The sequence below is a fragment of the Leucopleurus acutus genome, assembly GCF_964270905.1.
Source record: "Leucopleurus acutus genome assembly, chromosome: 1".
Lineage (NCBI taxonomy): Eukaryota > Metazoa > Chordata > Mammalia > Artiodactyla > Delphinidae > Leucopleurus > Leucopleurus acutus.
The window spans coordinates 87,728,024-87,799,717 of NC_139142.1; the positions used below are offsets into that span (position 1 = coordinate 87,728,024).

At 45.1% G+C, this 71,694-nt stretch overlaps 1 protein-coding gene across 2 annotated transcripts; it reads left to right on the forward strand.

The window, feature by feature from the left end:
* The first annotated feature begins 13,041 nt into the window (after positions 1-13,041).
* SQOR (sulfide quinone oxidoreductase) lies at positions 13,042-59,071 on the forward strand. 2 transcript variants are annotated; one of them, XM_082840855.1, is made up of 10 exons: positions 13,042-13,148; positions 33,701-33,941; positions 36,718-36,888; positions 43,727-43,780; positions 46,941-47,135; positions 48,969-49,178; positions 54,207-54,390; positions 56,465-56,532; positions 56,823-57,001; positions 58,240-59,071. In XM_082840855.1, exons 2-10 carry the CDS (start codon positions 33,708-33,710, stop codon positions 58,295-58,297), a joined length of 1,353 nt encoding a protein of 450 aa, XP_082696981.1. In that variant the 5' UTR covers positions 13,042-13,148; positions 33,701-33,707; the 3' UTR covers positions 58,298-59,071. The 2 variants fall into 2 exon arrangements, with proteins under 2 accessions (XP_082696981.1, XP_082696982.1); XM_082840856.1 differs by lacking the exon at positions 13,042-13,148 and adding an exon at positions 26,304-26,610.
* Positions 59,072-71,694: the final 12,623 nt, after the last annotated feature.

Genomic DNA, 71,694 nt, shown 5'->3' on the forward strand with positions numbered 1-71,694 from the left:
GAGCCCTAGCTCTGTTGAGCATCTGTTATATGCCAGGTGCTTTATACACGACGTCTCATAACAACAACTTTAGCAGTTACCACCCTAACACCATATCCTTATCAGCATTTTATAGATGAGGACACTTTACAGATGAGGACAGCTGAGACACATTGAGTCTGATAACTGCCCAGATCACACAGCTGCAAGTGGTGGAGCTGAATTTGATTCTGGGAGAAACCCAAAACTACCACGTTGCTGGGGAGTTTTCTTGGGCTAGAGACCCTAGGACCAGAGATAGAAATAGGCTTGGGAGTTTTACTTTAAATCTTTCTCTACAGCTATACCAGTGATAGGGAATTATGTGGACAAACCATCTGCTAATTTGTTTAATCCAGTCTGATAATATTGGAAGAAGTGGAGGAAGCATGGGTTTCCCTGTTAGGAGAGAGCCTGGTAGGAAGAATGCACAGAACTCTTCTTTGATTTTCCTGCAAGGCTGTTTTAATTTTAGACTGACTCTGAAGCTCCACATTTCTGCAATAGAAACAAGCAACGGTGAGACTGCACCTGGGTGAGATGCGGCTCAGGAGCCTTCCCTTGAGATGCTGCTACTGCTGGAGTAGACGGAAGAAGGGCAGAGCTGCTGGGAGAAGTGAGTGACTCCAGAAGGGCCAGGACATTCCCATTACAGCTGTTTTGAGACATTCACCACCACCACCGCCTCAAGAAAGCATGGATGTTGCCTTGCTCGGCCTGCATTTCTGGGTCTTCATTTCTGCCCACTCGGCTCCATCTCTTTTTGCACTTTTATGGCTTTGGGGGAAGAACACAGGACGAGAAGCCAGATTTCCTCACTGGAGGCCCCTGAGCAGTTCAGTTTCCCTCAGGGGTAAACATGCAGACAGGAGGTGATCCCTAAGACTTCCGGCATTAACATTATGAGACACCTTGTATCCCATGGCTCTCAAGGAATGTTGGCTTATGGGCTGTTGCTTCACCAGTCCATCTGCTTGGTGCAGTGGCAGCATCCAGGCAAAAGCACTCATCTCAGATGAGATTTTTGTAGCCTTTCACTACCTCACAGCCTGGGCCTCAGAAGAATCCTAAGGTCCATGAATTTACCCTTGCACAGTGAGGGAGGTGGGAAGAGATCGCTTCTGAATGAGGGCAGATGTACCTTTCCTGTCTGGATTGAAAGAATAATGGCGAGGAGAGAGGAGGAGAGGCACACATGAGACCCCTTGCCTCTCTGCAGTCCATCCCGGAGCCTCTTATTCTCCTGATTCACCCTCCTTTCCTAAGAGAGGTGTCGTTCTGAGCAGCAGCTTGTGCCCCCTTAGAAGTGAGACCTGTTATTAAGGATGCAGACTGGCATGTAAATCAGGCTTTGACACACCCACCCTAATCTTCATTCTGTGCTCCTGCTGTCACCGTGAGACTATGTCTCACACACCTCTAACTAGTGGACCATAGCTGACCAAGGGCTCTGGCCACAGTGCTCTGAGGCCCCCCCTGCATTTGTACTGAGGCACGCTTTCTCCAGGCTGCCTCCAGCCAATGGTCCGCTCCCTGGGAGACATGGGACTTCTGTGATGTCAGCTTTGGCTCAGGGACTCCTCATTGGCTTTGATGAAATTCTGCTTAGCAGTTTAGGATGCTTCTCTCCTTCACTCCAGCAGACAGTCCAGGAAGGAATAAAGAGGCTGAGGAAAGTGGACATGCTGGAAGGGCTCTATTATGTAAGCCAAAAGACCCACCAGAGGATGCATCCCTTGAGAGGACACACCAGTCACCAAGCTATCAAAGTGTACTGATGAGAGGGGCACCAACATCACTAAGAAGTTCTGGAGGCTGGGGATGATGGAAGGACAGACGGTTACAAACTGAGCTTGTTAGCATCTACGGGGTTCATAGAGGCCAAGAGGTGGCACTTAGCTGCCAGAAGCCAGGAGGCCATAATTACCTCCCTCACCAAAAGGCAAGGCTGGAGGGCAATCAGTGGGCTTTGCCAGCAGGGGGTTGTGGAGATGGCTAATGGGACACTGTGTCGATTTTGCACCTAGGGGCAAAATAGGCAGACAGTTGACAAGATGCTTAGCATCTGTAACGGGGTCAGCAAACTTTTTAGGTAAAGGGCCAGAGAGTAAATATTTTAGGCTTTGAAGGTCACATGGTCTGTGTCACAGCTGTTCCACTCAGCTGTTATAGCACAAAAGCAGCCATAAATAATATGTAAACAAATGTATGTAGCTGTCTTTCAATAAAACTTTGTTTACAAGAACAGGTGGTTGTCTCGATTTGGCCCGTGGGGCCATGTTTGCTGATCTTTCATCTATTTAAAAAAAAAACCCCAAAACACGGGAGTTCCCTGGTGTTCTACCGATTAGGAATTGGTGCTTTCACTGCTGTGACCTAGGTTCAATCCCTGGTTGGGGAACTGAGATTCCACAAGCTGTGTGGTGTGCCCCCCAAAAACAAAAACAAAAACAAAAAAACACAACAAAATTGGAGCAAGAGGATGAGAGCAGTCACTTTAAGAAAAAGTCATGATCTCTTGCTCAGTTCTCAGACTTGTCAGTTTTCAGATCTGGAACCCATTGACTGAAGAAGTGGCTGGAGGACGGACCCTGCAACACTGTGGCAAGTATATACTGTGGCGATTCCTCCAGTCTTTCCTCAAAAGAATCTACCTATGGCCATTTACTTGGGTGACTATATATTAGGACTATTGGACAAAGGTTCTGAGCTGACACTGATACCTAGAGACCCAAAGGAGCATCCTGGCTCTCCTGTTGGATTGGGGGCCTATGAGGACCAGGTGAAAAGTGAGGTCCTAGGTAAAGTCCAGCTTACAGTGGGCCCACTGGATCCACAGATCCATGTAGTGGTCACACTGTATCTTTTCCCACCACTGACCCCGCCAACACCGTGGGGGTCAGCTGGCAGGGCTACCTGCACTGCGCTTGGACCTGTTGCAACACCCTTACCTGCTCCGGCTCCACTCAACACTGTGTCGCTCAGTATGTGGGCCAGAGAAATATCCCTGGGGAACACAAAGAGGTCTGTAAGACAGTGTGCTTCCTTCTTTGTGACATGGTTGTAAGATGCAGCAATTTGTCTTCTGCTTTAGAAAGGGCTATCCCAGAATACCCTTGACCAGTAGACTTCTGAAAACGTCATTGAAATGGTCTGTTTCTGACTCTCCATAGGGTTTATTTCCCATCCTCTGAAGCACAAGCATCTTACTGACTGTAGCATTCTAGCCTCTTCTTGCTTGTCCTGTCCAATCAGGGAAGTCATCAGTGTAATGGATCAGTGTGATGTTTTCTCGGATATTTAAGAGGTCCAGAGTTCTCAGACTATAATATGATAGGAGGTGGGAGAGTTAACATAACCCCGAGGCAAACTGTAAATGAATATTGTCTGTTTTTGCTGCCTACAGAGCCTCAACCGGCATTTCTGTCTGGAGGCTTAAGGAATGTCTGATCCACAGGTATGGAATCTCATAGAGCAGAGCATCCAACCAGGGGATACACTTTCAAATGGAGGGGGTGTGGGAGAGGGTTGTGACCAGGGGTCCTCTGGTTGTGTTGTGTACTGCTCCACTCAGAGGTAACTGGCCCAATGGATTGGGAGGGCCTTCTCTACTCACAACTGAAGCGCCAGCTCTGAGAAAGCACTCTGAAAGGATGGAGTGCCGTCATTCAGAACAAGGTGTCTTTATTAAATCGGAGACCTCTATAGGGTGCTGTGTCCTCAGTAGGAAGGTTATAAGGGTCTGGAAACCAAGCGGTGGGAGCAGGGATGGCCTTGTTTACTGTCATTCCTAATGACCCGCTGCGGGATTTTGTGCTTCCTTTCCCTGCAACTCTGGGCTCTGCATGGTTGGAGTTTCTGGCCCCCAAAGAGAACACACTATTGACAGGGGCACAATAAAGGTCCCATTGAACTATATGGTAAAGCTGCTGCTATGGGGTAAAAAGTTCAAAGGGTACTTTGAACTTTTTGTGTCCAGGGACCAGCAGGCAAGAGAGGAGTTGCCGTGGTAGCAGGGGTAACTGACCCTGGTCATCGGGAGGAGGAAGGCTGCGTTTACACAAGGGGAGCAAGGAGGAATATGTGTGAGACTCAGGTGCTTCAGGTGGGCATCTGCTGGACTCCTTCGCTCCGTGATAACTGTGAATAGACACATGCAGCAACCCAGCCTGAGGAGGGTTTGATTAGCAAGTGTTCAGACCCCTCAGGAATAAAGGTTTGGGTCACACCACCAGGTAAGCCACCAGGACCTGCCTACGTGAGAGCTGAGGGTAAAGGGGATGTAGAATGGATAGGGGAGGGGGGAAAGGGGAGACGGTGAGTAAAAATGTGGCCTTGGGATCAACTCTAGTGATCTCAGGGGACAGTAACTTACCCAGTTTCTCCCTCTTCTGAGTTGCCCTTCAGGAGGGAAGGCCCACAGGCCCATGAGGAGCTGCTCCCTGCACCTGCGTGGAGAAGTAGATCTATAGGACACAAGGAGTGACTGCGGGGACAGGAGACATGGTTCCCAGCCCCTCCAGGGAAATGCTTGCTGCCCAGAACCTCAGCTGCGCAACTGCAGAGCCTCCCAGTGCTCCCTTATAGGTGGACTTTTCCTGTGTTGTTCAAACGTGCATAGAAAAGAGATAGATGAACTAGTAGAAGATTTGCTACCTGCTCCAGGGGTCAGGAAAGCCTTAGGTCCTCATACTCTCCACAACTCCTGAGTTTTTCATTGACTACTATTCTCCCGGTGCTTATCAAATGCGAGTCACAAGTTTACTGGGCCTTTAACAGCCCTTTGGGGCAGCCTGTTTTAGCTTCTTTTGACACTCCTACCTGGGAACCATTCCATGGAACCCAACACACTTTTATTGGGAAAAAGACATTGCTAAGTCCTGGAGACAAGAAGATGCAGAAGACACCGTTCCTTCCCTCAGTGGCTTTATGTTTTTCACGGAGAGACGCAGTTTGTCACATTATGCATTACTTTATTAAAAGGGGTAATAAGTAACCATGACACGAAGTACCAAAGGAACAGAAACTGGTAATGATGGGACTCACTGCTGGCACGAAGGCAGGTTTGGGAAGAAGCATCTTGAAGGAACCGATGCTGACAGGGAGCCAGCCCTCAGCTACAATGGAGCCCTTCCTACACGCCAGCTCTTGATCTTGAGGCAAAAGGAACACCCACAAGCATTTATTTGCCCTGGAGGATACATTGAGACCTCCCCCACTTTTTGCTTCATCTCTTGGGAATATCAGTTCCACTCTTAGGTTCAATTTTATGTCTAAGGGGCACTTTGCAGTGCAGTATATCTGTACTGTAAATAGTTAGCTTTTGTACATTTCCGATTACTCCCATCTTTGAGAAATGAGGTCTAATATTCTTATATTAGACTCAATACTATACTGTTTCACTTGCCTTAGGGCAGACCTGTAGAACTTACTTTTCAGTACCTTGTATAATGCCTGCCTGAACACTGGATAACAATAATTCCTATAATACTATAGTTACTTTAGTAACTACAATTTACTGAATACTTTTTCTATGCCAGGTATGGTACCAATCACTTTATATATATTAACTCATTTAATTTTCATAAGGATGCTGTGAGGTAGGTACTCATAAAAATACCCATTTTACCGATACAGTTAACCGAGGCACGTCAGTTCATTCTTTCTGAGAGTGGTGGTGTATGAACACAAAGGTAACCTTTGGTCTTCATAGTCCCACATACTCTGAGGTATTTGTGGCCCAAAAGTCATAGTGTTTTTTCTTCCAGCATATCCTTGATGTAGGAGGACATATTTATTCCTATCATGTAGATGAGGAAATTTAGGCAAAAGGAATTTCCCAAAACTGAGTTTATGAAGCTAAGTTTCTGAGAAAGACTTGATTCCACTCTTATGTCCTCAGAGACCCCTTTGGATGGAGAGTCTGAGTCTGCCTGAGCCACACCGTCATTCTCCAGCACTCTAATGTACTTTTTTTTTTCCTTAAATTTTTGACTGCATCGGGTCTTAGTTGCGGCACGCAGGCTCTTCCTTTAGGCGCACGGGCTTCTCTCTAGTTGTGGTGCGTGGGCTCCAGAGCGTGTGGGCTCCGTAGTTGTGGCACACGGGCTCTCTAGTTGTGGCTCGAGTGCTCAGTAGTTGCGGCGCACGGGCTTAGTTCCCCTGCAGCATGTGTGATCTTAGTTCCCTGACCAGGGATCGAACCTGCATCCCCTGCATTGGAAGGCAGATTCTTAACCACTGGACCACCAGGGAAGTCCCTCTACTGCACGTGTATTTAGCAGAAGTCTTCGTTGTTCTAGGCCTGAGGGTTTTCACTATCATACCACCTTGCGTATATAAGTAGAAAACAATATATAATAAGATCTAATATGTACGGAGCCTATAGTTGCCATCTTCCTTTTTTCTTTTTTTCTCTTGGCCGCCTAGTATTCAGTCCCTTTCCCAATTTGGGGGAAATACTCATCGTAAGAATCCTGATGGAAGTCAGAGGGGCCATGTACACTCTCTCCTTCCTCTGACAGCTGTGGCGCTGGCCTTTGACATCAGTTTGGTCAGTGGACACTTCCATGAGGACTTGAATTCTCATTCCCTTTATATTTGTGTCACTTACTCTGGAGTCATTTGCCAAGGCAGGGGGAGTATTCTGAGGGCTGCCAGGCTGTTCCTGCTGAAAGATGGTGTTGCGTTTTCTGCTTTTTGATTTTGTAGAGCTGCTGATTCCTGTGCACTTTTCCTGCCATCATTGCTTTGTCATTTTGAGGGTAGTGTGAACCCCTGAAAGCCTTTTCTGTATAAGTTATCCAGAGCTGCTTGCCTTCAACCAAGAGTGCTGATTGAGTTAGAGCTCTTTGTAGTTTGTGAAGCACCTCCATATGCATTAGTGCTTCTGGTCTGAAAAACAGCTTCATCTTCTATGTAACAGATGAGAAAACTCCAGCCACCCTGTAGCCTGATAGCAATTCTAGTTTTTATTTGACATGCAGAATGACTGTGATGAAAACAGTACATTCAGGAGGTGCTGGGGCTGCCTTTAAAACACACCTGGCATAACACACACAATCATTATGCTCTGTCTGCCCACCCCCTTCCGCTTCTGAGAGTGCCTGGTGGTCGGGCAGGATGAACACTGTGTGCTGGCGGGTCCCTGCACTAGGACCTTACCCTAGCTCACACACATCTCGCTGCAGCTCCTCAGAAGCTTGTCAGCTGCGCTGCTCTCTCAGCTAGGGAGGGTTTGCTGGGGCCAGGGGCTGAGGCTGCTTCTCTAGCTACTCAGGGAGGGGAGAATTTGCTACGGGGAAGGGACGAGGGTGGGACGTGCTGATCCGGCTAAAGCAGGGGGTACTATTTAAAGCTGCATGCCTGCAGGAACAGCCTCTTCACAATGCTTCCTCCTGCGCCTTCCTTTTCCTGTTCTCCAGAGAGCACTTTCCTCTGTTCCGTTCCCCGTGCCCACCCATTCCTGTTGCCAGCCCTTCCTGCTCACTAGCCTGCGTGTCTTCCCAGAGCCCTGCCAGTTTACTACTCTGTCTCCTGGATCTTCTTGAATTGGGGTCTGTTCCCATTCGTGCCCGCCCCGCCTATCACTTCCTCTTCCCGCTCTTTAACAGTGCGTCTCTTAGTTTCCCTTCTCCCCAGGTGCACTTGCGCTACTTGGCAGGCCCCACATGGGTAGGAACCGAGTCTGAGTTTTTCAACAGTGTATGGCCAGGCAGTGGGCACAGGGCTTGCTTGATGCATAGCAGGCAGGGACCCAGGGATCATGCATCATATGGAAGAACAACTGTATGAGTAAGCGAGCAAATGAGTGAACTCTCAGCTCCCCCTCTTCCTGGCTGTCTCATGTGACAGTCCCAGCTCTTCTTCAAAGGCTTAAGAGAGGGCTTAGGTGAGATAGTAGGATGAATACAGGTAGAAGCCCCCAGCATGTGGGATCTGCTCAGGACACCTTTCTTAACTCTGAATCTGATTTCACACCACCAACCTCAAACCACCCAGCAAGCAGCACATCTCTTGTGATTCCTTCCTGCCTGCCCACTTCCCATCTACACCAGGGCTGCTGCTGCTGCTTTTTTTGTTGTTGTTGTTAAAACCAGGACTGCTGATGCTTTTTCTTTTTTTTAATTTTTATTTTTATATTGGAGTACAGTTGATTTACAATGTTGTGTTAGTTTCAGGTGTACAGCTAAGTGATTCAGTCTTACATATACATATATCCATTTTTTTCTCAGATTCCCTTCCCCTATAGCTCATTACAGAATATTGAGTAGAGTTCCCTGTGCTATACAATAGGTCCTTGTTGACTATGTATCTTATATATAGTAGTGTATATACCAAGCCCAAACTCCTAATTTATCCCTCCCCACCACGTTTCCCCTTTGGTGACCATAAGTTTGTTTTCAAAGTCTGTGAGTCTGTTTCTGTTTTATAAATAAGTTCATCTGTATAATTTTTTTTAGATTCTACATATAAGTGATATCATATGATATTTGTCTTTCTCTGACTTACTTCACTTAGTATAATAATCTCTAGGTCCATCCACGTTGCTGCAAAGAACATAAGCCATTCTTTCTTATGGCTGAGTAATATTCCATTGTATGTATGTACCACATCTTCTTTATCCATTCCTCTGTCAGTGGACATTTAGGTTACTTCCATGACCTGGCTATTGTAAATAGTGCTGCATTGAACATTGGGGTGCACGTATCTTTTTGAATTAGGATTTTCTCTGGATATATGTCCACGAATGGGATTGCTGGATCATTTGGTAGTTGTTCTGTTTTTAGTTTTTTAAGGAACCTCCATACTCTTATGCATAGTGGTTGTACCAATTTACATTCCCACCAACAGTGTAGGAGGGCTCTGTTTTCTCCACACCCTCTCCAGCATTTATTGTTTGTAGACTTTTTTGATGATGGCCATTCTGACCAGTGTGAGGTGATACCTCATTGTAGTGTTGATTTGCATTTCTCTAATAATTAGTGATGTTGAACATCTTTTCATGTGCTTTTTGGCCATCTGTATGTCTTCTTTGGAGAAATATCTATTTAGCTCTTCTGCCCATTTTTTTTATTGGGTTGTTTGTTTCTTTGATATCGAGCTCCATGAGCTGTTTGTATATTTTGGAGATTAATCCCTTGGTCACTTCGTTTGCAAATATTTTCTCCCCTTTTGTGGGTTGTAGTTTTGTTTTGTTTATGGTTTCCTTTGCTGTGCAAAAGCTTTTAAGTTTAATTAGGTCCAACTTGTTTGGTTTTTTTCATTAGTCTAGGAGGTGGATCCAAAAAGATCTTGCTGCGATTTATGTCAGAGAGTGTTCTGCCTATGTTTTCCTCTAAGAGTTTTATAGTGTCTGGCCTTACATTTAGGTCTTTAATACATTTTCTTTTTGTGTATGGTGTTAGAAAATGTTCTAATTTCATTCAGGTGGTGGAACTGGGAGGTGAGGTGGGGCATTTTGGAAATACACAGGGGCATTTTTATTTGTCAAGGTGATTAGGACACGATCTGTTGGCACTTAGAGGGTGGGAGCCGGGAATACCAACATCCTGTACTCTGTGGATAGTGCCATACACAATTAATTGTCCTGAGTCCTGCATGATTTCTGGTGCCCCCTCTTGCCCCAACATTTAAGTATAAGAAAAAAAATGAAAGAAAAACAGGTGGGTTGATTGGAACACAGAGAAGAGGCAGAACCAAGGGAACAGTGGAGGTGGTGCCTGTAATCCCGGCCCTCCCCACCATGGCAGCTGAGCCTGCAGCCCCAGAGAACCCAGGAGTAGCAGGGGAGGCAGTACACATGACTCTGGCTTCCTGGCCACAGCAGTGCCTGCAGCCACAAGTAGCTGGGCAGCAGTGGCAGTGGTACCTAGGATACCGGCACACCAGCTGCTGAGGTGCCTGTGACTCTAGCCCCGTGGTCTACCACCTGCAGTGGTGGACCCTGCAAACCTGACAACACTGGACACGCCAGAGGCATCTGCATGACCCCAGCCGGCCTCCACCCTCCCTCCCAGTGGTAATGGAGGCTGTGACTCAGGGGATCTTGGACGCAACAGAAGAGCCCACCATCCTGGTGCACAAAACAGCCACATCAGCAACACTGACCCCAGAGGAACAGAAATGATAAGGAGGGCAAGGGGCCACCCCTGTGACAGAGGTGGTAGAGGGTGGGAAGTACTGATTCTCAAACATAATTTATCAGAGGCAGCACAGGGAAGAGAAACTCAAAACTTGTGCTATAGTGCCACATACTGGAAAAACAAAAGAAAAGCCTCTAATTTCTAAGCTGTTGAATTGTGAGAATCACGCAGAAAGTTGTTGGATGCTTCAAATGCACCGGCAGAGGAACAATTCATCAAACACCATGAAGAACCACAGTAACGCCATACCACAAAAAGAAAATGACAATTCTCCAGGAACCCAACTTAAAGTCATAGAATATTGTGATCTCACTGGTAAGAGAATTCAAAATAGCTCTCATGAAGAAACTCAATGAGCTATAAGAAAACTCAGAAAGGCAGTTCAGTGAGCTCAGGAATAAAATTAGTGAACAGAAGGAATACTTTATCAAAGATGTTGAAACTCTAAAAAAGAGCCAAACAAATTCTGGAGCTGAATAAGTCAATAAATGAGATGAAGAATGCATTAGAAAGCATTGAAAATAGAGCAGACCATATGGAAGAGAGAATTAATGAGCTTGAAGATAGAAATCTAGAAATGATACAACTAGAAGAGGAAAGAGAAATGAGATATTAAAAAAGTGAGGAAATTCTGTGAGAGTTATCTCTTTTAGGAAGGGTGACATTAGGGTAATGGGTATCCCAGAAGGAAGAAAGTGAGAAGGGAGCAGAGAATTTATTTAAATAATATCTGAGAAATTCCCAAACCTGGGGAAGGAACTGGTTGTAGAAGTCCATGAAGCTAAGAGAACATCTAATTACCTAAATGAAAAAAGACCTTCTTCAAGACACATTATATTAAGATTGTAAGAAGTCAATGACAAAAAAACGACTTTTAAAGGCAACTGGGGAAAAAAGGATGGTAACCCACAAAGGAACCCCCATTAGGCTTTCAGCAGATTTCTTAGCATAAACCCTACAGGCCAGGAGGAAGTGGAATGACATTCTTAAAATATTGAGAGATAAAAGCTGTTGCCCAAGAATACTCTATCCAGCAAAATTATAGTTCATATACAAAGAAGAAATAAACACTTTCCCAGACAAACAAAGTTGAGAGAGTTCATCATCACTAGACCTTCCTTATAAGAAGTGCTGAAAGGAGCTCTACCAGAAACAAAAAGGCAAAAGTACATAAAACTTTGAGCAAGGTGATAAATAGAACCAGAAAATTGCAACTCTCAATCAGAATAGGTTTTAAACACTTTATTATAGCATAAAGGTTAAAGGGGGGAGCAGAAAAAAGTAACTATAACTACTTCAACTTTGTAACAAGCTCACAACATAAAGAGATAATTTGAGACAACAAAAACCAAAAGGGGGAAAAGGAAGAAACCCATATAGGTAAATGAAGATACGATGCTATCAGCAGAAAAAGGATTATTTTACCTATGAGACATTGTATACAAATCTCATGGTAACCACAAAACAAAAATCTAGAGCAGAGACACGAAACATAAAAAAAGAGGAAACTGAGAAAAACATCATAGAAAACCCCCAAACTAGAATAGCAGACAGAAACACAAGGAAAAAGAAACAATGGAGATATAGAGCAACCAGAAAACAAAAGGTAAATGGCAGTACTAAGTCCTCGTCTATTAATAATCACCCTAAATGTAAATGGATTGAATTCACAAATCAAAAGACACAGAGTGCCTGGATGGATTAAAAAACAAGACCCAACTATATGCTGCCTCTAGGAGACAAACCTCAGCTCCAGGGACACGCATAAGCTGAAAATGAAGGGATGGTAGATGATACTCCAAGCAAATGGCAGACAAAAGTGGATGTAGCCATACTCATATCAGACAAAATAGACTTCAAGCCAAAAAGATAACAAGTGACAAATATAGACAGTACATAGGGACTTCCCTGACAGTCCAGCAGTTAAGACTCCGTGCGCCCAACGCAGGGGGACAACTTTATTAGGTTGCTTTTCCGAGCTCTTACCTCTGTGATTACCTCAATTTTAAGTTTGCTAGGGTTCCTCTTTAAAAAGAAAAAAAAGTTGACTGAAACAAAAAATTCAAAAAGAATTATTCAAAATTCACAGAACGAAATAAATGTAAAAGAAACGTAATTATACTTTCAAGGGACTTTAAAGTTTGTAACACATCTGAAGTTATAGAAGCTTAAAATTGCAGTAAGACTTCTGGACACCCTATATATGTTATAAAAAGGTGCTCTAGATCTGATGTGGTCGAGGACCACTCACCTACACCTCGCACCTACTTAGAGCAGCCAACTGAAAACGTCCAGTCATCAAAGTAGGACGCAACGTGGTGTGGAGACCAGTGTCTGAAAGCCAGCTAACCCTGACCTCCACCCTGAGGGAAGAGCGCTGCTCCGGCGCTTACCAAGGCAAGTTTTGGGGCTTCTCTGAGCCTTGGTTACCTTATCTGTGAAATGAACCCGGGAACAGTTGTCTCTCTGGACAGTCTTGGGAACCAGATGAGAAGCCCAGCAGGGCTCACTGGACGACCCAAAGCAAACCGCCAGGGCCTCTATCCACAGCCCCGCCTTCACCTTTGTTCCTCCCAGTTACGCAACGGTGTAGGCACCCGGGAATGGGGGGAGCGACAGGTGGCCTCCGTGCCCTCCTATGTCGCGCCAAGGGCACCCGGCCGCGCTCCAGGGTGCGCTGCGGGTAGGGGCGTCTGCCCTGCCGGCAGCGCCCCGGGCCCTCTGGACTCGCGTCCCTGGCTGTACCCTGTGAGCGCTTGAAGCCCGGGTGCAGCTTGCACTTGGCCTTGGCTCCCCGGCCCGTGGCGCCGGGCGGGGCAGCGGCGGGACCTTTCCGGAACTTTCCTGGGGTGGGGGTGGGCTCGCTCTCCCCGCCTCCAGCTTCCGCCCAGGGCCGGGCGGGCCCCAGCAGAGGCGAGAGCCCTCGCAGGGAGCGGCTGCTTTTGCTGCACCAACGCTGTGGCCGGAGGCTCTGCGCACCCCTGGGTAAGAGGCATCCTGCGGCCTATATCGGGCACTTGGCCAGGAGAGGGGGACCGGGCGGGGACAGAGATCACCCATAAGGCCGACTGTTAACCCAACTCTGTCCCAGCAGCTGGGACTGCGCGGCCCCTGTGTGTCGGGTTACATCCCTCTTCACACTTTTCTTCCCCACCCCCGGCATCTACAGCTAGTGCTGCCCTTACTGGAACCCGGGTCTTGGGACTCCTTCCGGCAGTGTCGGGCCTCGGGGTCGCGGAGAAGCTGACCTGCGAGGGGCGGTTAAAAACCGGAAGTATCCGTCGTCTTGTGTATGGGAATTTCTTGGTATCTTAGTGTGTGGGAATTTCTGGCACCTTCCGCTTGTTGACACTCAGCATGGTTCCCAGGGCGCGAGGGGTGCTCAGCCCCCAGGGGTAGGAAGTGACGTCTGCTTGCCCACAGTGGGGCACATTTATCCACACAGCTCGAGGCACGGAGGGGCGCTCAAGGAGTCAGCTTCAGCTGCGGCTGGAACCAGCAGAGGAGAGCATTTAGGGCACGTGCTGAGCAGGAACTGGTGGAAAGAGTAGAAAGGGTCCTCTCGTGGAATTGGGGTCCTTTCCTTTCCTCTTCGCTTCTCTCTTTTAGTTATAAAAGAATCCCAACCTAGCTTCTTACTCAAAGACACAGTGAGCAGAGCCTCTGGATTTGCCTGGGCTGCCCATTGCTGTAATGTAAGGGTTCTGACCCATTTTTCTGCCAATTGCCACTTTGGCATTTCTGGGAAGACTAAGGACCACTTTTTGGTGCAGTACTTTTGAAGGTGTAACATAAAAGGCATAGAATTATAAAGGAAACCTATTTCAAAACACTTGTCAACATATTAAAAGAATTTATGCAGTAGTGTATGTGCCTTTAGAAAAACGAATGCATTAAGTAACATGATCTAGCAGTGGATCTAATAGCTATCATAATTTTGAAATAGTAATGAACACAAATAATATTTCAGGATTTGGGCAATGCTTGTAATGTAAGAAAATATCTGTGATTTCTATTGGTGACACAGTAATAGGTACTACTGGTACTGCTGGGGTTTCTTGCATAAACATATGAAGAAAGTGCTAAAGTTCAGTTAGAGATTAGTGAAAATAAAGATAGAAATTTTTATCTTCCACCCAAGTTCAGGAAGTCAGGTCACATGGCTTCTGGTCTTGACACTTCCACTGACTAGCAGCACGAGCTTGTCTTTTGGACTTCTTTTCACCTTGGCTTCTTCATTGTACAGTGGAGATAATCGTACCTTCCCAAGTATTTAAGGTATCCAGTATTGCACCTGGCACAGAGGGGTGAGATAGGTACCATTTATTAAAACTTGTCTCCCTCACTAGACCCCAAGCTTGTGGCAATCACCATTATGTCCCCAATCCTGGTACATGGAATGTAGTCAATAAATATTGTTTGAATGAGTAAGTGCATTGGAGAGGGTTGCTTGTAACTACATCTAAAAAACCCAGAATTTATCCAGGGGACAGCTGGTGGTTTGCGAAATGACTCTGCTTAAAATTCGAGCTGCTTTTTCCTACTGGCTGAACAATGTAGAAACACATCTGGAGCTGGAGGGTTTGAAATGTCAATCAGGGCCTATGGGTCTGTGCGTGTGGGTCTGTGTGGCTGGTGTTTTGCCAGAGAAAATGAAATTGAGTGTTGATAGGAAACTAGAACTCCTTTGCAGAACAGTTTCTCCTCCATCTTGCCTGTGTCTAGGCCTGTTAATCTGATGTGATGTAACGCAGGAAATTGTCTTATAGGGAATGGAGACAGACCCATGATGAGGCATTTCTGGACACAGATGCACATTTCTCTTTTCTCTTTTCACGTTTCCCTGCTCCGTCACCCATTACATAACTCCTCTATGACCCTTGAAGATCTGGTAAAAAGGAGCAGAAGGTGAAAGTTGCTACAAGCTGCCTAGACTAGACCTAAAGCCAACTAGTTGCTTCTTAATTCCCAGCCTTAAAAGTCTATGTAATCCAATAAATGTGGATGGTAATAGGAAGAAGAAAAGTAGATCCAGCCAGTGAAGCCTGTGGTTTACGTTGTAAAATTGCTAAGTTGGGGCAGAGAGATGGGGAGAGAACTTTGTAAAGAACAGTAAATTTAGAGCACGCTGGGTCTGTCTACGCCTGTAACTTTGAAGAGGGCAAATGCTGGTGTTATGAACTGAATTGTGTCCCCTCAAAAATTCATATGTTGAAGCCCTAATCCTCGTACCTTAGGATCTTACTATTTGGAGAGAGGGCCTTTAAAAAGGTAATTAACGTCAAATGAGATCATAAGCGTGGGGCCCTAATCCATTACGACTAGTGTCCTTATAAGAAGAGGAAAAGACACCAGGGGTGTGCAGAGACAAGACCATTTGAGGGCATAAGAAGGTCCAAGCCTAGGAGAGAGGCCTCATGAGAAACCAGACATGCTGACACCTTGGTTTTGGACTTCTAGCCTCTAGAACTGTGAGAAATCAATTTCTGTTGTTTGAGCCACCCAGTCTGTGGTATTTTGTTATGGCAGCCTGAGCAGAATAGTATACAGGCTGAGGAATTTTACATTGAATGTGAGCTCTTTATTCTCTTTCTTCCTTTGTTGCACTGACCTTCAAGGCCATGTGTTCCAAATGATGTTGCTAAAAGATGGAGGAGGAAGGCTCAACCCAGATACGTTTTCTTGTGTCAAGCCGCTGATGTTTCTGGTTCAGTTTTTGCTGTAGGATAGCCTGATGTTAATCAGGCAGACTAATTCAACCTGGACCTTGCCCTTTGAAAACAAAAGCTAAGCATCTGACCTTTTGGTTCTGCAGGTCCATGGGATGAGCCCTCCTTGAGGCAGTGGGTGCCACATGTCTGGTTGCATGAGTGGGGTTGACTCCCAGGGTAACTGAGAATCTCAAGGTGAAAAGAGTTGGTTAATATATCAAAATATTATACTGCTGCAATTACATAGGGCCCCAAGAGGCCTTGCTCTTGAACCTCCAGCCTCTAGAACTGTGAGAAAATAAATTTCTGTTGTTTAGCTGTGGGTTCTCTCTCTCTCTCTCTCTTTTTTAATGGCAGCTCTAACAAGTTAATGTAACGTGGCACTCTATTCTAAGTCGTGATCCCAGCAGGTCCATCACTTTCTTTTAGGACCCCTCTCCTTTACCTACCCAAGAATATCTTATGCTCTCTTTCTACAGACACTCTGTATTGTCCCTTGGATCCTGTCTGAGGTCATTAAGGCCTTCTTCACCTTCATGGTCCTGACTGTTAGGAAAAACAGTCTTAAGCAAATGACCAGCCTAGCTGCTGAGCCATGTACAGAGCAGATGCTTTTATAAATGCATGGTGGGTGATGGGATGATGGTGTTGGTGATCATCCTTAAGTACCATGGGGTAATTCCTTTCCAGTCACAATGAATTTACAAATTTGACCCTAGCCCAGCCCTCAAGGAGCTTTCATTCTGTGTAGCTGGGAACCAGCAGCTCTAGCCCAATCTACAGTAATGGAGAGGGAATAGCTGTGTCTTTATCCTGGGACCAATCCCTGACTTCTGGAAGGGGGAGGCCTCAATCTTGGGGCCTATGGTGATTTCAATCTATGATACTTTCTTTTTCCCTTGGCAGTTTGCTGTAAGGCAGCCCATGGTGTCTTCATAGGAAAATGGTGTGTTTTAACAATCACCTTGTTTATAGTATAGATTGTGAGAACATCCCAAGGAGGTGCTGCGTTTAGTAAATGTGGTTTTGTGTTTCTGTGAGCACGTGCGTGGTGCTTTAAGTGGGTGACAGGCCATCCTATTTTCTGGCCAACTGGGTTTGCACGATGATCGTGAGCCTTTCAAGGTCTAGGTAATCAAATCCAAGCTTGTTTTGAGTCATAGAGTAGGAGGGACCTTTAAAGTCAGCTGGACACATCCACTTATTTTACGCTCGTGGAAGAGGACTCAAAGTGGTTGCGACTTGCCCGTGGCTCCACAATGTCTGTTTCCTCACTTATAAACAGGGATAATAATACCAACCTCTCGGGTTGTTGTGAGAAATTATGTGACGTTCACAGTGTAATGCCTGTCACATAGAAAACCTTCAGTAATTTTTTCTGATGTTTTTGTTGTGTCTGGGATAGTGCACAGCAACTGCCCAGTGAATCATGGTCAGCAATGGTGCTGGTGTCAGACTCGGGGGAAGAGAAAGGGAGATACGGTTTCCATTCTGATTATGTTCAAGGCTTGGTTACAAACCATTGTCATTCTTTGCTGCAGTAGTTTAGAGCTCCAGTCAATTTATGGAGTTAGTAGGACAAGTATTCACCTTTGAGTATCTGCTTGTGAACCTCTGTTTCCCTTTTCCCCTCGTTTAGAGGATCACAGAGTTTAAAAAAGGAAGGGACCTTTGAAACTACCCAGTCCAATCCTTTATTCCACTGATGAAGAAAACATGATCCAGAATAGTTAAGGACAGGCCCTACCTGGCACTACCTGGAATGTGGACTTGGGTCTCCTAACTCCTGACATGTCCTCAGACAAGGCTTTTGCAGGAATGGGAAACTGTGTCATTTATTTAGACATAGGAGAGACGCTAGCTTAGGGAACCTGGCACACCTGTTACTGTGTCTACCCCCTCATTCTATCCTAACCATTAAAGTATTGAACTTGGCATCTCTTCAGTCACGTTCAAACAACACATGTGTAACGTGTAATTAAAGAGTCTCTTCTCATTGTGTTAAGACCTCACACGCTGGATTCCATGGAACAATATGCCTGACAAATTGGCCAGTCCCTGTTTATAATGAAACTCCACTCCTCAGAGGCTTCTTGTATGTGAAACTCTGAGTGGGCATTCCAGCACTCCAGAGGCTGATGAGTAATTTTATTGTGATCGTTGAATGGGTTCAGGAGATCAAGGCAAAGGTGGATCCCTGCTGTGTGACTGGAAGCAAATTAATTCCACATTAGGCCTCCCTCTCCGCTGTGTCTTGTTGTACAGTCTCAGGATAGACACACACAGGCATATGCAAACATTGAAACCTTCAGTATACTTGACTAGAGGCCAACTGTGAATGGTGGGGTTGAAGGGGAGCTAAATTGTGATGATTTATACACTAGAACATGAGTGGTCAAGCTCCCACTGGCTAAAACAAGCAGAGAAACAAGGCACTTCCCCCCATATAATTCAGACAAAACCTTTAACTTTTAGTTGAAATAATCCAATTGACAGTCTTATTGTTTCTTTTTCTGGAGCTGTAATGTGAGAGAATTCTCTTTCTGTAAATAGGATTTTTATTTTCTGCTTAGCAAATGTATGGTTTGGTGAAGTTGTCAGTCCCCCCCTATTGCAAAGCTCTCTGATTGTAAAATGAACATAGGCTAGGGAAACTTGTAGGAAATTTCTCAGTAGCAAAGGGAGCCACTGTTTCATTGCCATGTCCTCATTAGTAACTCTTTTTTTTTTTTTTTTTTTTTTTTTGCTGTACGTGGGCCTCTCACTGTTGTGGCCTCTCCCGTTGCGCAGCACAGGCTCCGGACGCGCAGGCTCAGCGGCCATGGCTCACAGGCCCAGCTGCTCCGCGGCATGTGGGATCTTCCCGGACAGGGGCACGAACCCGTGTCCCCTGCATTGGCAGGCGGACTCTCAACCACTGCGCCAACAGGGAAGCCCCCTCATTAGTAACTCTTAATCAGTAATTCTTTAAAGAAAATTCCTACAGTTTCCCCCTAAAGAGTTAGGTAACTAAAAAACCCAATGTGACTCTAAACCCTGAGTCATCAGAGAGCTGTCCGGGATTGTTTCTGTTGCCTGGATGATTTTCTCTTGGTCCACTACTAGAGCACTACCTTCACAGCTTCATGTTTAAACAAATATTTGGCATTGTAACAGCTCTAGAGGTAGAGTTCCAACATGGCCCTGCAGGCCTAAATGAAGATTGCCCCATTTTCTTTATTTGTTAACAAAATAGTAATCCAGTTCCTGAATTCAAGGGGAGGTGAGCTGAGAGGAAGGGCGCCACCTGCCTAACCCCTTCTCGGGCTCAGCTCCTTCGGCTCCTTCGTTCTCAGGGCCCTCAAGGGGCGTGGTTTCCTTCTCTCTCACCCTGCTTTGGATCTTCACTGCACTCTGAGTAGTCCAGTACTGTTACTTACACTGTCTCTCCAGTATAGCCACCTGAACAAGGTCCCGGTTCACATCCTTCCTTCTTTATCCCCTATGGCTAATTTGTCACAAAAATTCCTTCAACATCTGTTTTGCATTCACACCTTCATCTCTGTTCTCCTGTCTATTCGAAGCCCTTGCTGGTGCCTGAATTTCTGAATCAGCCATTTAATGGACCTTCATATTCCTGGTCTTCCCTGGGACAATAGACTCTTCTTATTCATCCCAGGTTCCGCAGTGCTTAGCACAGTACCTGGGACATAGTAAACACTCAAAAATGCTGAACTCAACTGAATTGCTCTAAGTCATCCTTTCGACTTCTCCCCAGGGGGTCTTTTTCAGTTTCCTTAAGAACTTCCAAGGGCTCTCACTGCCTTTAGCAGGGACCACAGCTCGTGTGCAGCGAGGGCTGAGCAGTAACAAAGGAGTATCGTAGGCCACGTGGGGCTGGGTGAGAGCTGGAACCTCGTGCAGGGTCTAGATGGGCAGTGATGGCTCAGCTCCAGCCGAGAGTTGACATGTGAGAATGTGGGTTCAGTGTTGTCAGAGAGGCCAATAATCTGGAATCTCAAGGGTAAGATATCCAAAAATTTTAATGTTGGCACTAATTCAAAATTTAAGCATAATTTGTGAGTCAAACAGAACACAGCTCTGGTCTGCATTGGTCCTGCAGGTTGCTACTTTGTGACCCCTAGATGAGATTATGAATTGTCTAGGATTAAGCTTCCAACCCCAAATTTTACTTAATATGCCTATACAGTCTTATTTCTCTGTCTTCCCAGTTGGCACCAGCTTAGGCTCCCTTCTCCTTGTCCACAGTTATGCCATGCTCCTTCTAGCATTTGGGATTCTATCTCCCAAATCCCTAACTTGTCCCAAACTAGCCCAGATCGGCCCTTGCCTAGACTTCCCTGTTTCTGCCCACACAATGCCTCTCTCTTCAGCTGCCATGATTCAACTTTGGCTTCGTCCCCACAGGGGCCCTTCTTACCTCTCATCCAGTCATTCTCTTTCCCTTACCTCTGTCTTATCTGAATCTTTCTTTCTTTCTTTTTTTTTTTCTGCAGTACACGGGCCTCTCACTGTCGTGGCCTCTCCCGTTGCGGAGCCCAGGCTCCGGACGCGCAGGCCCAGCGGCCATGGCTCACGGGCGCAGCCGCTCCGCGGCATGTGGGATCCTCCCGGCCCGGGGCACAAACCCACGTCCCCTGCATCGGCAGGCGGACCCCCAACCACTGCGCCACCAGGGAAGCCCTTTATTTGTATTTCTAATGCTAGCACTGAATCAGGCCCTTATCATTATACCTGGACCTCTGTACTAGTCTCCTAACTGATGTCCAGAATTGGTTTTGTCTCTCTTTTGATTTAATTTTCTCCTGGACACTAGATTGATCTTCTCAAAGCTTTCCCCTCTGTTCTGAAAACTTTGATATATAAAGCCTCAGTTCCCTAGCATGGCCCTTTATAATCGGGCTATGATGTTTCTTTATTATCTACTCCTCTCAATATCAGTCATATGTGGTTGGCCTTCCCAGCTTATTAGTCAGGGTCTTGTGAAACACTTGGCACACTCAAACAGTGCTGTTAAGAAGGGTTTAATGAAACAACTAGTTACAAAGATGTGGGCAGGGTTAAAGGGAACCAACAAGAGTGGTGAAGCAATGGTATTGATTTGGGGCCTGAAGAAGCAAGTAGAGGGATTACTAGAACCCTGAGTCAGGGCGGTAGCTGAGGAGAAGGCCACCCCACAGGAACCAAGGCCTTCAGCTGGAGGAATCCAGCATTGCTCAGCTGAGGCTTGGCTGGGAGGGGTCTGGGGAATCAATATCCGAATTTCATTCTTTTCGCATCCTCTGATCTCCTGGTGCCTCCCACTGGCTGAATCCAACTGGAAGCCAGAGGACCAGGGAGGCCAGCTGATGCGCACCTCGCAGGTCAGCTCCCAGGGTTTGGAGAGGGCAGAGAAGGCTGGAGAGAGGTCTGGAGGGCAGTAGCCTACTCTTTGATTCATTTACCTATGCTGTTCCCTCCCATAGCATCTTCACCTGTCCAAATGCTGCCAATCTTTTACGTGCTGCTCAGATTCTGTTTCACCAAGTTTTCATGGATTATTTCTTCTCTCCTCAAAACACCTAAGGTGTTTAGCTCATACTGATTACATTGTACTTTGCTTCTGCTAGTTAAATCTAAGATGTGGGATATAAACCCAGATTTTTGGAAGCCGGCGCCAACTTTCCTTCCCCTAATCCAGAGATGATGTAGGTGGTGGAAAACACAGGTGCCTCATTTTCTGGCAACTGTCCCTGAGGAGGTGGCTAGAGAGTGCTGCACTCCTGGTAGGCTGCAGAGGTTTTCTGCCTGTTGCCACCAACTCTTTGGACCCCAGGGTTGACAAGAAGGGCCCAGATACTCGATAAGTGTTGTGGGGATAGATGGGACCAGAGTTAGAACCAGAGTCTCCAACCATCAAGAGGTTTCAATCTCTCTGAGAAAACAGATGCATCAAAATGCCAACAAATAACAGTGACCACAAGAAAGTTCCAAGAAGGGCAAGACAGGTACCATGACTTGTAGAACCAACCTGGGCTGGAGGGACTAGAGAAGCTGGGACTTGGACTGCACTTTGGGCCACGGCTAAGGTGAGGAGACAGGAAGGGGCATTTCAGAAGGGAATAATAGCCGGGGGTGAGGGGCTAACGTGTACTCCATTCCACTAGAATGTAAGTTCCGTCAGCACAAGGACCTGATGTGACACGTTCACTGGTTTTTTTCCCAGCACAGCTCCTGGCGTAATGAAGGATAGGATCTCAGTAATTGTCTTAGTCTGTTTGGGCCGCTATAACAAATACAGTAGCCCCCTGTTATCGGTGGGAGAATACGTCCCAAGACCCATCCCCCTCCCCCGGCCCCAGTGGATGCCTGAAACCATGCATAGTACCGAATCCTGTATATACTATGTTTTTTCCTCTATGTGCATACCTGTGATAATGTTTAATTTATAAATTAGGTACCGTAAGAGACTAACGATAATAAAATAGGACAATTATAACAATGTACTATAATGACAGTTATGTGAATGTGGTCTTCAAAATATCTTGCTGTATGAATTTAATGCCTTTTCCATCCTAACTAAGCACTTATCACACCGGGGCTGTAACTTTGGCAGTATGAGATGCAACATCAATACTAACACGAATTTCTTTTTCCTTCTTCATAATTTCATGGATAGAAGATTCATTCCTACTGTAGACCTTAGCAAACTCAGTATATGATTTCTTTTATTTTCTTAAGTCAAGAACTTTCACCTTTTCAATTAGAGGGAGCATTTTACATCTTCTCTTTGGCAAATCCAAATTGCCAGCATTGCTCCTCTTGTGCTTTGGGGCCTTCGTTAGGTGAAACAAGGGTGACTTGAACACAGCACTGAAATACAGTTGATCTGATAACCGAGGTGGCCCCTAAGTGACTAAGGGGCAGCATACGCTGGACAGAGTGATGATTGATATCCCAGGTGGGGTGGAGTGGGATGGCGTGAGATTTCATCACACCACTCAGAATGGCGTGCAGTTTTGAACTTATGAATTTTTTATTTCTGAAATTAAAAATTTAATTTCATTTAATATTTTTGGACTGAAGGTCACTGTGGATAATTGAAACCACAGAAAGCAAAACTGTGAGTAAGGAGGGACTACTGTACCACAGACTGGGTGGCTTATAAATGACAGAAATTGATTTCTAACAGTTCTAGAGCCTGGAAGGTCCAAGATCAAGGTGCCAGCATAGTTGAGTCAGGGCCAATGTCTTTTCCCTGTGTCCTCACATAGTAGAAGGGGTGAGGGATCTCCCCGGACCTTCTTTTATAAGGCACTAATCCCATTCATGAGGGTTCCACCCTCATAACCTCATCACCCCCAAAGGCCTCACCTACTAATACCATAACCTTTGGGAGTTAGGATTTCAACGTATGAATTTTGGGAGGGCACAAACATTTAGAGCATAGAATGAATTAGCAGATGGATGGATTTATTCAGTACCTTTGTATGTCAGATGTGTACACAGTGAAGGAAGGTAGTAATTAATTCAGAAACACTCTATTGAGTGTAGAGGAAAACACAAAGCACTAGGACACATCCCTACTCAAGCTAGAAAGGGAAAGATGTACACACATCTCACTACCTTTAACCTTCCAATATTTAAATTAGACATTCTAATGTTAAAAAAACCTTTCCCTTGGGGAATCCTGTGGTGGTCCAATGGTTAGGACTCCACGCTTCCACTACAGGGGGCCTGGGTTTGATCCCTGCTTGGGGAACTAAGATCCTGCAGGCCACACAGTGCGGCCAAAACCAACCAAACACCTTTCCCCTGAAATTTGGCTCACCTTATTATTGACCTACCTTATCAGTAACTGGCAAGCTCTGCTGTTCTTCCATTAGCATCTAAAGCTAATAGACTGGGAATGGGACCAGGACTGGGTGGGGAAATTTCTGTCCATCTGCACAGGTCCTTGTATGTAGTAGGTACTCAACGAATACTTGTAGAAACATTCTTAGATACAGCAGAATTGTGGCCATGCAGATTTCATGTAACTCTTTCTTTCCATAAAGATATGATTGCACATTTAGCATAGCTAAATGTAATTTAATCTGCATACCTTTTGTGTAGGAAATAAATCTGTAAATAAAAATATAGCTTAGGTGATGTTTTTTGAGCACTTCTGGCTGATGACACCTCTCTTTTATCAAGGTTAAATGGCTAAAATATATAGGAAAACTTTCCTTGTTGGAGAAGATATCCCGTTTCAGTACATTAATAGAGTGGGACAAAAGAGAGGACCGCCCGGTGCTGTATTCGTCAGGAGTAATTATTGCATTAAAAAATCATACCGTAGCTATGTTATTTAGTTGCAAAACTTGGCTCACTCACTCACATAATTATAGCATTCAACAGTAATATGTAATTAAATTGCTTTTTAAATGCCACCTGACAGTTCAGCGAGTTTGTAAGGAGAAGGAGTAGAGCAAAATTTGTTAAACATGTAAAATCTTCCATCTGACTGGACAGTAGTGAAGGCACTTTAATGTAGTGTATTAAAATGTACCTGGGATTTGTTTTCAATGAGGCATGGTGAAACCAGCACATCAGGAGATGACCACCATGAAGGACAAAGTTTTGACTCTGAGTTCCCTAGGAATGGGAGGCCTGGTACACCATGTACCAGGGCCACATGGGGAAGCATGCAGGTTGGTCAGGAGGCAGAAAAATTCAGGAAAACCTGTAATGTGGTTTTCATGAGGCAGGGGGAACAGGCGGACCAGGTTTGGGATTGGCTAATTTGAATAATTTTAGTGGGCTCTGGCGTATAGGGACTGCCCTGGTTGTCTGATGTCTGGTCCTGGGATGATTAGGGCAGAAGAATGTTGCCTTCTGGAATGTAAAAGCCAGACAGAGGAAGTGGTTCGGGTATGGACTCTGGGTTTGTTGGCTTTACTTATCAAAGGTGTGCTCCTAGACTGAGTTGTGTACTGTCTTTAGGAGTTGGTTAGCCCTGAGAGGGGCAGTCTCTTTAGGACTAACAAAGTCCCCAAATGTCAAACAATCATAAAATACAGAAATTAAAAACATGATTAATACAGTAGGATTCAAAATATCTCCAGGAAGTTTTCATGAAGTGTCTTATTCAGTGCCATTGATAAGTGCCACAAATATGCCTACATACTTGCATGTACTTCGGATTGAGATGAGCTCACATTAAGGTACCATAGCATTTAGGGGGCAGTGTTTGGTATTTTCCTGGCAATCCAATCACAGTGACAATTTCCTTCCTGAGATTTTTTCCATATTTGGACCTGCCCTTTGATAGTTTAAGTCAGAGGGTGTGATGGCCAATATCATGTGTCAACTTGACTGGGCCACAGGGTGCCCAGATGTTTGGTTAAACATTATTCTGGGTGTGTCTATAAGGGTGTTTCTGGAGGAATCAGACTGGGGAAAGAAGATTGTCCTCCTCGGTGTGGGTAGTGTCATCCAATCAGTTGAAGGTCTGAATAGAACAAAAAGGCTGACCCTCCCACGAGGAAGAGAGAACCCTTCCTGTCTGCCTGCCTTGACCTGGGACATTGGTTTCCTCCTGCCTTGGTATTTGAACTGAAACATCAGCTTTACCTGGATCTTGAGCCCGCTGTTCCTTTGGACTGAAACTCCACCGTTGCCTCTCCTGGATCTCCAGCTTACTGACTGCAGATCTTGGGGCTTAGCCTCCATAATGGTGTGAGCCAATTTCCAGGAGTGCCCTTTGTATAATAGGGAAAGTGATGATGTTTGCTTTGGTTCTCTCCCTCTCTCCTTTCCATCCCCTCCGGTTTAATCCTGGTTTTGTCCTTTTTTGGCTGTGTGGCCTTGATGTAACCAGTCTCCTGGAGCCTCACTTTTTTCAGCTGGTAAAATGGGGATGATATGTCTACCTCTAGTGCCTAGCACAGTGCCTGGCACATCGGAGTCTGAGATGGTGCAGTGATGAGCCAGTTTTACAATAGGGGTCAGGATCTAGCTTCAGATTGTCCAAAGTAGCCATGGTATGCTGGCAAGGGGTGGGAGGGGCTTTTGCAGAGAACTGGTAGAGGGAGGGACCAGGCCAGTTCAGTGAGTCCCAGAGGGGTGGGTGGGCAGAGTGCCCTAGAGGAGTGCAGTAGGCACTAGAGGTGGATTTACCCAGAAGCAAATGAAGTTTAAGCTTTTGGGCCTCTCTCTTGCACAGGTCTCTGTGGGTGCTGGGAGTTCCAGGAGCGGAAGGGTAGCCAGGTTATAACCAGAAAGCATTATGCTTACGTTTCTGTTAAACTGCCTAAGAGAGATCTCAGAAGAGTCTTGACTCACCAAGGATCCAGACATTTATTTGGACTTGTTTTCTCATTCCAAATTAATATTAACTATCTAATTTTGTATTTGTAATTTTGGGTCTCCAACGTGTATAGGCTTCAATGCCCATAAAACCTGGATCTGCCCCTGCCTGGAGGGCTGCCCTTCTGGGGGATGGCATGTGGAGCCCCAGCAAAGAGGTCATCTTGAGATTCGGAGCCGGGAGAAGGTCCAGACTGGGAGCTCTCCACCTCTGAATTGCAGGCTCCCGCTAATGCCTGCGTTGCTGCTCCAAAGGGCATTCAGAAAAAGTTGCTGTTCACGGAAAGGACTCACTGTAGCTCTGACCCTGCTGCAGATTCAAGTGACCTTTGGAAGATCACCTCGGCCCTCTGAGCCTCAGTTTTCCCATTTGTAAAGTGGTATCGATACCTCCAGTGTAGACTCAGGTATGGGTCCTGTGAATTGTAAAGCTCTAGGCACTTGGGAGGGAAGTATCATAATTGTGTTGCTACTACTTGTATTTCTGTTATCTTGCTATTACTTGAAATAGGCTTAGACCTTAACATTTCAGTGACTAAAGAGCAAAGGTAATGTCCACCCTGACACGCTGTTTTTTGATTTCTGTTTTTTGCTGTTTCATTCATTCGTTCATTTTAATTTTTTATTGAGGAAACTTTCCAGCATATACAAAAATTCACAGATTACCACAAGGAATGCCCATATATATATCCATCAATTGGCTTCAGATTATTATCAACTCTGAAATAATGCCATTTGCAGCAATGTGGATGGACCTAGAGATTATCATACTAAGTGAAGTAAGTCAGACAGAGAAAGACAAATAACATATGATATCACTTATATGTGGAATCTAAAAAAATGATACAAATGAACTTATTTACAATTACAAAACAGAAGTAGACTCAGACATAGAAAACAAACTTATGGTTACCGAAGGGGAAACGAGGGGGCAGGGATAAATTTGGAATTTGGATAAATTTGTATTTGGCAACAGATGCAGACTACTATATATAAAATAAACAACCAGGACCTACTGTATAGCACAGGGAACTATATTCAATATCTTGTAATAACCTATAATGGAAAAGAATCTGAAAAAGAATATATATATATATATATAATGGAATCACTTTGCTGTACACTTGAAACATTGTAAATCAACTATACTTCAATTAAAAAAATTATTATCAACTCATGGCCAATCTGATATCATCTACACTCCTACCTACTCACCTCCTGTAATATTTTTGAGCAAATCCCAAATCATTTAAACTGCAAGAATGCCAGTATTTTAAAAATTTAAGGGCCCATAAAAACTTACATCAATACTATTATTCTACCTCACTCATCCCCCAAAAAACTTAAAATTTTTTTCTTCCAATTTGTGTAGTAAGCTAAAATTTAATATCATATATTCCCGCCCAACTCGCTCCCTGGGGCATAAGTTACTTTACATTTGAATTAAATAAAATTCAGCTGGTAGGCATTTTCCCTGAATTATCTCTTAGGTCTAACACTGTGAGAACTCAATTAAGGAGTAAGTTTGAATTAACCTCTGCTCTTTAATCAGTGAGGTGACCTTAGGCAGGTGCTCTAACTTTACACTAGACCTCAATTTTCTCATCTGTAAATGGCGATACTAACACCCTCTTTACAAAGTTATTGTCTCTGAGACAGCATAGGTACAACTAGTAAACACTCAGTAAATGTTAGCTATTATTATTATGATAGTTTCTCCCTACGTTTTCTTATCGAACCCTGTCTTCTGGAAGTAATTTTGTTGAGAGATGTAAATAACTGATGATAGCCTTGGCTGATTTAAGTTAAAAGGCCCAGCAAGCCCAAGGGGGAGGAGCGAATGGAGGAGGAAGAGCCTTCCAGGAGTCTTACCACCTGGGCACTAGGTGTAAGCCCAGCCCGTGCTGTGTAGACAAGGTTCACTTGTGTCTCAGAGGCTGGGACCCACAGGGATGCAAACCCTCAGGACATCACAGCTCAGCATAAGCTTGGCTGGGAAGCTGGAGGTCCAGAGGTCAGGTAGGAGGAACGGGGTGGGTGGTGAGAGGTGGAGGCTATTCATTGTCTGTTTTCCTCTTTGATTTTTGAAGTTGTCTACAAAGACGATATAATAAAGGTTGGCCTTGTAGTTATTGAAACCGAAAGCAATGAGGGCCCAGCCTGGCATGGGCTTGAGATAAGACAGTTGTGACCCATACAAAGACCCCCTGTTTCCTCAAGAGCAAAAATAGCTGAAAGATTGACTGAGTCTTGCTGGCCTGTTGGGTCTTTCATTAAGATGCTCTGAATAAGCCTTGTTTAGAGGCCAGCTCTTTTTGAACTGGGCCAAGTGTCCTAGCTGACACCCGGCGAGTGGCATGCACGTGGCATAGGATTAGAGAGCTCTCGACACTGGCGGTCTGCGGCTTGTCCCAGAAAGGCTGGCTGTGAGAGGTGGGGGAGTCCCAAAGACTTGTCTAGACCAAGGGGTCTGGAGTCAGCAGCCGGTGATGTAAGTAGGAGATGCCTAGCAGGCTGTTTTATTTTTCAATCAGCAGGGATTTTACTTCAGTCAGACTACAGCTATAACAAAGCATTTATTTTGATTCTTTGAAGGAAGCCCTCAATTGATTTAGCATTAATTGAATTTTTATCTAACTTAAAAGCATGACGTTATTTAACTAGGACATGTATTTGTTATATGAAATACATTTTTTTCAACTAAATAAATGTGCCACTTGTTAAATGAAAGTTAATTTTGCCCTATTTATTGATCCTTTTAAAGAGTGGGTGTTTCACCTTGTAAGAGGGTAGAGAGGAAGCAACTGCATTCGTCTGCATCGTTAGTGGGTAATTCTTATTTCTTAACCTAACAGGTAGATGTGTTTCAGGCTCCCTTCTAGGGAGACTCAGAGACTTAGATTTATGCTCCTGAGTTATTTTGTTGACAGAGGTTTTTTATTTCTTTTCTGTTGACTTCAGGGTCCAGTTTGGCCTTTCCTTTTTTTTTCATTCTGGTTAAGATTGTGTGACCTGCTTCCTTCAATTGTCTGTTTTTTTGATTGTTGCTCCAGACTTGGTTTAGGTCAATGTCAGAAATTTCTCTTGGTTCCTGTCGATATTTTCTGACACTACTTCTAACACCAGGTGTATGTCTTTTCCAACACCAGCCAGTTCTCTGACACCAACTGGTTAGTTCTGATGTTAGCTCCCAGAGCTGCAAATGGCATCCCAGGCGACCCACACTTCTGCCTGCCTGACTACAAATTTTGGGGCTCCCAGGATGCCCTCTTAGGTTTGATAATTTGCTAGACTGACACACAGAACTCAGGAAAACACTTCACTTATGCTTACCAGTTTCTTATAAAGCTTATTTCAACTCAGGAATGGCCAAATGGAAGAGATGCGTAGGGCAAGGTATGGGCTGGGGTGGGGGGAGAGGGTGGGGGGGTGCCACAGAACTTCCATGACCTCTCTGGGTGTGTCACCACCCTCCCAGCACTTCAGCACGTTCACCAACCCCGAAGCTCTCAGAATCTCATTGTTGAAGAGGTTTTTTTTAAAAAAATTTTTTTTTATTTATTTATTTATTTTTGGCTGTGTTGGGTCTTTGTTGCTGTGCGCGGGCTTTCTCTAGTTGCAGCGAGCAGGGGTTACTCTTCCTTGCGGTGTGCGGGCTTCTCATTGCGGGGGCTTCTCTTGTTGCGGAGCATGGGCTCTAGGCACGCGGGCTTCAGGAGTTGTGGCACGCGGGCTCAGTAGTTGTGGCTCGCGGGCTCTAGAGCGCAGGCTCAGTAGTTGTGGCGCCCCAGCTTAGTTGCTCCACGGCATGTGGGATCTTCCTGGACCAGGGCTTGAACCCGTGTCCCCTGCACTGGCAGGCGGATTCTTAACCACTGTGCCACCAGAGGAGCCCCTGTTCAAGAGTTTTTATAGAATTCAATCTCCAGCCCCACTTCCTCCCAGAGACTGGGGGCGGGGCTGAAAATTCCAACCCTCTAATGACGTGTTTGGTCTTTCTGGTGAACGGCCTCCATCGTGAAGCTATCTAGGGGTCCCATCCTGAGTCGCTTCATTGACATTAACAGTTATGGTTGAAAGGGGCTCCTTATTATTATTTGCTATTGAATAACAACTCCTGTCACCCAGGAAATTCCAAGGGTTTTAGGAGCTTTGTACCATGAACAGGGAATAAAGTGCAAATATATATATTTTATTATACCACAGTTGCAAAGTGGGATACTAAAAGATTATGATTATTGTCCTGGGTTTTTTCTGGTCTTTGACCTTGAATCATGCCCTACCTTCTCCATAAATAGCATTAGATTGTGGTTCTGGTTCTTCTGATCCGAAGGTGAGGATGACATTACATTGTTAGAATGGGAGTGTTCCTGAGATTTTCAAGTGTTTTCAAGCTTGGAACATTTCCTCTAACACGTTCTTTTATGTTTGTGAAATTTTTGTTTATGATTCACAAGTGAAATTTGACTGCAAAGACCAGGATATTCTGCTTGATGACTGTTTTTAATGAAGTTGATAGAACTGGTTCGGAGGACTTTGTGTTTATTTACACTGAATCCAGAAATAGGCTATGGGTAACTGCTGAAATAAAACAGAACCAGCCTTCTTGGCTGAATGAGGGAAATATTTGCATAAACTCTTCCTCTTTCAAGAGGAGAACCATGGGGTATCAGGCTGGAAGGGAATTAGGAGGTTGAAGAGCCTCAGATGGCGTGGTTGGAAAGCAGAAACTTAGCCAGGCCTCCTTAATTTAGATCATTACTTTGTAACTCTTTCCATGTAGTTAAGATGTTGTGTCAGGACCATGAAAAAGTGGTTTCCCTAAAAGGCAAGTGAGGAGTTTTGCTGTGATTCCGTTGTTCTGTGGACATATAGAAAGGCAGGATGTGATGACTGTCTATTCACCATAAAATATCTTCTTCCCTAGCAAACAGCAGTATCCTACTTGGTGATTTCCTCCACTCCTCAATGATTAAGAAACAAAGAACAAACAAACAAAAAACCCAACCAAACAAATAAAACCGAATTGAGTGATTTTTAAACTTTAAAGCTCATTAAAGAAAACGTGAGAAAAGCACATGCAAAGAAGAGGGGAAAAAATCAATTATAGTGTTATCAAAACATTGCTAATATTTAGGTGTCAGTACTGTGCAAAAAATGGTTTCCCTTTTGTGGGAAGTGTGGAAAAGATATCTGGATTTTTTTCATTTAAGATTATCATGTAAGCACTGTTTTGCTGTTATTGATAGAGATAATAGATATAGTGGTTTAAAGCAGAGGCTCTGGCACTGAAGTGCCCAGGTTCAAATCACAGCCCACCATTTGTGAGCTCCCTGCCTCAGTTTTATCATCTGTAAAATGGGGATGATAATGACAGCCATCTCACAAGTTAGATGTTTATGTAAAGGACTTAGTACATGTTTGTTATTCTCATCAAAATAGATTTCATTATTATAACATTAATATATGTGTACAGTAGAGATTTTATAAGATACAGAAAAGCGGAAGAAATCAAAATCACCCATTATTCTAAAACCCAGAGAAAACCCACTTACCCAGTGTTAACATTTTCCTATTTTTTTAAAATACACTTTCTCTTACATAGTTGAGCTCATATTGTAATTCCAGTTTATATCCTGATCGTTACGTAATTATTCTGGAAAAGACTAATTATGTAAACATAATTTGAAAAGACTACATAGGTCATCTTGTGTAACCATATTTTACTTAACCCTTCCCCAAAGTTTTAACAAGCAGATGGCTATTCCTGCCCATCTCCCCGCACCCACCCCCATATTTAAAAGAGAAGTAATCATAAATTAGCCTTGGTTAGAATAGACTGGAGCCTGAGCCTTCCTTGGCCAGCGTGGAGCCTGCAGTTGTTTTTTCTGTAACCAGGACGTAATCAGATCCAATCCACAAACCAGTTAACTCAGGGTTGAACGTATTATGAATGAATATGTGAGATATATCTTTGTAAAGGTTTGTCTTCTTAAGTATTAGAGGTTACTTCCTTAGAACAGAGTCCCAGAAATGGAAATGCAGGGTCAAAGGATGAGAAATGTTTTCTATAAGGGTCATACTGATTTAAACTTGTGGCAACGGTGTATGAGCCTGCCCCACTTTCTGTAGCCCCCATGTCCCTTCCCCCAGCTCTGGGTTGCTTTTCAGATCTGAAATATTGAGGAAATTGTCAGGGGTTCCAAAACACTGGAGTAGAGTTAATCTTAATTAAAATCATCACTCCGGCCCCTCCTTCTCACTCCTCCAGGGCCCTTCTTTCTTCCTTTCCTTTTCCCTCCCAGCTTTCTCTAATTCCCTCGTGTAGCCTTCCTCTTCTCCACTGGAGGCGGTGGAGGTGGGGGGAGTCATATAATTAAGTTGTTCCCGTTAAGAAGTTGGTGAACTTAGCAGCTAGACGTGTTATCCCCCAGCTGGTTACTTGCATTTTAATAAAGGGTTCCTGGGGCATTGTTGAACCCACAGGACTGAACTTGATGGTGGAATTTGGGGTGCTGCAATACGCAGGGAGGGAGATATTTTGGTCTGGACCCCTCAAGTTATACAATAGACTGTATCTAAGATGTAAGGCCGGATCTGTGGATGGGATGACACCAAGGCCAGCTTCTGAGACGCCTTCATTTCCTCACTGCCAAAGCACCAGCTGCTCAGAGCAGAAACACCTTTTCCTAAAGGTTAAAGTGTGTCTCTTGGAAAAACTATTCGGGGAGATTATTTACCGAATTGGGTGGATATAATAAAAGACTAGTCAGCAGCATATGCAGATTCTTTTCATAAAATATAACTTTATGATACCAGGCAGGGCTCCTTTTATGGCTTTTGCATCATCTGGTTGAAACTGCCATAGATATGGAGGGCCTTTGCTTATGTGTCTGTAGCCAGTGATTTAAATCGTGTGTCACTGGGCAGGCAGATCCGGGTACTTCTTAGTGTGGCTGAGGCTCTGATTACCTTGGCCTGAACTCTGAGCTGCAGAGAAGGTGGGTTTCTTGCTGGACTCTTTCTGTTTCAGCAAGGTCTCAGGTGCCCTTTGTGGCAAGGGATTGTTCAGGTGTCTATCTGTAGACTCATACATATTTGGGGGACTGAAAAGCCAAAGAAAGAATTGAGGAATGTGCCTGAGAGGAGAAGGATGACAGCGGGATACTGTAGATGATGCCCTAGCTTTAGGGAGGAACAAGGAGAGGGACAGGCACATTATGAGGAGAGCTTAAAAGATGAGACTTACTTGGTTCAAAGTCTGAGATGTCCTGCAAGGAGGAGGAGAGGGAGAAAAGGAAAGCTTAGCCAATTGTTAGCCATCTGTGGAGCATTCCCGAGAACCTCTTGACCACAGCCAGGTGGGGAGGTGGTGTGGAAACGGCGGCAACCAGCTCGAGCCGGCCAGATGCCAGCCTCCCCTCCCTCCCTGAATGAAAATGCTTCGGTCCCATAGTGGCTCCTTCCTTACACAGAGCCTTATCTGTTCCTTTCTAGCCTGAAGATGACCCCGCTGGCTGCCGTGGTGTCTGGCCCCCGTGTCCGACTCTTTGCCTGCCTCCTCAGGCTGGGCTGTCAGCAGGCCAAACCACTCCAGCTTCACACGGGGGCCAGCCTCGCAGCTAAGAACCACTATGAGGTGCTGGTGCTGGGTGGGGGCAGTGGTGGGATCACCATGGCTGCCCGCATGAAGAGGAAAGTGGGCGCAGAGAACGTGGCCATCGTTGAGCCCAGTGAGGTAAGTCTCCTCCTTTTGAGAGCGTGCGTGTGTGTGTGCGTGTGCGTGTGTGTGTGTGTGTGTGTGTCGTGCACATGCATGTGTAGGTTAGGGGCTGGGTTGGGGATGACTGTCATGCCTAGGCCACCGTGTTCCCAGGTTAGTGCTTCTCTTTCTGGGCACAAAAAGCAGGTCGTCCAAAAGAATTGGGAGAAGGTGGGGGGAGGGAGAGAGCGAGGACAGATCTCTTGGCTTACGTTCTTCTCTCTGTTAGTTTCTTAGGGCTGCCATAACAAATTACCATAAAGGGGGTGGCGTAAAACAACAGATAATTTATTCTTTCGCAGTTCTGGAGGCTAGAAGTCCCAAACCAAGGTGTTAGCAAGGCCATGCTCCCCTCGAAGGCTGAGGGGGAAGGGGAAGCTGTCTCATGCCTCTCTCCTAGTTTCTATGGTTGTGGACAGTCCTTGGTGTTCCTTGGCTTGTTGTAGATCACTCCAATCTCTGCCTCTGTTTTCACATGGCCTTCTCTCTGTGTGGCTCTAGTGTCTTCACATGACCTACTTATAAGGACACCAGTCATTGGATTAGACGTTAGACAGTCTGATGGATAGACATTAGAGAGTCAAGGACATTCTAATCCAGTGTGACCCCATCTTAACTTGATTACATCTGCAAAGACCCTATTTCCAAATAAGGTCACGATCGCAGGTCCTGGGGTTAGGACGTCAGCATATTTTTTTGGAGAGAAACAGTTCAACTCATGTCATCCTCCACCTTCAATCTCATGTCCAGAGGAAAATCAGTGGCCGTTGCACTTTCCTTTCCCTGTTCCAGTCTGGAGAAAGGGTGATGAGTTGAGGGGCGGTGGGGAAAAGGTGAAAACCCACTGAAAAGGTGTCAGTGGGCTTGAGAAATTTAAGTGTAAAAGATTATAAACAGATTATAAAGCAGAAAAAGGTGGCAGACACGAGGTGGGAAGTTGGCAAGTGTTTATAAGGCACTATTTCAGGAAAAATATTTTAAGATTGTCCAGAGCTTCAAAAAATAGTCAAGATTTTTGGCGGTTGGCTTAATGTTTCCTAAGGAACTGTGTGTGCACCAGTGGGAAACTGTATCTTTGGGAGGAAAAAGCAAAATGGACCTGGTGCCGGTTTGGCGGAGAGGGTAGGGCAAGAAAGGCACAGTCCTTTTCAGGAAGCCTTCCCAGTACCAAACGAGGCTGCGCAGGGCTGTTTTGCAATCTCCAACTGATACGTTGTGATTTGTGGGGAGACTGGAGGGCACTCTCCGTCTATTTCCTTTTAAAAGTGACTTTAATTCAGGGACAACATTTTAAATGACAGCGGTCTGAGAGCTGTATCAGGTGGCCTGTGGTGGATGGTAGCTAACCCACGGAAGGCCTCCCAGTGGGGCTACTCTTTGTGATGAGACAGGTCCCTCCAAGGCACTGGACACAATTCAGGAGGCCAGAATGGAGTCTGTCCTGCTCTGTGAGGACGTGCATGACAGGGGCTGTCACAGGAGCTGCCAGCGGCTCAGGCCTTTGGCGCTTTCCCTCCTGTGTCTGGTTTAGTGATTGCTAGAGCTCGTGCTTGTTTGCAGTCTAAAAAATAATCCGAGTTTGTATTTTCATTCCCTTTTCTGTTCAAGATGGACTTGAAATCGTTGAGCTCTCACAGCTGGAGCTCTCACAACTGGAGACCTCTAACCCCCTTATCTTTTTTTTTTTTTTTTTTTTTTTTTTTTGCGGTACGCAGGCCTCTCACTGTTGTGGCCTCTCCCATTGCGGAGCACAGGCTCCGGACGCGCAGGCTCAGCAACCATGGCTCACGGGCCCAGCTGCTCCGTGGCATGTGGGATCTTCCTGGACCGGGGCACGAACCCGTGTCCCCTGCATCGGCAGGCAGACTCTCAACCACTACGCCACCAGGGAAGCCCTAACCCCCTTATCTTTGATCCCATGCATTATGGCTGTAGGGAGATTGCAGAGCTGTTCCTTATGTCCTCTTCACTCTCTGGGGGTGTTGGCAATTCTGTCTGGCCAGTATGAGGCATTTTGACAAAGTTGAGATCTCTTAGTCCCCCGGTCTGCTCCATGGATGTATTGGAATTCTCAGAGACCATTAAGCCAATATACCCTTTGGCCCCAAGCCTAGAACTTTCACAGCTAACTGAGATCAAGAGTGGACCATCTGAAGCAGAAGAGCTCCAGAAAATACTGGAAGTTTGGGTATCATGGTGGGATCTGATGCCTCTGAGAAAGGAGAAGAGGGATCCTAGTGCTGATAGGGGATGTCTGTAGTCCTCCCCATGGTCTTGGGAAACACAGTGGGAAGTTAATGAAGTTTTGAGCATCCCCAAAGCGGCAGTAAACTTTTCAGACTCACCTCACAAATTTCTGAGGAACCATATTTAGGTTTTTGGGCTTACTTTTTCTTTATATCTGTGCACATAAATGTGTGTGTGTTCATATGCATGTATAAGTAACACGTACATGTTAAACACCAAATCTACTTTAAGCAATAAATAGTACAGTGCTCACTAAAGATAGTTCATGGCTTTTTTCGCTGATCTTGGCAGAATTCTTTTGTAGGTGACTGCCCTTCAGAGCTTAACACAGTAGGAGACGTCAGTGGAGTCGGTGGGGGGAAGACTCACCTTCTGGAGGCTTTTCTCTGTGGTGCTCCAAGGGTCTGGAGGGAAGAACTGAGAGAGTCTAGCTCAGGTACTTTGAGCTATGACCCTTTTGATCGGCCTCACATTGAAATGAATCTCCCAATACTTTGCTTCTTAGAGACATTTCTACCAGCCAATCTGGACCCTGGTGGGAGCTGGTGCCAAACCATTAGCCTCATCTGGCCGTCCCACAGCGAGTGTGATTCCATCTGGTGTAGAGTGGATCAAAGCTAGAGTGGTTGATCTGAACCCAGACAAGAACTGCATCCACACAGACAACGACAAGGAGGTAACCGTCCGGGTCCTTTGGCTTTTGTTAACCTGAGGGCTTGTATTGAACGCACAGCCATTATCAAACTGGACAGCTTCATGGTAAGAGGGCAGTGTACATGTGCGTGTGTGCATGTGTGTGTGTGCTGAATACTGCATGAGATGGGAGGGGGTGTGGGGAATGGAGGATGGGATAGATGGAAGGACTGAGTGATGCTGACTTAATAAATGAACAACGAAGACAAGTATTTATTGAACACCACTGTTTGTCCTGTTGCTTGGTACAGTATCATATGCCTGAATGTTTATTGCACAAATACTACCGCTCTGTGTGAAAATACCAGGGTACCTCCCTCCTTTTTCCTTTGAAGCAGCCAGCCTCTCTATCTGACCCTGGTCCTGCAGAGGAAGGGGGTGTTGGGAAGTATCCATCCCAGTCACACTCGGGGGAGCTCTGCCGGAGCTGTTAGGGAACCGTGTGACTGCGGTGGTGCCAGGGCTGAGAATTGCTGCTGCCGCAGCTTGCGGCTCATGGTTGCTCTGCACCATTTAGAAGTCTCCTCCCACCCCCACCACACAGGGATCACAGCTTTTCAGCAACTGCAGCCCCTGTGTCTGACTGAGGGCATGAGGGCAGGATGGTGAGAAGACAGGCTTAGGAGCCATCGGGGCGTCGTGTCCCCTCGTCTGCTGCTGAGCCCAGGACAGCCGTCGTGCCGCACAGCCCTGTTCCGGGCTCCCATGGTTCTTGGGCCCCCAGGGTGTTATTGGCCTTAATATCCTGACCCGGCTCCCTCCAGACTGGGCACTCCAGCATTTTCACAGAACTGTGGAATCTGAGAGTTGGTGGGAATCTTTCAGATCCAACCCCTTGCTCTAAGCAGGGACCATTGGCGCCAGGCATTCTCAGCCTTTCCTTAGGTCATGGATTTTTCTGAGTGTGGATCTTAATTAGCCCAGTCTAGAAAATGCATATAGGTACCTAATTTTGCATTTAATTTCAAGGAGTTCAGAGATTGTTTGCAGCCTTTCCCTGAGCCCTGATCAACCCTGAACCAACCCTCCTTCCCCGCTTCCTTCCTCCCTCCCTCCCACCCTCTCTCCCTCCCTTCCCTCCTCAATATTTATTAAGCATTATTATAACCTAGGTACAGTTTTAGGGATACACAAGTGAACGACAATAGACAAAAATCCTTATTGTCCTGGATTTTATATTCTAGTGGAGGAGGACATACAATAAACAGTAGACGTAATAAGTTATATAATGTGTTAGAAGGTGATGAATATTAATTTAAAAAACTAGAGCCGAATTACTGGGATTGGGGCGTGGGGTAGGGGGTTGAATTTAAAATGGGTTAGTATTTATACTCTCCAGGGCCAGGGACTTCTCTGACAAGTTATCCCTCTTCATTTTTTATAGACAGACAGGTTATATGAAAGTTCTGCCTTTAATGAGTCAGAATCTACCTCCCTGTAACCTCTTTTTTGTTCTTCCTTGGGCCAGGGTGTTAGTGGCCATAATACTGTTCTTGTCCCTTATTCTTCCTACAGTGTGGGAGAGAAGGCCTTCTCTCTCTTCTGTGGTGAAACCCTCCAACTATTTGAAGGTGGCTCCTAGAGTCTGTGTCAGTCTTCTCCTCAGGTAGACTTGTCCTCCTGTCTCCACTTTCCTCAGATTTCAGGAGCTCCAGCCCTCTCACTACCCTCTTTACCCTGCTTGAGACAGCATCTGGCTTGTTTTGCCCCCATGATCCATGGCCCCTAGAGGTGCCTGGAAGAGTAGCCAACACTACAGAACAGCCCAGAATAGAGTGGGACATTCTCTCCCACAACTAGATAGAATCCAAGCTAGCATTTGCCAAGTTATCACAGTGCTGATTCATGCTGGGCTAGAGGTCAGTTCAAACCACTGGGTCTTTTTTTCACATGATCTACTGTCAAGTCAAGCATCCCCCATCCTAAAATATATACATACATACTTATTTATTTACATTAAATTAAAAAGTTTATATGTTATATATGTATTATGTTCTCCCTGTTGAAACACTTTCATATTTTCCCCAGCATGTCCAGGAGAGCAGACTGGATTAGACACAAGATTGTTCTCAATTCACAAGATTGAGTTTGGGGGCTCATTTCCCTTGCCAGTCTGCTGCCAGCTCATGGGACCAGCGGACTTGTATCTTCTAATACACATCCCCCTTTGGTACAGCAGTGCCTGCTTCCTAGTCAGACCCCTTTGCATTATAGGAATAGCTCAGAGTCCTCTGTGATTGGGTTTGTGTGTATCTTAAGGAACATAAACTTGTCTTATCTCTTGAGAATGAGAGGCACTGGGAGGTGCTCTCACTTCTGAGTCCTGCTTCGACATCTAAGGCCTAGACCCTTGGGAGAGTTGTAGAGTCTTGTTTTAGAGCTGTGAAAGAAGTTGGTATTAGTTGGTGAGACTCTTCTCCGAGATTTTTTAAGCAAAAATATTCCATAGCCACAGAAATCTACATATAACGTCTCTTCTTCTTGGTTTTGGTTCACCCTCCCAGCCTGCCTGGATCTTTTAGATTTTTGATTCAGACATCCAGTTAGCCATTTTTCCTTGCCATTATCCATGATGGTTTCATTTAAGTTCAAGGTTTTAATTCTTTAACATGCCCCTAGAGAACTTTTTTCTAGCTTACATAAATCAATCACTATTCTTTTGAAAATATTAAAAAATTTACCAAATCATTTCCATTCTTTGTTTACACTTTCCTATCCTATTTACAATGTGAGGGTACTGCTGAAATCTAGCCTCAGTGTGTCTGTGTCTCTGATTTTTCCCTGATTCAGAGTTCTGTTTGTTTGGAATGTGTCCCCCAGGCCCCACGTAGACTGGTCCTTGCTCCTTCTCCAGATTTAACCTGATTCTGTTCTCTTCCTTGTTCCTACTCCAGCACACTGGCCTCTCATTTCCTCAAATACTTTGGCCTCCTTCTTCCCCAGGACATTTGCACATGCTGCTTCCACCTCTTCCCCTAGCTAACTCCTGCTTATTGTTAGCTTAGAGATGACATCTTCAGACAAGCCTTCCCTGATCTACAAGACTAGTCAGGTTCCCCCTTGACATGCCATCACAGCATTCTGTGGTTTAGTAATTGTTTGTGTGATTATCTGGTAATGTCTGTCTTGCCTACTAGACTGAGTTCCTGGAGGGGTAGGAACTGGGTCTTTCTTGTTCAGCATTGTATGTCCAGGACTTAGCACAATATCTGTCACACAGAAGGTGTTCAGTAAATCTTTGTGATCAAGTTGTGCCTCAGTTTCTTCATCTGTAAAATGGTACTACTAATAATACCTACTTCATTGGGTTGCTGTGAGGATTAAATGAATTAAAACATAAAACATTCATAACAGTGCCTTGTACAGAGTGAATGCTCAAGAAATGTTGCTGTTATTAATTTTTAAACAATACATGAAATAAACAAATGGGACTTAATTAAACTTAAAAGTTTTTGCACAGCAAAGGAAACCATAAACAAGACAAAAAGACAACCCTCAGAATGGGAGAAAATATTTGCAAATGAAACAACAGACAAAGGATTAATCTCCAAGATATCCAAACAGCTCACGAAGTTCAATATCAAAAAAACAAACAATCCAGTTAAAAAATGGGCAGAAGACCTAAATAGACATTTCATCAAGGAAGACATACAGATGGCCAGGAGACACCTGAAAAGATGCTCAACATTACTAATTATTAGAGAAATGCAAATCAAAACTACAATGAGGTACCACCTCACACTGGTCAGAATGGCCATTATCAAAAAATCTAGAAACAATAAATGCTGGAAAGGGTATGGTGAAAAGGGAACCCTCCAGCACTGGTTGGTGGGAATGTAAATTGATACAACCACTTCGGAAAACAGTATGGAGGTTCCTTAAAAAACTAAAAATAGAACTACCATATGACCCAGCTATCCCACTACTGGGCATATACCCTGAGAAAACCATAATTCAAAAAGAGACATGTACCACAATGTTCACTGCAGCTCTATTTACAATATCCAGGACATGGAACCAACCTAAATATCCATGAACAGATGAATGGATAAAGAAGACGTGGCACATATATACAATGGAATATTACTCAGCCATAAAAAGAAACGAAACTGAGTTATTTATAGTGAGATGGATGGACCTAGAGTCTGTCACACAGAGTGAAGTAAGTCAGAAAGAGAAAAACAAATACCGTATGCTAACACATATATGTGGACTCTAAAAAAAAAAATGGTACTGATGAACCTAGTTGCAGGGCAGGAATAAAGACGTAGACATAGAGAATGGACTTGAGGACATGGGGTGGGAGGGGAAAGCTGGGTGAAGTGAGAGTAGCATCGACATATATACACTACCGAATGTAAAACAGCTAGTGGGACGCAGACGCATAGCACAGGGAGATCAGCTCCTGGGTGCTTTGCGATGACCTAGAGGGGAGGGAGGCTCAAGAGGGAGGGGATATGGGGACATATGTATGCATATGGCTGATTCACTTTGGTGTACAACAGAAACTACCACAGTATTGTGAAGCAATTATACTCCAATAAAGATCTATTAAAAAAAAAGAATACATGGAAGAAAGGAAAAGGAAAGATTTATTGAGTATCCACCCTGCGCCCGCGGAGTATTTGACTGCTGACTGATGGAAAGCAGGTTTACAATCTGTGAACACATGCCGATGCTTTTCTTTTTCTAAATTATTATGAGACATCTATTTAGTAGATGAGCCTGGAATTTTGAAATGTTTAAACATCCTATTTACTAAATGGTTAGTGTCAGAATTTACCTCCCCCCATCCCCTGTATAAAATTAGAACACTTGCCCATATTTAGCCTTCCAGCGGGGTCTGCACTGTTCTCTGAAATTGCTCAAAAGTTTTGTCTACAAGTTTTTGCAATTCCTTAGAGTTAGGTCATCTGGCCTGGAAGCTTGAACTCATTCAAAAGACTTGAGGCTTTCTTGTGTCGTTTGCTACTTTAGGGTTTATTCTCCCTTATTTATTTTTTTTCATAATCTTAAGCATGTCTGTTACTAGTCCTTAAAATAATCAATATTATGCTCTGATAGAACCATCAAGGCATGCACAAACCAATGGCTTTTCTTGCTGACAGTGTGCATATGTCTTACCTGTAGGGCACCACCCCCAGACCCCATGCCATCTCTGACCTCACACCCTGAAGACTCAACACAGTTCACTCAGCCATTTAATGGGCCTGGTACACCTTCCTACAGACCAAGGAACTTAAGGGCACCCAGTCTCTGTGGGTAGGCAAATCATACAGGTGAAGATGTATATATTATCTGTCCACTTTGATAAACTGTATTTTTCGCAAGCAACTGAAATCAACCATCCACCTATCCTTTCATCCAACAAACATTACCAACTTCCTCACTTTAATTTAGTGACTGTGCTGGATGCTAGGACTATAGGGAACAAGACATAACCTTTATCCTCTAGGAGCGTTCGATGTAGTGAGGAGAACATTGCTGCTGTATAACACAAGTGCTTCTCTATTTGGTACAAGACTGTGGCAGTCACCACCTGTGGCTCCATTCTGGGCTCCTGTCACGGCAGTCATTCTCCAGTTTTCTAGGCAAGTCCTTTCACTTTACATCCTTCTTGCTTACACTCTTGTGCTTCAACTTGTCCAACTTCTGATCCTAAACCCCCATTTCCGTCACAATAAACATGGATACTTTTGCCTTCAGCATGGATAAGCACAATGCCCATATTTAAAGAGAGGAGTTTTAAATTCCAAACAGATCATTAAACAAGGTCAGGTAGGTTATACCACACACATCCTTTCTAGTGGCCCTCAAAAGAGCGGTTTCTCAGTTACAATATTGATCCAATTCATACGACAGGTCAAATTTGCTTGGGATTCACAAGCTACCAGATAGCTTTTAAAGAAAACTGATTGTTTTTAGAATATTACTCAGCCATAAAAAGAAACGAAATTGAGTTATCGAAATTGAGTTATCGTGAGGTGGACGGACCTACAGAGTGAAGTAAGTTAGAAAGAGAAAAACAAGTACCGTATGCTAATACACATATATATGGAATCTAAAAAAAAAAAAAAAAAAAGGTCATGAAGAGCCTAGGGGCAGGACAGGAATATAGACGCAGGTGTAGTAGAGAGTGGACTTGAGGACACGGGGAGGGGGAAGGGTAAGTTGGTACGAAGTTAGAGAGTGGCATGGTCACATATACACTACCAAACGTAAAATAGATAACTAGTGGGAAGCAGCCGCATAGCACAGGGAGATCAGCTCAGTGCTTTGGGACCACCTAGAGGGGTGGGACGGGGAGGGTGGGAGGGAGGTGCAAGAGGGAGGAGATATGGGGATATATGTGTATGTATAGCTGATTCACTTTGTTATAAAGCAGAAACTAACACACCATTGTAAAGCAATTATACTCCAATAAAGATGTTAAAAAAAAAAAAGCTGATTGTTTTAAGATTTGAAAGTCATCCTCCCACTCTTCAACATGAAAAATACTGTGTTAACACAAGCACTAGGGAAGCACTGTGGCCTCTTTGCTGTCGTTCTCCACTGTGTAAAAATACAGGCGTCTGCAGCTCCCAGAGGCCAGGCAGGTTATACAATATTTGTGAAGCAGTGAGGTGGGAGGCAGCAGAGAACGGTGGGCATGATGACAAACTGGAGCGTGCATCTCTGCCTGCTGTCCTGCGCACTACCCAAGTCAGTCACGGTAAGAAATGGAAACGCAGTGTTGGCCACACACATTTGGGGCCTGAGTCAGCCCTTGGGCTGCCACTTTTTGGGTCCTGGTCTAAAATGTTATTTTTTGTGTGTTGCAGATTTCCTACAAATATCTTATCATTGCTCTCGGAATTCAGCTGGACTATGAGAAGGTACTGTCTTAAGCTACTTTTATGTTACACTGGCGTCCTTACGCTACGATCAAAACAGCATTTAGTTGCTTTACATTCATTTTGACAAGAAAGAGTATTAAGCAGTCCACTTCTAGTTTTATTTCTCAGCAGTCTTTTTATGGTTTTGAAAAAGTCTTCTCTAAGATTCTGTCAATGATCATGATATGTTCTAGCTTTAAACTATCATCAGAGTTCGGCGTGTCCATGGCCTGATGGTAATTCTTGCAAAATAGCCACCTTTTCCACACTTAGAAGAAAACTACCTTTTTCTGTAGGACTTAGTTGGTTATATTACATATTAAATTTTCCTTTGAAAGTAAGATTTAGATTGTGAATTCCTAAGCAGACTTTAAGGGTAGAATACCAGCAGTTAACTTATCAGGAGCTGGAAGGATGTCTTGAGTTTTGTTGCATAGAGCTGGGGTTTTTGGTATGAAGTGACCGACACAATATAAATGCTGCCCTAGAAGTTCCTCAGATCTCCCTTTTCAGTGAGCTAGAGAGCCAGATGCCTTCTGACAATTGTGAGATTCAAAGTTATTTTCCTAAAACATAATGGGGTGAGTTAGTAATTATGATTTCCGGAAGCTTACTGGGGACTGTGGATAAGTAGCTGAAGCACATAAAGCATTGTGATGACCAGGTCACCAGTTTCAGGAATGCGGTCCAGGTGAGGGCCACGTCTGAGTTGGATCAGCAGGGTCTTCGAAGTGTGTTTCTGTATAAAAAACCAGAATCGTGACATGTCCAGGCTAGGGTGTCGTGAGAATGACCTGGGGACGACAAGCTGTGGAGGAGACTCTATGGAGAAAGGTGCCAGTTATAATTTCTGGGACGTCCGTGCCTCTTAAAAAGCCCACCAGAGTTGACTTAGCAAAGACAGCCCATCTCCACCATCCTGTCGCCCCGACAGCCCAGTGCCGTGAGAGGAGGACTCTTAGAAGAGACCAGTGCTGAGAGTTCTTAGCACCCTCTTGCAGTAAACCGAGAAACAATACTATTTAAAAGTAACTGTTACTATGGAGTCTCTACTATGTACAGGGACCATGCTAGGAATCTAATGCTGACTCCTCACAACTGCTTGTGAGGTAGATATTTTTATCTCCTCTTGATAGATGAGGAAACTGAGGCTAAGAGAGCGTGAATAACATTACCAGGGCTACTGTGTTACTTAGCAGTCTTTGCAGATACTAGAAAACTACCCAGGTTAGTGTAAACAAAAAGGGATTTCTCTGATGAGGATACCAGGGTGTTTGGATCTCGGGGGCAGGAATGTAGTTGGGCCTCGAGAAGGGCTGGATCTCTGATCTGGGCTCTCTTGAACCTCAGCAGCTTCCCTCTGCCCAGCTGCCTCCGCCTCTTTCCCCCACCAGCTCCCGAGGGGGTCTCTGCAGCGCCGTGTCCTGCTCGCTGGTCTGCTCAGTGCAGTAGGACGGTCCACAGCTCCCGGCACACAGCCTGTTATCTCATCTCAGACTTTCCCGTCTCCTCCTGCTTCAGGGTTCCCAGAAGCAACTTGGATTCAGTGGCGTCATAAACTGCCCTTTACGACCAAGTCTCCTTAAAAGGAACTTGGTTACCCTTTTCCTTAGCAACAACTTCTTCAGACTAGAGAGAAACGATGAAGGCAGACTTGCTGTTTGTTTGTCTCTTGGACACTGAGTTTTTCTTTGGGAGCCAGGAAGTATGGAGGTCCTGTGGGAAGAGCCACAGGCAGTGGTCAGGGGCCTCGGTATCTAGTTCTGTAAGAGTCTAGGTGGGTCTCTCAACCTCGCTCTTCAGTTTCGTCGTCTGTGTCTGTGGGTCAGTAATATTCCACCCCCTCCCTCAGAGGGGTATAGTGAATAGAGTGAATATAGACATAGATGAGAAACTGCAGAAACATTAAAATGCAAGGTGATTTTATGGTAATAAATGGTTACTGTTGTTGAGACTGAGACTATTACAACTACTTAAACTGCAGCAGAAGATATGGTCAGTAATCAGAGGAGTAGTTGCTCTTAATGTTGGAAGCAATGGAGGAGACCATAGGACTCTGTTTTCCTTGAGACCTGAGGAATAGGTGTTGGGTGACTCTGCAGGTGGGTGCCCTACAGCCGGGAGAACAGGCTGGAGAACAGCCTGGGGAGGTTCTGAAGGACCAGGCCATCTTGATGACTGTTTTTGATGGTTCCCTGCTTGTGCCTGAGTCCCTTAACTCACTCCTTTCCATCTTCATTGCATTGTATGAACCTTCTAACATTTAAGACAGGGACCCAGTTAATCTTCCTGGCAGGAATACACTAATACTTACAAAACACTACCATGTAAGTGTCATTTTTCTAATCACCTTACACGCTTGGTCTCCTTTATTCCTGCCAACAACCCCATGAAGCAGTTACTTTTATCCCCATTTCACAGATGCTGAACATAAGCTTCTCAGTGTGCATCAGAATCACCTGGAGGGCCTGTTAAAACAGATTTCTGGGCTGGCCTCTGAGTCTCTGATCCAGTAGGTTTGGGGTGGGGCCTGATAATTTGCATTTCTAACAAGTTCCCAGGTGGTCCTGTTCTGGGGACCACACCTGAGACCCACCAGCTGATTTATTGGGTAATTTACACAGGATCACAGTGCTTGTAAGTGGAAAAGCTAGGACTCAGGCTGGGTCTGTAGGGTTCCCAAGTCCATGCTTTTAATTTCCTGCCTTTGCGGCCTTTACCAAGAGCTGGGCCTGGTCCAGCCTGATACAGAGTAATTTAATTTTGTTAATCACTGACAGTATGGCTCTTGGTTCTGCCTGTTGTTCTTTTTCTCCCCAGTAAGGCAACGGGTTCTCTGAAAAGGAAGTAAGCCTGGCTTCTTGTCCTCACTCTGATGGTGGGCAGAGATAGGTTCAAATCCTGGTCTCCAGGCCAGGGAGGCCGAGGGTTTCCGCTGGGCCAAGCCTGTTCTGTGCTTTGACAGGTGACTGCAGACACCACAGCTCTGGGCTCAGCAGATCCCTCAGCCACCTCCTGCTCCACTGTGTGTGAGTCCTGGGGCTAATGATTGTGCTGAAATACTTGAGAGGTTGTAGAAATGGCAGAGAACAAGGACTCTAAACACAGGCTCCATTTGCACTTTTGTTAAATAATAATTTCTTTGTGTGCTTTGTTGCAGATCAAAGGCCTCCCTGAAGGTTTTGCCCATCCCCAAATAGGGTCCAATTATTCAGTTAGGACGGTAGAGAAGACATGGAAAGCTCTGCAGGACTTTAAGGAGGGCAATGCCATCTTTACCTTCCCTAATACCCCAGTGAAGTGCGCTGGAGCCCCGCAGAAGATCATGTATTTATCAGAGGCCTATTTCAGGAAGGTATGCTTCTTTTCCAGGGATAGAGACAAGGAGGGCAGAAGGGATTTCGTGTTTTTTTGTTTTTTTTTGCAGTACGTGGGCCTCTCACTGTTGTGGCCTCTCCCGTTGTGGAGCACAGGCTCCGGACGCGCAGGCTCAGCAGCCATGGCTCACGGGCCCAGCCGCTCCGCGGCATGTGGGATCTTCCCGGACCGGAGCACGAACCCATGTCCCCTGCATCGGCAGGCGGACTCTCAACCACTGCAACACCAGGGAAGCCCGGGATTTCATTTTTATCCATGTCAAAATACCTTTTTTGTTTTTAAATTTTTATTACATATGTACAAAATTATGTAATTGGAAGTTTACAAAATAGAAAAAAGGAAGAAGTCACTCATAATCCAATTGCTTTGGTATAGCTGCTGTCATCAATTTGACATGTACTTCCATTCTTTTCCCTATACATATTTTTTTAACATGGTTATAATCATACTGTACATACAAATTTATATGTATTATATGTTATTAAATAGTCTTTGTAATATACTTTTAAATGTGTGTATAAAAGTCTACTGGTGAGATATGCTACAGATTGTTTAAATATATCCGTGCATTTGCACAATTAGTTGCACATTGTTCATGTTTGTACATAATAATATCCTCAGCTGCTCCCGCTCAACTTCAGTGTTATGAATATTTTTTGGCTCTTATTATATATTCTTGGATGTATAATAGGCAAACCGCCAACTCTAAAGACAAAAAATTGTTCACTTAGAACTTTGGACCTTAGTGGAAAGAGATGTTTGGGTGAGGATGCTTTCTCAGCGTTCCTCAAACACCTTCAGGTGTCCACAGCTCAGGTACACCTGGTGAGAAGCTGTGGAGAAGCTGCTGTCGCCCTCCTGCCCATGTGTGGGATGTCACAGTTGGTTTACCAAAGCACGGTTTGACTTGAGACAGTGACAGGATTCAAAGCAGCCTCTGGTTCTGTAAAGGGACAGGCGGGCAGAAGGGGAGGGGAAGGTGGGGCTGAAGAGGTGTTGATTGTGTGCTTGGAGCCTGGCACTGGGAAGGCCTTCCCCTGGGTTATGTAAACCTGCCCCAACCCTGTGGGGTGGGCAGTTAAGGAACAGGTCCACCATCACTGCTGTTTCTAAGAAAAGGTCACTCCTGGGTCATGAGAATTCCAGGTTGGCACAGCCTTTTGAGGTTCTTACCCACCCATCTTCTTTCAAATAGTGTGATCCAGGTGAGCAAATCCTAAAAGGAGCTGAACAAAAGAAAAGAGTCAGAGGTTAGCTTTCTTCCCCCCTGGAATTCTCTTTGCATAACATCTCCCAAGTCGTACATGGCCTGAGAGGAAGGTTCTCTTTCAGGTGCCTTAAGATCTTAGGCACTTGGGAGGATACCAGCCTCTCTGAAACATATGAACAATACTAGAGCGTATGAGCCAAGCAGACGGGAACTTTGTTTTGTTCACTTCTGTCCTCTCAGCACCTAGAATAGTACCGGGCCAACTCTAGGACCTCATTAAATGTTTACTGAGTGAATCAACAAATGAATATATGAATAAACAATTCAGTTCTATCTTCCCTTGGACTTGACTTTCATCTCTGGCCCTCTTTGAACAGGGTCCACCTCAACACCTGAATCAAGTTGCTCTTAGTTGCTGTGTCACTGACAGAAAATGAGGAGGCAGTGGATTGGTCCACAGCTCACCCACCAGTGCATAGTGACGGAGAAAGCTGGCGAGGTCTCTTCTGAGGGTTTTAAGTCTTGTCTAGGTTAAAAAAAAAAAGGGTGGCCGGAGTAATACTTTGATGTTGGTTGTTTCCATTCTTTTCTTTTTCTCAGACAGGGAAGCGATCCAAGGCCAATATCATTTTCAACACTTCTCTTGGAGCAATTTTTGGGGTCAAGAAGTATGCAGATGCCCTGCAGGAGATTATCCGGGAGAGGAACCTCACCGTTAACTACAAGCAAAACCTCATTGAAGTCCGAGCTGATAAACAAGAGGCTGTTTTTGAAAATCTGGACAAACCTGGAGAGACCCAAGTGATTTCAGTGAGTGTGGAGGTGAAGCTGTCAGCTGAGCAGTGCCATAGATGCAGGCGACGCTGAGGCCCTCACTTCCTTGTCCATCATCATCATGTGCCTGGGAGGCTGGTTACAGTGAGCATATTAGGGTTGCAACAGGGGAGACGGTGGACCCAAATGGGTGGGGAAGAGAAAGAGATAAGAGGCTGTGTCTGTGGGAGGTGAGGAGGGTTCATCTACTGGTACCAAGTGAATTTTTATGCTATTTTGTGTGTACTTCCTTGGCGTTGAGTCACTTGAAGCTGCCAAAAATATTTTACAACTTCACTTATTGCCTAGAGTTTAAGAAAGGCTCCTTAAATGCAGGATTTGGTGATTGTCTCAATCTATGGTTTGTGAGTCAGCCCTGCTTGTGGGCAGTTCAAGAATGATGGGTATCTTTCATCTGTGGAAGGGGCTGTCTTTAAACATCTTTCACCTGTGCCTGAAAGGAGACGCTTAAAAATCCTTGAAAGATCTGGTGGAACCATATCCTGCTTGGAAAGATCTAGCCTTTGTATATGGACTTGGCTTCTGTGTGTCTGTTTCTTCTTCTGTGGAGTGTGGGACTAGTACATTAAGAACAAGATGTAAAGCCATCTGGAGAAGATGCATGGAAGCATCATTTGTTTATTGTCATTCTGGCAAGAGCTGTTACTAATGAGGAACCAGTACATAGAGTCACAGTTTATTCATTCAGCATTTTTAGAGGAATGAAGGAGTCCATAAAAGGAAATTTTGAAGTGAACCAAAGATGAATTTTGTCAACATCAAAACTTCACATGTTAAGCTTCCTAGTACAAACTCTTTTTAAAATGTATTTCACACATCTTTCCTTTCTTAAATGGCATGTGATGACTATCATTTAAAATGTTGCTAATGACTCAAGGTCATATTTTTAAAAACTTTTAGTTAGAAATAATCTCAAACTTAGAGAAGTTGCAAAAATAAAAATTGTGCAAAGAAGGCTGTATACAGACTTTACCTAGATTCACTTTATTATAGAGTTTTACTCATTGATTTCACTTTCTGTTTGTCTCTATATGTAAGTATAATGTAATGTAATATAATATATTTTCCCAAAGCATTTAAAGGTGAGTTATGTACATCGTACAACATGGTCCTTTACCCGTAAATATTTCACTGTAAATTTCCTAAGAGATAGGAGTATTCTCTTACATAACCACAGTACAGTTATCAATTCAGTACATTTAGCATGGATACAATATTTTAATCTATGAGTTACAGTCTGGTTTTGTTGATTGACAAGTAGCATTTGTTAGTGCTATCCCTTCCAGGACAGAAGCCCGTATAATTGCCATGTCTCTTTAGCCTCCTTTAATCTGGAACGTTTCCACAGCCTTTCTTTGTCTTCCATGACACTGACATTTTAGAATAATACAGCTCCCTCCCACCCCACTTTTAGTTTTTAATAGAATGTTCCTCATTTTGGGTTTGTTTATGTTTTCTTCTGATGAGTTTCAGGCTCTGCTTTTTGGACTGAAATACCGCATAAGTGGTGTGTCTTTCTGGGGCATCACATTGGAAAGCACGCAGTGCTCATCTGCCCCTCCCTGAAGATGTTCATTTTGATCTCCGGTCAAGATATGGTCCAATTTCTCCACTGTATAATTATTATTCTTTTTCTTCCTTGCTAACAATAAGGAGTTTGGCGGCGGTGAGGGGGGTGCAATTTCAGACCATGCAAACACCCTACTCAGTAAAGTTTCCCACTAGATTTAACATCCATTGATGATTTTTGCCTAATCCAGTCTTTACTATGATGGTTGCAAAATGATGTTGCGGTCCAGCATTCCCTCCACCTTTACTGGTAGACTCTTGGCATCCTGTCAGCAAAAGCCCTCTCTTCTCAATTCATTAATTAATTATTAGTATGAACTCATGAATTTCTGTTTTCTCCCCCAGTGGTTTATAATTCATCCCTGTCCTTAATTATTTTGGTGCTCAAGTTGTCCCAGATTTGGTCAGTAGGAGCCCTTTCAGGATGGCTCCTATGCTGTCGTGCCATGTCCCCATCATATTTTTGAGCACTTCCTTGCTTTCTGGTGTCACAGTATGTCTCAGGCTCATCTGCTGCCCCAGCTCAGGGTCATAATTTTGCATAGCTCTTGCAGAGTTATGCTCTTAGGGCCTACTGGGTTGTTTAGAGCTAGTTATCACCTTACAAAAGAGTCTCAGACTACTCTGTTATTTGCTGTTGTGTGTGTCCACTTTGTGGTTTTCCGGTTTTCTTTTTTCCTGGCTGTAAGGCAGTTGTGACTTTGGAAGGTCCCTCCAGCTTCAGCTCTTTTAAATCGCTATTTCTAATTTTTTATTGGCTGGAAAATGAGATAGCCAAACTCATTAAATTTTATGGAAAGTAAAAGCAAATAGGCTATGTGTGAGGGCCCACAGCATACTTTTATGAGCAAAGTGTATGAGCTTGAGTGCATGGACTTAATTTTGTTATTTGGGCCTTTTTACTTTGGTTCTCAGCTGTGCTGTGGATAGTTGAGGCTGCAGATAGGGACTTGCATAAATAAATGGTTATGGTTCTTCTAAAGGGTTTATAAGGAAAGAAGATTTTTTGTGCCCTTCTGAAGTATAGGATTTTAGGTAAGATTTTCCCTCCAGACCCAATTCCACTGTCTAAAATATGAATTTCAAAAAATCGACCAAAAGGCTTTAGAGCAGTGGCTCTCAGCCCTGGCCGCACGTTGCAATAACATGGAGAGCTTTTAAAATGTGCTGATGCCTGGGTCTAACCCCCAGGGATTCTGGTTAATTGGTCTAGGGTGTGGACTGAGGATTGGGAATTTCAAAAGTTCCCCTAATGATTCTCTTGTGTAACCAGGATTGGGCACCATGCTGTAAAGAATTAAATGTACCCAAAAGCCTATAGTCTCTGACCCTTCATAGAGAGCTTGTGAACTGGTCCAAGTCTCCTATGTTTATAAATATATAAACTTTTTTTTTTTTTTGGTGGTATGCGGGCCTCTCACTGCTGTGGCCTCTCCCGTTGCGGAGCACAGGCTCTGGACGCACAAGCTCAGTGGCCATGGCTCACGGGCCCAGCCGCTCCGCGGCATGTGGGATCTTCCCGGACCGGGGCACGAACCCGTGTCCCCTGCATCAGCAGGCAGACTCTCAACCACTGTGCCACTAGGGAAGTCCTAAACTTTTTTTATATCATGGAGTCCTAGAACTAGATGAGGTTTTGGAGATTGTCTAATGTAGTGCATTTCCTTATAGATGAGGAAAGGAAAGGTGAAATCACTTTCTAAGTAATAGCATTTCATTTTTCATTGTAAATGAACCTGTTCCTTCAAACCAGAGCTTCTAAAACTATCATCTACAGGTTTCATATGTCAGAATCACTAGGGGATTTTGTTAAAGTGCAGATTCCTGTTCTTCTCCCACACCTACTGGATTGGGATCTGGGGGTGGTGGGGCCCAGGAACCTGCATTTTCCACAAGTCTCCCAAATGCTGCTTATGAACATTAAAGTTTATATTCTCAATAGATGATTTATGTTAATGAAGGATAACCAAGTTATTTATCAGATTCAGTTTATGGAAATAATGGCTAAAGAACAAGCTACAACTGAATGCTAATGTTAATTTTCAGCAAATCTATAATGCAAACCCCAGTAGTTCTTTTCTCAAGTAAAACTTCATACCTTTATGATGATCATGTGGAAATATTTAACCTTCCTTCTAGAAAAGATGTATGAAATTCATGTGTATTTGTGAAATTCAAGCACAGTAACTTTAGTAAGGTTTAGCCCTCAGCTAAAAAAAGTGGTCTGGTTAACTGCAGAAATATAGACATGGCCTTAAGAATTTGGTGGATGACGGTTCTTGACCGTTCCATCTGCTGTCCTGCAGACATGTGCTCAGTCTCCATGTAAATGAACAGACCCAGCCTCAGGGACCCAGGCCCCTAAAGAGCCACCCAGAGTGCTTTGCAGAACACTGCCCATTTGCCCCACTCCTTCTACCTTAAGGTTGATTAAGCTTATAATTGTCTGAGAGTGGGAATAAATACAAGTCACCTTCCTAACTCCCTCTGCCACCACTGACTGCCAGGCCCTGGTGAGGGGACAGAGCTCCTTATGGAAACCAGGGGTTGTTGACTATTACAAGGTTAGGATTGTCCTAAGATGCTAAAGTTTTCACCGTAATGAAATGTTTTGTGGACATTTAAATCAATTTGATATTGCTAGATGGAGTTTATTAAATGAAAGGAATAAAAAGGATAAACTGCAAAATATCATGTAAACAAAAAAGAACATTACATAAACAAAAGAGTTAAATGAGCCATCAGAATTGACCAGGTTTGGTTAGTGCCCTATTGCCAAGGGTAACCCTGATACAGGTTTTTGGAAAAAAAAATCCACCCTGCCTCCCACATGGTTCAGTAAACCCAGCACTGAATCAGACCCCTCCTTCTTCAAAGTGCTAGCCAATATTCTTGCCACCTTTATTTCACCTTAAATTGGTGTTTTGATGGTTTCCTTTATGTATTTTGAGTGTTGGCCCACATTTGGGAATGGTGCCCACTTATGAGCTCCTAACATGGCCTTTAAAAGTTTCAGGTGCTCTGAGAACCTCTTTGCAGAATAAAACTGAAGTACCAGACTTTTACAAGTCGACAGCTGAGGGTCAGGGAGAGAGCAACTGAGATACACCCCCTGCTTTGTTTTAGTAATAAATAGAAACATCAATGAGTTCTTTCAAAACGTTAGTGAGGTTCACTCCAGTATTTCGGATTCCCCCATGCCTGCTGCCCAGGGGATCACGTGCCCTCTGTATAGGGAGACCATGTCAGTTATTTTATCACCACATTTGCACAGGAGCGTGTAAAATCTTGGAGTGGGTGTGGATCAGTAATGAGCACTTATACTGCTCCATACAGCCATAGTACAGCGTGTGGGTTAGGGAGTTAGGACGGGAGCTTGTGGGGCCATAGAAATAACAGAAGAAACACACATTTGGATGCTCTCCCTTTCTGCAGTATGAAATGCTTCACGTTACACCACCAATGAGCCCACCAGATGTCCTCAAGACAAGTCCTGTGGCTGACGCTGCCGGCTGGGTGGACGTGGATAAAGACACTCTGCAGCACAAGCGGTACCCAAACGTGTTTGGGATCGGGGACTGCACCAACCTGCCGACGTCAAAGACCGCTGCTGCTGTAGGTAAGACCACGAGTTGTGTTTCTTCCCCACTCAACATGATGTCATCCTCAGGCACCGTCATAACAAAAACAAAAGTTGGGCACAAGTGGCATTCCATTATGTGCTAATTATATTAATGAAGATAGATTTCATTATCTTCATTAATAATGAAGAAACTTTTGTGGCCTAAAAATGACTTTGGCCTCCCCAACACAGAAGCAAGTTGTCCGTGAACCTAGTGTTGTGTAAAGAAGAAAGTACCTGTTAAGTGCTTTGCACCAGAGTAGCATGACCTCATCTGCCTTTTCTCTGTCAGAGGGGTGGTTTTCAGGGGAGGGGGCATTAGAGACAGAGAGATACCGCTTTTCCAGCTCTCTAGAATTCTGTTACTTCTCATACTGCCGTGCTCACATCCCTGGCCTTCTTTGCCCCCGATGCCAGGTAGGTTGGCTATTTTTCTTCTGCCTGAAACACCGTAAAACTAGGGAAGCATTTGTTTCCCCAGAAAACACATGCAAGTCAATGAAAACTTGCAGAGCAGAAAATTGCACTAAGACAGATACAGTGGAGAGTGCCCTGATTGGTACATGATTAAGGCCTCAGCCTGGGAAACTAAATTCTTCACGTCGATGTTCTGCTCTAGCAGTGATGGAGGGAATTGCCTTTTAGATTCTGTTTTCTGTAGACAGGGACTGTCTTCTTTAGGTGTTATGAAACATGGACCTCCCTGCTGACGGGTATGGGAGTGTTTTGTGTGAATTACACACCTGCCAAACATGTGTTACTTCTGCTTGAATACGTCAACCTAAGAAAGACTTTCTAGGAAATCCATTGAATGTCTTTTTCATTATTATTATTACTATTTTAAAATTTATTTTTGGCTGCATTGGGTCTTCATTGCTGTGCGTGGGCTTTCTCTAGTTGGGGCGAGCCGGGGCTACTCTTTTTTGCGGTGTGTTGTGGTGCGCGGGCTTCTCATTGCGGTGGCTTCTCTTGTTGCAGAGCATGGGCTCTAGGTGTGCGGGCTTCAGTAGTTGTGGCACGTGGGCTCAGTAGTTGTGGCTCGCGGGCTCTAGAGCGCAGGCTCAGTAGCTGTGGCGTACGGGCTTAGTTGCTCCGCGGCATGTGGGGTCTTCCCGGACCAGGGCTTGAACCTGTGTTCCTTGCATTGGCAGGCGGATTCGTAACCACTGTGCCACCAGGGAAACCTGTCTTTTTCATTATTAACAGTAATTTTCCCCCAACTTTTCATTTCAAAAATCTCAAATCTATGAAAAATTTGAAAGTACAGTGAATACCCATATACCCTTCAGGTGTTAACCAGTTATTAATATTTTGTGACTAACATAATAATTAACCAATAAATTAATATTTTGCTTGATCACTATGTACATTTTTTGGTTGAGTTGTTAGAAAGTAAGTTTTGACATCCTGATGCTTCACCCTCAAACACTTCAACCTCTATCTCCTAAGAAAAAGCACTTTCTCCTCTATACCCACAAGACCATTATCATGTCCAAGAAACTGAACATTGTATTATAAAATCATCAATATAATCCAGTTTGAATTTCTCCATTTTCCCTAAAAATGTCCTTTATAGCTTTCCCTGCCCCCCGGCCCCAATTCCCCTTAAATTCATGAACCAGTCAAAGGCCACACTCTGTATTGGTTGTCATGTCTCTTTGGTTTTCTTTAATCTAGAAGCCTCTGACATTTGGTGGTTTTTTTTTTTTTTTTTTTTTTCCTTTCATGACATTGGCATTTTTGAAGAGTCCAGGCTGGTTATCCTTGTAGAACATCCCACAATTTAGAACCATCTAGTAGTTTTTGATGATCAGATTCAGATCATACGTTTCGGCAAGACTTGCACAGTGAGACTGTGTACCTCCCACTGTGTCACCTCAGGAGCCCCTCATGTTAGTTTGTCTTGTCCCTGGTGAAGCTAGATTTCATCACTGGGTTAAGAGTTGTGTTCTAGTTACAGTCTAGAGGGATGGGGTCTTCTTAACTTGTTCACATTAAAGTTACTTGCAAATTAGTTTTCATGGAAAATCTAGCTGCTTATGTTTTTCTGACTTCTCCATTTCTCATGTAGCTGCCCAGTCAGGAATACTTGACAGAACAATTTCTCTGATTATGAAGAATCAAACACCAGTGAAGAAGGTTTGTATGCCTTGTAAGAATCACTGTCTCAATTTACCATCTTCCGTTCTGCATGAAAACAGTGTTTTCCCACAATTTTGACACTTTCTTAATTAATTTCTCTAATATGGGCACTTCAGTTTTTGCCTTTAGTGTATTATATAATTTCTATTTTTTCACTGTACAAAAAATTAGAATATACAAAAAAAGAAAAAAATTACAACCGCTCAGAGTAAATAATAAATTCTAAAGTATCTACGTAGCACCGTGAAAGAAGCCACTTTCCAACTCTGTCTCATGGCCAATTTTAGTATGATGGCTACACGTCGTGTCCACTGGTGACTGGCTACAACCGTGTTATTCTCGCGGAATTTGACTACAACGCTCAGCCCCTGGAAACCTTCCCCTTTGACCAGAGCAAAGAGAGGCTTTCCATGTACCTCATGAAGGCTGACATGATGCCGTTCCTGTATTGGAATATGATGCTAAGGTCAGTGCATTGCCTGGGGGAGAGGCACAGCTGTTAGCAGATTGCACCAACTTGTGCAGGGCGGTTGTTTCCAAAAGGCCTTCCAACTTCAGGAGATATGACCCCAAGCAGGACTGTCGAAAGGGAACCACCTTGCTGTGCCAGGTCTCATAGATTAGTGATGGCTGCCTGAAAAGGGTTCTGAAGCATCGGCCAGATGTGGTGGGAAAGAGGCTGCCCTGGGTGAGGGAAGGGAGCCCTAGCACAGCCACCACCCACAGGGGATGCAGCCTGCTGTCTCCATTATTGGCAGTGACCGAGTCTTCTGTCTTCCAGTTTCTGGTTCTCTCTTGCTGCTGGATAAATAATAGTAATCATCATAGTAAATCACTTTGACATGTCAAGTACTTTATCATCTGCTACCTTGCTTTTGTTTTTATTATGTTATAGGACAAAGAAAACATAGCGATTAAGAGCATAAGCTTTGGAGTCTGACCTTTGTTTGAAATCACGTGTCTGCCATTTACTAGCTGTGTGTCCTAGGGCCAGTTGCTTAAACTCTCTGTGTTTTAAGTTTCTCATCTGCAAAATGAAAGTAACATTGTTTTCCTCACAGGATGGGGAGGAATGAGACAATACCTAAAGAGACAGCTACATAGTAGGCATTCAAGTAGTAAACAGAGTACCAAACTTAATAATTCCTCTTTTTTCGTTGCAAAAAAAAAAATGATCTCATTTGACTTTCCTAAACCTTTAAGAAAAGTAAGTCAGAATATCGATACCAGTGTTTTTCAGCCAGGGGCGGTTTTGCTCCCCGGGGGACGTTTGACAACATCTGGAGACACATTCTGTTGTCACAACTGGAGGGGATGCTACTGGCCTCTAGTGAGCAGAGGCCTAGGATGCTGCTGAACCGGACAGCCTCCACCACAGAGAAGTATCTGGTCCAAAATGTCAGTAGGGCTGAGGTTGAGAAACCCTGACCTATACTTAATTCACGAGCAGGTGAAGGTAGAAGGGATTGCAGTCTGCACGTAGTAGGGGCTTTGTTTGGCCAAACCGAGTCAGCGTGTTCAGGCTCACATAGCAAGTCAGTGTCAAAGCCAGGACTTGTCCCCTCCTAGTCCTGGGATCTTTCTGCTTCGCTGTCAGTCTTGCTGTACGGCCTGATAAGTGTTTTGCGTGAGCAGCCGCCAGGCTGGCCGAAGTCACCCCCATCTTTTCCGACGCAAAGAACTTTTCTGTGTCATTTCTTACAGGGGTTACTGGGGAGGACCAGCCTTTCTGCGGAAGTTGTTCCATCTGGGTAGGAGCTGAGGATGGCTCAGCTTCTGGATGGCTTGCAGGGATGGCCATCCATCCTTGGATGGCTCCTGGACCAAAATCACAGCCACTGATTGACCGCGAGCAGCATGAAGAACTCAAAATCTAACCCCGTAGAGCATTTACTGCTGGATGATGGTGACCAGATGCCTCCCTTTTCAGTCCCTCTGGACAGCCACCATGCAGGCTGCCCAGGATGAGTTTGATTCTTTGGAAATACGCAAATGAAAGAACAGACTTCTATTTTTTAAATAAAAGCTTGCCATTGATTGACATTCTGTGAGAAAATTCTATCTTGACTAGTGGAATGAAAAGTTATGGCCCTGGGGAGGAAAAGATGGTGGTGGTGGGATAGCTTACCTGTTATCTACTTGATAGCGGGCCTAATTTCTCCAGAGCCTGTTTGGATTTACAGAAAACGAGAGTCATTCCAGGGAGAATAGTATTTCAAACAGTGTCTGTGAAAGCCCCAAAGACGTGCGGCCTAGAACTGGTGCTGCGGCGGCAGTGGACCGAGAGCCCGGCTGCTGCCCCTCTGCTCCGCCACCATGTTCACGCGGAGGCCACGTTCTCCTAGCCAGTGACTGATGAGGGGAGTGGGGTGGGTACTCGTGCTGGCCTATTCCTACAGGATGTGGAACTCTTCTTCCTGGCAACTTTGGCTCCAGGATTTCCCATTAGCCTGGCTGAAACTTTCTCGGGACTGCATCAAGCCTGAGGTGGTTCTTTCCCATCCCTCCTTCCTTCCCCTCCTCCTTTCCCAGGTGTCCCTGCCGAATCATGGTCTGAAAGCCCTCCCTTGCCTTCTCCTGTTCCTCCTTCTTTAGCCTTGACAGACATTTCCCCCAATAAATCTCTTGCAAATCTAATTCTCTCATGGCCCCTGCTTTGCAGAGAACATACACACAGCGAGGATGGCGTTGATTCAGTCCCAATTCTGGCCAATAAAATTTTGAGTGAGATCACCTTGGAAATATTGCAGGAAGTAGTTGCAGTTTATTTGAAGTTCAGCAGCAAAATCATTTGTTCCCAACCAGTTTATTTGGAAGCTTGCAGTTTCAGTTCAGTCTGGTATTTGAAAGCTTTGCATGTTTCACATTTATTTATACACTCCACCAAAGGGCATTGTTTAGCAGTCTATGCAATGCCTTCGATTTTCATAACAGTTTAGAGTTCAAACCTAAACTGTTACCTAGTTTAGGTAACAGTGTTACCTAGGGTTGCTAAGTCTCTCTGGTTTCCTGAAGTTCCCTGATGACTTTAGAAACTCTGCTTAGGCATTCATTCATTAATTCAGCAAGGATTTACTGAGCTGCTACAAGCCACCAAGCACTGTCTTGGCCCTGGAGATGCAGTGGTGAACCGACAGATAACGGCCCTGCCACAGTTTGGTGGTTCCTAAAGGATAGTTTCCTCTCCTTTCCCTGGGATGCTGGGGAGCTCGCCGAAAGAGGCCTTGCTCTGATTTGGAAAGTAGACTTTCCTCAGTGGCACAGTTCTGAGGAGGAACGGGGTACCATCCTAGCAGCAGACCCCTAATCTGGCACTAGAAGTGGGAGATGTTTTCTGCGTGACCACACATCTTCCCGTTTAACATATGTTATTCCGGCATAGCTATCAATGACGCCCCCTTTCACTCTCCGCAATGTCCTATTTGGGCCATAGATTATACTGACCACTGTAGTGATCGCACTGAGCCCTCCCACTCCCACCTCAGTTCTAGAATGGGAGAGCAGTGCTATAATAGGCGGCACTGTTTTTCCCTCTGTGCGGCTCTGAAACAGGCAGAGGTGGGGTGTTTCTGCCCTGTTCTCGGAGTCCCTGGGCCTTTACAGAGTTCCTGCCTGAGACCGCTGAGTCAGCGAGAGCTGGGGGCTCTTCACCCCAAATGATCTTTCCCTGCAAGGTCCAAGAAGTCCTGGGAATAACCAGCCAGGACTCTCTCCCTAAATGTGGACAAAAATGTATTTTCAGAGAGTGAGGCTGTGTCTCTGGGAATGGCTGAGGCTCCGGGGTGAGTCACTGTGAAATCCCTCCCGGGGTGAGCTGGAGCTTCTTGGCTCTGTTTACGATCATGCATTCCGAATAAACCTCCAAGCATCAGGAAACTGCCTCAGTGCACATTATGCTGGGCAGAATTTACTGCCGGGGCTGGAGGGAGCAGTAACCACTATTGGTCAGTACACTGGTCTCCAGCTGTTACTCCTCCGAGCCGGGAAAGATCAGAAATGTGCTGAATTCCAGAAAAGTCTGGCCTTTGAAACCATATCTCCTTAACCACGAATGTGGGATCGGCTGAGGGCGAGGCCCTTCTCTGGGACGGCCTCAGGTTAGCCGGGTCAGCAGCAGGAAGTGGGGAGGGGTAAGACCAGGATAGGTGGTGGTTTCTCCAAAGGTGGTGCCTGGGGCAGGGTGAGGTTGCTGGTCCCACCCTGTGGAGGGCTCCAGCTCAGAGGCTGATGCCTGCAGAGTGCAGAAGTGACTCAGGGCTAGGACTGCTGACTTGGGAAATCCCTCCTTGCCCCCCCACCCCCACCCTTGGTGTCAGCCCGGGGTGAGCTGTGGGTATAGTGAAAACAGAGCTGGGTGGCAGCTTAGGGACCACTGAGATATAGGGAGGGAAGTGAGACTTAAGTCAGCAGGGAGAGCACAGGGTTTCAGATTTAGTTCTTATTTATTTATTTCTTTTGTATTAAAAACATTTTTGGTGTTTTTTCCCCCCTTATTTCTAAATTTTGTAGAAAATTTAGAGAACAGAGATCAACAAATGGAATAGAAATCACTCCAAATCCATCACCCAGTTGTAACAGCTAATAGCATCTTGGTGTCTTTTTCTCTAGTGTCCTAATATTGCTGTTACATATAAAGTTCCTGAAAACAAATAGCATCATACTGTAAGTACTGTTTTGTGACCTGTGTTTTACACTTAATATGCGTTGAAGACCCAGGGGTTGGTTGTAGAGAGGAGGAGATCGGTGAGTAATTACTCAAGGTGCATGGATCATTTGTCCTGGCTGAGAAAACTGCTAATTAATTAATGTAACAAATATATGTCATGTGCCTTGGAGAGTATTGGCATATAGTCATCACTAGATACTTTTCTCACATAATCCTCCAATAACAGATAATTATCAAAGACATAGAAGGTCTTTTTGTGGAAGGTGGCTTTGTAATGCAACAGTTAAGAGTAGCTCCTCTGATTGTATGCACTGGATAAGTCCAGTCTGATTTTAAAGCAAAGTCCCTGCTTTATGCCCTAAGACCACAGACGGAACTTTCATTTGGGATAGGCCCATTGTGATCATTTCAGGGGCAGGGGGTGGGGGAAGGAACAAGAGCATTGCTTTGGATAAGATGAGGCTTTCTGAAAGGATGAATGAAAACCAGGTCTCTCTGCATAGGTTAACTGCCAAGTAGCTAAGGAGGTTGCTTGTCTCATGCTAGAGAAAGTCAAGGCTAATACTCTGCAACAGATATTAGGTAGAAAGGTCACAAGACACAGTTGAGAAAGATGGATGGTGAAATATGGAACAGTTTTCTCCCCCCCCACCACCGTATTGATTTTTAAAAAGTAACTTCCCGGGAGGAGTGCATGCTGTGAACAACCCTAAATGAAGTTATAACTTTCCATGTTTACATGCAGTAAAACTCCTGTAATTGCATCCCTCGGCTACAATTTGAGGCCACACCCAGGCCCGCAGTGGTGCAAAAAGGCAGGAACTCTGGTGCTGTACTGGCACAAGCTGGGTTCAGATTTCTCGAGGGACAGCTGGATAGAACACAGGATCTGGAGCCACAGACGGGGATTCAGGTCCTGGCTCTGCCACTGACTCGTGCCTCATAGCGTCCCACTAGTGCGTTTTCATCACCACTTTATAACCTGTAGAGTGGGTCACAATACCTACTTCACAGGGTTAACACAAGCATTAAATGAATTGAGGTATAGCTTTTAGCAGTTTGGCACATAGACTGTAGCTGTGATTGTTGTTGTTAACTCCAGTAGTTGAATGACATGCTCAGAAATACAGCTTCCCCTTAGACTAGAAATTCCTGCCTGTCTGTGAGAAATGGGGTCATGACGGCTCTCCAACATCCTTGTTCTAGCAAGACGGATTCTGTCACTTGATACCACCACAGACCCCTGCCTCATTTCGACAGACTTTCAGAGTTGGGAAATTGCCAGCATTATAGATTAGCCCATGTGGGGTAGTGGCTAAGAGCACGTGTCTGGATCCAGCTTGCCTGGTTTGAATCCCAGATCTGCCTCTCACTGGCTGTGTCACCTAGGGGAAGTCCCTGAAACTTTCTGGGCCACTGGTTAACTTAGATCACAGAAGGCCCTTGTATTCAATCTCTCTTGATCTCAATCAGTCCCAATCTCCAGGCTATATAAATACATATGATAGGTATATACTATTGGTTATAGGGGTTCACTGACTGCAAGAATTCACTATCAGCTACTCCCACAAATATTTTGGGGGCATCTAATAAACACAAGGCCCTGGGGATTCAGAGATGAAAACCCTTGTCCTCAGTGAGCTCTGCTGGGTTCTTTCCATAAGGCGCCAAGGTAGATGTCCCATCTGTGTGTGGTCATAGCATTCAGAATATGCCACTGTCTTACACCAGACATTCAGGGAGAATATTCAGAAGAAGGTAAAGTTTGAGATGAGTCCCTGTATTAGCCAGGTCTCATTTGGTTCGGACAGAAATCCAACCCAAATAAGCCTAAGAGAGAAAGGAGAACTTATTGACTCATGTAACTGGGAAACTCGGGTGTTCACGTCAGATTTGGCTAGATCTAGGAGTCATAATCGAATCAAGGTGCTCTCTTTTTCCTTTCAAGTCTCTCAATTCTTTTTCCCTCTGACTCACTCTCTGTGACAGACAGGCTTTCTCACTGTGCCCAGGGAAGAGGGCTACATGCATGGCCTCCTGGCTTGGCCTCCTTAGTGGAAAAAAGAACCTGGCTTTCTAAATGTCCACAGACCAGTTCTGGGGGAGGACTATGATTATCAGCAGATGAACAAATAAATGTGTTTCCCCTTTCCGAAAGAGTGCTCTTTTTGTTGAGTGCTGTATTAGCAGTACCTAGAACAGCACACAGTAAGTTCTCAGTAAATATTTGTTAGCTGAACGAACCAGCTACATTTTGGCCATGTGCCCACTTAATAGCTAGGGGAGTGGGGTTTGCTACCTAAAGAAGTAGATCGATGGACAAATGTTCTCAGCACTCCAAACCATTATTACCACTGCAGTCCTGATCTGCGAGTTAGACTTGGCCAGGAGCAGAGGAGCGGAAACTTCCCAGGTGTGGGGAACAGTATGTGTAAAGGGATGCAGGCGGGAGGCTGTGGGGACTGTGGGTAACTTGGTATGTGTACGAGGGATACTGAACGACAGGAAGACGGTGGGAAATGGGCTTCTGGAGGATCTTGGGTTGGGATCTCTGATGTTGCCTTTTGTTCCTCCAGGCCCCCCCCCCGCCCCCAGACTTTCTGCATCCTGCTGTCTGCCCTGGGAGGCGGCCCAGCACAGGCCGTGCGAATGGTCTCCCCTGCTGTCTAGTTTCTGGTTGGGTTTGGCCAGTATGGGTTGGTAAGAGGTGGGAGGGAGGGAGGAGGGTAAGGTTGGGGCGTTTCTTTTTCTGGCTCCCTCCTGGCGGGGCTATCTTGGCCCTATGATGAGGCAAGAACAGAAATTGAGAGTAGGAGTTAATTTGACAGAGATAATTTATATATGTTACCTGTTGGATCTAATAATAAAAAAATTGGGGCTTGTGTGTGTGGTTTTTTTTACATCTTTATTGGAATATAATTGCTTTACGATGGTGTGTTAGTTTCTGCTTTATAACAAAGTGAATCAGTTATCCATATACATATGTTCCCTTATCTCTTCCCTCTTGCGTCTCCCTCCCTCCCCACCTCCCTATCCCACCCCTCCAGGCGGTCACAAAGCACTGAGCTGATCTCCCTGTGGGGGCTTGTGTTTTATGTGTTTTCAAATTTCATTTTTTCCCAATAATTTTTAATTGTATTTTGCAGAAGTACTAGTCTGAGAAGAATTGGATTTTTAAAAAATCAAACAAAATGAAAACAAATCCCACAAATCTGGTCCTTCAGCACAGATGGCTGGAGAAGCCCCGCTCTCTTTTTGGGTTCTGATGCCCTCCCCCTGCACCCATCCTGATGGGCACAAGGGTGGCAACAGCTCCCTGGCTACGAATCCCGAGGGACCTCACTGGGCCTGCGGTTCCCCCGACCTGGCCCACCTTTGTACATAAGCCCTTCGTGAACTAGCCTCACTTGACCGTGTCATCTGCTTTCTGTTGGGCCGCTGACTGACACAACGTAAACTCAAAGGGGTGCAGAGCCACGGAAGGAATTTACGCGTGAATGAGAGGAGACTGTAGCAGCTTGGGTGAGCTATGCATTGAGGAGAAGACTCCAGACAGGCTGACCAAAGCCAGGGCCAACTAACTTCAGCAAGGAAGGGTGAGGGCTTGAATTAAGGCACTAAGGAAGGAGAGGAGGGGAAAAATTCAGGAATATTTAGGATACTGTATGTCAGGCAAACAGAAACCACTATATAAATAGTGCAGGCAGAAAGGAATTGGAAAGTGCAGAGGCTGGCAAACTATGACCTGTGAGCCAAATTCAGCCCACTGCCTGTTTTTATAAGTGAAGTTTTATTGGAACACAGCCATCCTCCTCCATTTCTGTATTGTCTAGGGCTGCTTTTGCACTACAGTGGCAGAGCTGAGTAGTTGTGACAGAGACTGAACGTGGCCCTCAAAGGCTAAAATATTGACTAGCTGGCCCTTTACAGAAAAAACTTCACCAACTCCTGGAACATTGGGAAGTTGGTACGTATAGAACTCCAGGAATGGCTGGGGAAACAAACGTCATGGGCAAGTACTGCTGGTTTTCAGGGGGTCAAGAGGCTACAGAAATTGCAGGAATACTGGCCCCATTGATCTCAGGATTTGCCCCATCAAATCAGGTGACTGCCTGCAAGCCTCATGTCTACGGACTGGTATGCCAGCCATTGCCAAAGGGAAAGGGCTTCCCTTCCATCTTCAATCTGGAAGGACGTGCAAATGCCCCTCCCTCACTGGAAGACTTTGGATGAAACCAGTTGTCTTTTCCCAGCTTTCGTCCTTGATACGGAGGTGAGTATAGGAGAGACAGGGATACAGAAGCCCAGGGCTTTGGGATGACTACAATGGGTGGGGGATAGGGAGGCTGGGATGACTGCCAGGCTTCGGCGACTGTGATGGATGACAGTGCCGCCACGGAGAGGGAGGGGGGTGGAAGAGAAGATTCTGGACAGGGAGAGAGGCACTGCCAGCAGGTTAGTTTCCCAAATCCCTGCCAACTGTGGGGTCTCAGCCAAGTTCTGCGATGGGTTTTTTTTTTGCGGTACGCGGGCCTCTCACTGTTGTGGCCTCTCCCGTTGCGGAGCACAGGCTCAGCGGCCATGGCTCACGGGCCCAGCCGCTCCGCGGCATGTGGGATCTTCCCGGACCGGGGCACGAACCCGTGTCCCCTGCATCGGCAGGCGGACTCTCAACCACTGCGCCACCAGGGAAGCCCCTGCGATGGGATTTTACTCAGACTCCGTCACTCGGTGATATTCATGGAGTGAAACCATAAAGTCGTTTTGACGTAAGAAAATTGGATTTACAAGCCTGGGATTAACATATCTTTCCAAGCTTGTAGGCTAAAGCTAGTTATAAGTATTCCTTTTAAAGGAGACGTTCCAGGAGATGGAAAACATTGGCAATCTCTTTGGCCCAAGGGCCCGGTTGGCATGTGTAGTCCCGTGAATGGCAGAGAGAGGCCTGAAGCAAAGCAATGAGGTGAAAAGAGCAGAGTGGAGGGAGAGGTGATGAGAGGCAGAGAGTGGAGAGGAGAGAAAGCGTTGCACCTGGGAGGACCTCATTAAAAAGGGCAGTGGTCACTTAATCCCCTGTATGGGGGCAATGGGAGGACGTGGGGAAAGGGACAAGTGCTGACCAGCCCTTGGCCTCTGCCCGCCCCTGTTTACTATCTCAGTGGTCAGGGCCCTTCCTCCCAGAGTAGATGACCTAGGTTGACTGACCACCCCCTGAAATTTAACAAGATTGTGGCAGAAAACTCTCCCCACCTTATTTCTTCCTTATCTCAGCAAATGGAGGCCTTTTCACTCCAGCAAAGCTGATTTTATTGGTTACTTCCTCCAAATTGGTAATAGTCCAGCTTGTAAATCCATCCATACATCCTGTGAACCCACTGTATATCTGACTAATTAGTGGTTGTCTTCTAAATGAGGAATGCCTTCTTATGGATTTTCTGTGCAAATACAATACTGTAGGTACTTCAACATCAATAACTGTACAAACAATATAGTAATTTGAATGGTTGTGGTTAAAATGAAACTTTTCTAGAATCCAATTTATAAATCTAGGAAAAAGCTGTTATTTGTGACTAGGAACTATGTGTTCATTGTCAAAAGTTCCAAAAGATTTTCAAGATTGCGTAGCAAATGAGACACGGAACTGGGATTTGAATCACAGTCTGTTCTCACTGTGTCTGAGAAAAATTGTTGATATCAGGATTACTTTGGAAGGCTTCTCTTACTTCAGTGCTGTCATATTTCTTCTCAGGAGTAAAAGAAAAAGGAGACATGCATTAGTCCAAGTTCTCTCGTTTTCCAAGTAGCAAAAAAGCAATTTATTGGCTTATGTACTTAGAAGTTTAGGAAGGAGATCAGGCATGGCTGGATACAGAGGCTCAATTTCTTCCTCTCTTGTTCTTGCTCTGCGTTTCTTTGTGTTGGTTTCTTCCTCAGGTACACCACTTCACATGCTGACAAAGTGGGGCAGGGTCAGGCTTACCTCTAGTCTTTAGAGCCCACAGTCCCTCTTTTCTGTTAAAATGGCAAAAATCTGGGGAAAGGTGTGATGATCCAAGCTGAGTTTGTGACTTGTTGAACCAATCTTGGGGGAGAGGATTGGGTCAGCTCTGTGGCAGCCACTTGGACTGAGAATGGGGGTGGTGGTGGTGATTCTCCAATGAGATGCTGGGGTTAAAAACCTTTTTACTACAAGAATAAGAAGGTGGACACATCCTATCTTCTTCTCCATTGTCAACATTAGTCTACTTACTCACTCAGTCTCTGGCCGGCTGCTGGGGTCCTCATGTGGGTAAGTTGGGTTCCCCCGTTGGAGGAGCTTAGACCCTCAGGGAGCCTGCGTTCTCAGGAATGGTCCTTTTGCACCGTCGCAAAGCATCCTCCCGACTAGGAAGGGGGACTGCAGCTCCTCCAGGATGCCCGCTGACACCAGGGATTCCTGCCAGGACCTGCCAACAAGAGCCCTTTCAGCTTCCCAGGGTCTCTCAGTAGGCTCTGTGACAGAGCCGGTGAAGTCCTGGCCCGCGGAGAGGGAGCGGGGAAGGCGAGAGCGCGCCTGGCTGGGTCCCGGAGCCGGGCTGTGGGCGCCGCCTGCTGGAGAACTGGAGCGCCTGCGGATCTTCTTTTACAAATGGGGCCCAGTAAACGCTAGGTTTGAAGTAACGCCAAGCTGTGCGTGTTTACCACCTGCACCTGATTAACTGGCAGCCAGGTGAGCGCTGAGTAAAGGAGCCAGAATTCCGCGTCACTGGGAGCCTCTGCCCGTCTGTCCAGCCGCCTTCCCTACCACCTCACACGACACAGGGACCACAGGGACGGCGCCGCGTTCCCTTTCCTTACCAGGTCCTGCGAGGTGAGTCGGCTCAGCCATAATCACAATCATAATCAAAATAATATTAATTGGTGGGGCTTCCCTGGTGGCGCAGCGGTTGAGAGTCCGCCTGCCGATGCAGAGGACACGGATTCGTGCCCCGGGCCGGGAAGATCCCACATGCCGCGGAGCGGCTGGGCCCGTGAGCCATGGCCGCTGAGCCTGCGGGTCCAGAGCCTGTGCTCCGCAAAGGCCACAACGGTGAGAGGCCCGCGTACCGCAAAAAGAAAAAAAAAAAAGAAAGAAAAATTAATTGGTATAATTTTGAGTACTTTGAGGCAGACACTTGGCTAGGGGCTTTGCATCCAGTTTCATACTTCATCTTCGTGATCACCATACGGGAGGGCATTTTACTTGTGTCTTATAAAGGACTGAGACTTAAATTAGAGAAGTAACTCGCCCAGCGCACGTGGCTAGGAAGCGACCAGGTCAGGCCAGAGCCACAAGAGGGCGCACCTCCTTTTTCAATACTGTCCTATGAGTCTTGCTTTTCCTTGGGGAAAACCCGCAATGTATTTTGACAAATGTTAAGAACCCACATAAACACAGTATGTATGTATGTATGTATTTATGTATGTGTTTATTTATTGGAGGAAATGGACAGCGTTGGGAACACGGGCTGTAGGTAGGATGAACACGTTTCTGGAACTGGAAATTAGACTACCTCTGGTGTGACAGGAGGCAGAATTTTTGAATTTAGGAGTCTTCTACAATCTGGGATGTTGGTCATCGATACCATATGGGAGGAAACTGTAAAGCCACGAGAGGCCCTGGTGAGTTATGGCTGGCAATCCACACCGTGTGCCTATGCATGCAAGCTGCACACTTACCTAGAGTGTCCTCTCAGGCTAGTGCTGGGTTCTCCCTTGCCCCGATAACACTTAGAATTAAAGTCTGGAGTAGCTGTTTTCCTCTGTCTGAGATAACCTAAAGGCATCAGTCTTCCTCTTTTTCTATTTCCCTCTCCCAATTTTCCCTTGCTCCCAACTCTTGGTCCGATTGAGGGGTGTCTAAATGACGTGTTCGTTACAGAGGAGAATATTGCTATTGGCCATTCCTGATTGCCTCGTTTCAACAGGCCATTTCTGATTGTAAGTAACCACTCTAGTTTCTAATTATCAATCGATTTAAAGTGATAGTTTTTAAACCTTCATTAAGGAAGTACGTATCCACTGATTGCCCCCCACCAGACTTTAGGCTTCTGGAGGGCAAAGATCTATCTACTTTATGCAACGAAGCCTTACTATGTACTGTGTTGAGTCTTGATGCTGGGCAGCTGCATATCTGTGGTTCCCAAACCTGGTGGTACAGTACAATCAACTTTTTTTTTTTTTTTCTTTTTAAAGCCTTTGCCTGGGGATTCTGTCTAGATCACTTTGGGCTGAAGCCTGGCAATCTGTGTTACATGAACAGGTGGTGCGCATCCCTGTGGCATCTACCTCTGCCACACCAGTATCTCCCCCAGCTCTTATTATGGCTTCATGGGGTGGGGTGGGGTGGGGTGGAGGTTCCCTATGATGCTGGGAGAAGAGCTTGGGTCTGTTGGCAGGGGTTGAAATGGACTGCTGTCACACTACTGCCCCACTCAAGAGTGGCCTTAAGGACTGTGATGAGGGAGATAATCCCAATAGGCACAGCTGTGAGTGCTACCCTTGTTTGTCCATTTCGCATGGAAGGAGAGGTGGCCTGAGGTAGTTTCCACGGACTCGTGGGCAGTGGTAAATAATTTGGTTAGGTGTCTGGAAGGATTAGGAGTGGAAGATCCAAGACCAGGAGTCTGGGGAAGAAGCGTGTGATTGAACTATGGGAGTGGGCAGGTCTTTATGTTGACCATCAATACCCAGCAGAGGGGTCACTCAACAACCAGGTAGTCAAGATGACTCGTCTGATGGATGTCTGTCAGCCTGTGCTCTTGGCCGTCCCGGTGCTCACACAATGGGCCCATGGATGGAGCTACAGTAGCAGGGATAGAGGCTCTGCCTGGGCTTCCTCTGCCCAAAGCTGGTCCAGTTATTGTCACTTCTGAATACCTGATGTGTTAACGGCAGAGATAAAAGATGAACTCTTGATATGGTACCATTTCTCAAGAAGTCCAGCCATACATTTGTCCCCAAGTTGATGCCCTCAGGCCTTTATCACCCTATATGGGACAGTGATTCTTCCTTTTTGGAATTGATCCCACCAGATATTCATTGGCCTTTCCTGCGCCTCCGCTAATATCATCCCAGTGTTCACAGAGTGCTTGTTTACTCTCATGGGAGCCTGCCTAACAGCTTTTCAGACCAGAAACCGCATTTTACAGTGAAGGAGGTGTGGTAATGGGCATATGAGTATAGAATCCTCTAGGCTTACCATATCCCACATCACCTGGGAGTGAAATAGAAGGTTGGACTGGCCCATGTAGGGCCTTCCAGGGCACGCAGGGACTCCGGGTGCTGGTGTTTCCATAGAGGAGGCCAGAGGCCAGATGATAGGAGTGCAGGTCTGGGAGGGTGTGATCAAGGGGACACTGGATGTCTAGGAGCAGGGGTAATGCGGGAGCATAATGGGGACAGGAGAGGGTGGCAAACAACCAAACAAAATCCAGAAACTGGTCTCTGGATGCCCTTTCTGGTGATTCTGACCAGTGAATCTGAGGGAGGACTTAGGAATCTATACTTTTAAAAGGCTCTTGAGGAAGTTGGGAGCTCCTCCAGGTTTGGGAACCATATGGGGGTGGAAAAAGGACGGAACGTGGAAGAGAAAGAGGCAGGTGTGTGTCCTGGCTTCACCACTTGCCCCAGGTGACCGCCTTTCACGGAGAGTCACTGGCTTACTGGTTTATACTCTTCTCATTTATAAAATTGGGCTTATGATATCACATGGGATAATAGTGTGTGAACCATTATTACATGAGTTAATATACTTAAGGCATTTTGGTGTCTTAAGGTAAAGTGGTGTCTGATAAGCACAAGAGCGCTATTAAAGCATTAGCCATTTTAATGTGAATTCATGTTATTGTTAAAAAGATTGGGGCACAGAAAAGGGTCTGTCTGATGAGGGCCAAAGACATACCTGAATTCTTCCTGCTTGTTAGCTCTTCCAGAACCCAGCCCCGAGGGCCAGAACTACCATGTCTTTCCTCCAATTTTGGGGGGAAATCATTTCAAACTTACAAAAAGTTTGCAAACATAAAATAGTGCAAGTAGCACCTATCTACCCTTTACTGAGATTCACCCTTTGGAACATTTTACTCCGGTTTACTGTATCATTCACGGTCTTTATCTTTCTTTCTCGCTCTCTAAATATATGGAATCTTTGTACGTACATATTTATATACATATGCATACATTTATATACATGCATACATATACATATATTTATACATACTATATATATGTGTGTATATACATTTCTTTTCTGAATAATTTAAGGGTAAGTTACATGCATCATGGCCTTGAACTCTAAATACTATATTACACTAAATACTGAACTACAATATTAGGTGTACTGCAATAGGGACAGTCTCTTATGTAACCACAGTACAATTATCAACCTCACAAATTTACAGTGATACAGTGTTTTAAGTAAACCATCATTGAAAATATTATTTATTTAGTCCCAATTTGAAGCCTCTGAACTGCCA

What these genes read in the sequence shown, in the direction of transcription:
- SQOR (XM_082840855.1), top strand. Translation starts at nt 33,708, where the DNA reads ATGACCCCGCTGGCTGCCGTGGTGTCTGGCCCCCGTGTCCGACTCTTT. An exon ending in ACACAGACAACGACAAGGAG is followed by an intron (nt 36,889 to 43,726) that starts GTAACCGTCCGG and finishes TGTGTGTTGCAG; the next exon opens with ATTTCCTACAAATATCTTAT. An exon ending in TTCAGCTGGACTATGAGAAG is followed by an intron (nt 43,781 to 46,940) that starts GTACTGTCTTAA and finishes GCTTTGTTGCAG; the next exon opens with ATCAAAGGCCTCCCTGAAGG.